The 72,089-nt window shown below is 45.4% G+C and overlaps 1 protein-coding gene across 1 annotated transcript; it reads left to right on the forward strand.

Annotated features, from left to right (window-relative positions):
- The first annotated feature begins 7,050 nt into the window (after positions 1 to 7,050).
- LOC137433132 (NBAS subunit of NRZ tethering complex) lies at positions 7,051 to 55,223 on the forward strand. Its single transcript, XM_078782789.1, has 11 exons — positions 7,051 to 7,218; positions 10,635 to 10,698; positions 14,497 to 14,533; positions 14,657 to 14,740; positions 35,014 to 35,061; positions 38,012 to 38,055; positions 38,250 to 38,383; positions 39,367 to 39,500; positions 41,621 to 41,719; positions 50,628 to 50,766; positions 55,075 to 55,223. The coding sequence occupies exons 1-11, from the start codon at positions 7,144 to 7,146 to the stop codon at positions 55,123 to 55,125; spliced, it is 909 nt and encodes a 302-aa protein (XP_078638915.1). The 5' UTR covers positions 7,051 to 7,143; the 3' UTR covers positions 55,126 to 55,223.
- The last annotated feature ends 16,866 nt before the right edge of the window (positions 55,224 to 72,089 follow it).

Genomic DNA, 72,089 nt, shown 5'->3' on the forward strand with positions numbered 1-72,089 from the left:
ATTTAAGCATGCTGATTTTGAATCTGAAATCAGAATTAACCAAACACGTATGGATTTTTACTTACAGGAAAAATTGGAAATCCAATGTCACGTATTTTGAGTGTTCTTTACCTCCGCCACCAAAGGTGGATGGAGGTTATGTTTTCATCCCTGTCTTTGTTTGTTTGCGAACAAAACATCTCAAAAAGTTGTGGACGGATTCGGACGAAATTTGGCAGAGAGGTAGCGTATTTCACAAGGACGAAATGATTAGAGTTTGGTGAAGATCCAGATTCGGATCCGGCAACTATAATTTTTAAAGTGACTTCACCATTGCTATATGGGGACAAACACGATACATAGCAGGACATCTCAAAAAAGTTGTTGACGGATTTGGACGAAACTTGGTGGACCGGTTGGGTGTCTGACGAGGACGATTCGATTTTGGTAAAGATCTGAATATGGATTCGGATATGAGAATTATTTAATTTTTTAAGTGATTCTTCACCATTGGGAGATAGGGCCAAAAACGATACATTGTGGGATATCTCAAAAAGTTATGGATGAATTTGGACGCAACTTGGTGGACCAGTTGAGTGTCTGACAAGGACAAACAGATTCGATTTTGGTGAGGATCTGAGTGAGGTTTGGGACATGGAATGTAGGGACCATGACAGGGAGATCAGGAGAAGTGGTGGAAGTATTGATCAGAAGAAGAGTGGACATATGTTGTGTGCAAGAGACGAGATAGAAGGGAAGTGGTGTGAGAATGGTGAAGGGTAGGCAGGGACAGAAATACAAGTTTGTGTGGCAAAGGTGCACGGAGGGCGTGAATGGTGTTGGTGTCCTGTTTTCTGAGGATTTGTAGACAGTGTGGTGAGTGTGACTAGAGTGAGTGATAGGTTGATGATGGTGAAAATGATGATTGGAAAGCTCTTGGTGAACGTCATCTCGGGATATTCTCCGCAGGTTGGACGGAGCGATGAAGACAAGGACAAGTTCTGGTGTGCGATAGAGAAGCTGATGGAAAACGTGAAATATGAGGAAGTTGTTGTGGTAGGAGGAGACCTAAATGGACATGTGGGAAGGAGTATGGACGGTTTTGAGGGAGTTCATGGGGGTTACGGATATGGTGTGAGAAATGGAGAAGGTGAAAGGATTTTGGGGTTTGCTGATGGAGCTGATTTGTTGATTTGTAATACTCAGTTCCAGAAAGGGGATAATAAGCTTGTTACATACACGTCAGGTGGGTCGACGACAACCGTTGACTACCTGATGGTGCGTAGGCGAGATAGGGGGGCACCTCCGGGACACAAAGGTGATCCCGGGGGAGGAGGCTGTTTCACAGCACCACTTGGTTGCCTGCAACATAAGGGTGAAAGGTGCGAGGAGAGCTCGGCGGGTGAAGTACCAACCGAGAATGAAGGTGTGGAGGTTGAAAGAGGTGACAGTAAAGGGGGCATTAAAAGAGAGGCTGAGTAGGGTAGAGGATGATGTGGTTGAGCTTGAACGTGGTTGGATGCCAATGAAAGATAGTCTGTTGGGAGCCGTTGGTGAGGTATGTGGATGGACAAAAGGACCACCGAGGCACTCGGAAACATGGTGGTGGGATGATGAAGTTGGAAAGAAGATTGACGAGAAGAGGAAGAAGTTCAAGGAGTGGCAGAAGGCGAAGGGTACGGGAGCAGAAAAAGCAGAGCATGAAAGTTATAAGGCAGCCATGAAGGCTTCAAAGAAAGAGGTAACAAAGGCGCAGGAGGCATGTAGGAAAATGTTCGGAGAACGCTTGGATTTGGAAGAGGGTCAGAGAGCGGTATTCAGGATTGCAAAGCAGATAGCGAAAGAGAGCTGTGATGTGATGGGGGTGAGTTGCGTGGAGGATGAAGTGGGACAAATCGTTGTGGACCCAGATGGAATTAAAGGAAGATGGAAAATATATATGGAAATGCTGTTGAATACCGAGAATGAATGGGATGGCAACATCGAGAGTAACCCAGTTTTAGGACCGGCAGAGAAGATAACTGAGAAGGAAATTGAGGAAGCGATAAAAGCAATGAAGAGTAGAAAAGCGGGAGGGCCGACGGGAGTTGTGGGAGATATGTTGAAGGCAGCAGGAAGTTGGGGTGTGAAGAGAATGGCAGAGATTTGTAATCTGGTGGTGAAAGAAGGCCGCATTCCAGTGGATGGGAACTGAGTACCCTCATCCCTCTATACAAGGGGAAAGGTGACCCTCTGGAGTGTGGCTCGTACCGAGCGATAAAGTTATTGGAGCATGGAATGAAGGTATTGGAAAGGGTGTTGGAGAGGAGGATAAGGAAGAAGGTGAAGATCGACGAAATGCAGTTTGGATTTATGCCAGGAACAGGAACGACAGACGCGGTCTTTATTGTGAGGCAGTTGCAGGAGAAGTACATGGAGAAGAGGAAGAAGTTGTTTCTTGGGTTTGTTGATCTGGAGCAAGCATTCGATAGGGTTCCACGCGAAGTATTGACATGGGCATTGAGGAAGTTAGAAGTGGAGGAATGGTTGATCAGAGTAGTGATGGCAATGTACAAAAGAGCGCGCACAGCTGTAAGGACGAAGGACGGGAAAAGTGGTGAGTTTGAGGTGAAGGTGGGAGTGCATCAGGGGTCGGTACTTAGTCCACTACTATTTGTAGCTGTGATGGAGGTGCTGGCTCAGAACGTAAAGGAGGGTTTACCGTGGGAGTTTTTGTATGCAGATGATCTGGTGTTGATTGCGGAAAGTATGGATGGACTGAAGGAAAAGATGAACAAGTGGAAGGAATGTATGGAGACAAAAGGTCTGAAGGTGAATTTCGGAAAGACGAAGGTGATGGCAAGTGGTAAAGCATGTGGTGAGGTGGAAAGAACTGGGAAGTGGCCATGTGCTGTGTGCAGGAAGGGTGTCGGAGTGAACTCCATGCAATGTACAATGTGCGCTGAGTGGGTTCATCAAAAATGTAGTGGTCTGAGAGGGTCTGGTTAATACCAGTGTGGCAGCTACATTCAAATGTAAGGTGTGCACAGAGGGAGCTGCAGATGGAGGAAATGTTGAGTTGGATCTTGGAGACGGCATGAAGCTGGAAGGTGTGAAAACATTTTGCTACCTCGGAGACATGCTAAATGGAGAAGGTGGATCAGACTCGGCAACGGTTGCTGGAGTGAGATGTGCATGGAAGAAGTTTCGGGAACTGAGTGGCGTGCTGATGAGGAGGGGAGTGTCGTTGAAGCTGAAGGGAAAGGTGTATGCTGCATGTGTGAGAAGTGTTATGATTTATGGGAGCGAGTCATGAGTCTTGAATGTGGAGCAGCAACGAAGGCTGGAAAGGGTGGAAATGCGAATAGTTCGGTGGATGTGCGGAGTATCGTTGAGAGAGAGGAAGACAAATGATGAATTGCGAAAGATGATGGGAATAGAGCCTGTGATTGATGCTGTGAAGAGGAACAGGTTGAGATGGTTTGGTCATGTGTTGAGGAAGGATGAAAGTGACTGGTTGAGAAGAGTGATGGAAATGAATGTAGAAGGAAGTAGAGGACGGGGAAGACCGAGAAAGACTTGGCTAAAGATGGTGGAAGAAGAAATGCGGGCAAGGGGGTTAACAAGGAGAGATGCAGAAAATAGGGCAAAATGGAGAAGATTGTCATGGGAACCGCAAGGCTAACCCCCGCTCTGGCAGGGAAAATGGCCTTAAAATGCATGTTGTTGTTGTTGTTGTTGTTGGTGAGGATCTGAATATGGATTCGGATATGAAAATTATTAATTTTTTTAATGTGATTCTTCACCATTGGGAGATAGGGCCAAAAACTATATATTGTGGGATATCTCAAAAAGTTAAGGATGGATTTGGATGAAACTTGGTAGCCAGGTTGTGTATGTGACAAGGAAGAATCGATTAGATTTTGGTGAAGATCTGAATATGTATTCGGATATGAGAATTATTTAATTTTTTAAGTGATTCTTCACCATTGAGTGATATGGCCAACCAGGCGGAGGTATGCTCTCCACTGAGTGCCGTTCTAACTTTAACACTGTGTATACTTTAATATTATGATAATATTATATGTTAATATTATATTTCAGATTGATATGAACAGATGAACTTGTATGAACAGTGCAGCCTGCTTTTGCTACGTATGTGACAAGTATACATCTGATACCCAACTGAAAACAACCAATCATCTCAAGGTCGCATGCAAGCACAACTTGGTTTAATGGAAACACAAATTAATTTTTATTGGAATACAAATTTTGGGATTTATTGTCCGATCCAGTCTTCCAGTGAAAGTTGAACCCACTGGAGCTGCATGTTTTCAAACTTTCAAACTGGCTTCCTGGGGAATCACGGGGCAGCCAACTTAGCTATAGGTAGCTAGTTCTCGCGATAGCACGCATTATATCGATCTCAAGAACAAACTTTCTCGGTAGGTTTAATTGCGTGTTGAGTGTGTTGGGATACAGAGTGTACAATACAAAATGTGTTGAGATCAAACACAATCCATAGTTATGTGGAGTGTGTTGGGATCAGGCACTCCATGATTAATAATTCAGATGTGGCTGCCATCTTGGAAAAATATCAAAAATCTGGAAAATATCAAATAGTAAGGTGCCCAAACAACAACAACAGGCATTTTAAGGCCATTTTCCCTGCTAGAGCGGGGGTTAGCCTTGCGGTCCCCATGACAATCTTCTCCATTTTGCCCCATTTTCTGCATCTCCCCTTGTTAACCCCCTTGTCCGCATTTCTTCTTCCACCATCTTTAGCCAAGTCTTTCTCGGTCTTCCCCGTCCTCTACTTCCTTCTACATTCATTTCCATCACTCTTCTCAACCAGTCACTTTCATCCTTCCTCAACACATGACCAAACCATCTCAACCTGTTCCTCTTCACAGCATCAAATAGTAAGGTGCCCAAATAGTAAGGTGCCCCTCCTCCCTTTTTTTGGAAAAGCTCGGAGAAACTAAAAATGTATTTTCCTTGGCCTAACTTTTACTGTCAAAGGTTTGTAGTAAATTGTTCTTCCTCCTCTTTTTCCCAGCAGCTCCACTCCACATTATCTCTCTCCCTGTTTGTATGCGCCCTATTAGTGGGGCGGCTTAGCCCAAATATTCAAAAGAATTGTGCATTTTGTGATACAAGCACCAAATTTGGCACAAATGTACATTAATATGTTGCGAACATTTTCAGATATTGGGCCACTTGAAATTCCGTAATTTTTTTTTTCAAATTTTTTCAAATTTCGTAATTTCAAATTTTTCGGGTGACACCGTCACAATTTCGGTCTTCGAGGCCGGCCGATAGGCAAAGTGTGACCGGAAGGGACGAGGTTCTCCTGACCACGTGGCCCTCGATCTGGGAAGCGAGAGGCGTTCCATTAGTGGACGCGCCCCTCACGCCCGACTTTTGGGCGGCCCCGGCAGGCCGTTTGTTTTGACGTTCCGTGACAGGCCCCGCACCCCCACCTCCGGGCCGACCGGAAGCTTGTGCTGAGTACATCATACCTGAACAACTCAGTGAGGCAGAACACAGCAGTGCACACCAGGGTGACCCCTTCAGTGCATAAACCAATTAACCTGTCCACTGCAGGGCATATAGAAATGAAGTTATTTTCTCTTTCTGCATATAATAATAATATAAGTTCAGTTCTATATAACAATTTCTGTTATCACCACTACCACTACAACTACCACTACTACAAGCTTTGTCTGGAATTTTGTGGACTAACAGACAAACAGACATACAGACAAGCTGGGATCAAAACATTACCTCCTTCCACCATTGAGTGTAGAGGTAAACATCATGGAAATTATATCATGCCCTAGATTTAATTCATGCTTACCCGTGTATTTGCTTCACTGGTTCACAAGGTCTTTTGCATACATGTAATTCAGACTCTCGTCTTCATTGCTGACCACACAATGTTCGCAACATATTAATGTACATTTGTGCCAAATTTGGTGCTTGTATCACAAAATGCACAATTCTTTTGAATATTTGGGCTAAGCCGCCCCACTATATCGGCCGGCCTCGAAGACCGAAATTGTGACGGTGTCACCCGAAAAATTTGAAATTACGAAATTTGAAAAAATTTGAAAAAAAAAATTACGGAATTTCAAGTGGCCCAATATCTGAAAATGTTCGCAACATATTAATGTACATTTGTGCCAAATTTGGTGCTTGTATCACAAAATGCACAACAGGTTTGCTATGCTGCTACACTATATGCACGGTCACATCTTTTAAGTTACAAACTCCAAAATCAGGGTACAAATACAACTTTGTGTGGGGGATAACATAGGCTATGTGGCCGCTGCCTCATGCGGATGTGTGGGGCCGCCAGAAGAGGAGGAGGAGGCGAGGAGGAGGAGAGGAGGAGGAGGAGGGGTTGGGGAGGGAGGAGAGAGGGGCGTCATTTTTCTATGTGTACCGTGTAGCGCCACCTGGTGGTGGGGGCAGAAGGTATATGTATAACGGTTTCCTTTTTTTACCTGGGAAACGTTGAGGTTGAAGCACTCTTTACACGGGTGAATTTGTCCTCCTTCCCTTCTCCCCTCCCCACCCCCGCCAAAAACGGATGTGCCTATCAAAGCACCCCCCAAAAGATGTATATCTCCGTCTTACCCTGAATTATTAAATATATCCGTTTTCCCTGACGTCTTGTGATGGTTTTGTCGAACGTGCGCCAGCGATTATATTTATAGTTTTAATATTAAAATCAAATGAAAGATCGATACTGCATTGGAGTGGGAAATAAATATAGAGGGATATTAAGAGTAAGGGAGATACAAGAGAGGAAAATGAACAAAAGGAAAAGTTCGGTTAAATAATTATAAGATACTGGTACGTGTTGTGAAAAAACAAAGCGGATTGAGCTTCATTCACAAGTCACAACGGAAGGCGATGACACGTCAGCACGATCATGGGCGGTGTATGAACAACGGCACCAGAGTGCGGTGTACAGTACTTGTATTTGGAGTGAAGCTGATTTTTAACAACTTCGAATGCAATTCGGTGGTAATTATGTGTAAATGTGTGAAAGAGTACATTTTATAATCGAAATGTATTGGTCGAGGTGAATAGTTGGAACATATTCTGAAGCAGCAGTCATTGTCAACCATCGAAACAGAGCGGCGAGGTGGTGCCGAGCCGCCGATTGAACGATCGATGGCCGCGGACATGGAGACCGTTCTGTACGAGCTGCTCGTCCGGGCGGAGTGGCCGTGTGAACACGAGGCGCAGGTGAGATGGAGACCAGGTGACACTGCTCGGTATTTAGTTGCGCTTCTCTTCTGTGCGTCTTTGGGCAGTGAGGAGGAGCTGAATGGAAGAGGAAGGATTTTTTTTTTTGAGGAATGAATAATCGTTAGTGGATAATTACTCATGAGAACGAGTCTTATTTACAAGGCATTTTCCACAACAATGGATCCTTCACCGTCAATGTCAAGGATGCAATCAGGATATCAGAGAAAAGGCGATTTTAACTTGGCAGTGAATTTGGGTAACCAGGCTCTTCGTCACTTACCATGTATTGTACATCATCATCACACTAAAGTACACAATTTGGTGTCTGTCTGTCGTTACTTATCCAATCTCAACCAAACTTGACAGGAGGATTAAGGGTCAAACGACGGAGGTTGTCGTGATTTAATTGATCTTCTTGGAAAAGGGGGTTTTCCGTCTTGGATGAAATCTGTGTTAAGGTGTATATCCATATTAAGATAGCTAATCATGGCATTTTTCCAAAGCCCCTTCTAAATACCAACGTGATATGATAACACTAACTAGAATGGCACTCAGGAGACAGCATACCTCCACCCGTTTGGCCATATCACTCAATGGTGAAGAATCACTTAAAAAATTATACTAGTTGGATCCAAATCTTCACCAAAATTGAATCTATTCTTCCTTGTCACACACACGACCGGTCCAACAAGTTTCATCCAAATCCGTCCATAACTTTTTGAGATATCCCGCTATGTTTCGTTTTTGGCCCTATATCCCAATGGTGAAGAGTCACTTAACAAATTATAGTAGCCGGATCCGTATCTGGATCTTCACCAAAATCTAATCATTTCGTCTTTATCACATACGCTACATCTCTGCCAAATTTCGTCCGAATCAGTCCCCAACTTTTTGAGATATTTTGTTCACAAACGGACAAACGGACAGACAGACAGACAGGGGTGAAAACATAGCCTCCATCCACCTTTGGTTGCGGAGGTAATGACAATAGCATAATATTAATGTTATTACAAAACAATATTAATAGTAATATCCCCTCTCCCCAAGGGGTTTTTCCTTGTTGGACAAGCACTGCGCTAACGTGAATAGATAGCTTATCATGGTATATCGTGTTGCACTCCTACAAGAAGTAAAAAAAAAAAAAAAAATCCACAAACATGTATGATTACCTTTTTAAACAGTTGCAACTGCTGTTCAACACTAAACTGAAAGGGAGGAAACCCGACGTTGAAAAAATGAATGAATGATCGTTTTTTAAGGCCATTCTCCCCGCTGGAGCGGGGGTCAGCCTTGCGGGCCCCATGACAATCATGGTTCCCTGTTTGAGGCAATGTTTTTATGGCCGGATGCCCTTCCTGACGCCAACCCTTGGTCGCCTCTCACGATGCGCAGGGATACGGTGTAACCTATTCTAAATCGGGGTACACACCGTGATCATTCATCCCAGCAAGCTGGTACTCAAATTTGCTGACCTCGGAAGGATGACAGGCTGAGTCAACCCCCCTGGCGTTAATTCAGCGATCAATCGGGATTCGAACCCAGGATCCTAGGATCCCAAGCCGGCACCCTAACCGCGAAGCCAACACCAGGGCTAGGAAACCCGACGTTGTTGAGGCATTATATATTTACGTGCCCACCGCATAGTAACGGACCAGAGCCTAGATCTATTGGAATCCCCATATCCCAAAGAGGATAATAACATGATCCTTATGGACGCTCCTGTAAGGAGTGGTGTACTAATCATTACAATAACAAAATTCTGTTTTAGAAACATTATTGAACTCGGTTATAAAGGCGGAAAATAAATGTGAACACTTACCCCTCGCATCTTCAAAATATGTTTTCCATTCTTCTGATCTTTTTTCCAATTCTGTCAGTTTGTCCATATAAAGGGTCAAAGAGTGTGACAAATTGCTAATGATGTCTTTTTGTTTCGCAGCCAAGTGTTCATCTGATGGAGGTTGCTATTGCTGACACAGCTCGGTTTTCATATGTTATGTCATTACCGTGCAATCGCAAAGCGGCATGAAGCAATACACCACTTTCAAAATGACATTCATTGTACGGAAGTTTTCTTTAGGCGGTGTATAGTAGACCGAAGCCTCGATCGCTCTGGAAAATAACATTCATTACCGTGAAATGGGGTGAATAGGGACAGCAAGGTGAATAGGGACACAAACTGAAAAAAAGTTCGGAAACTTTTTTCGCTGAAAATTGATAACCATACTGATTTGTTGATATTTGGGTTGAAAGTGTTCTCTTGTTTTTTTTTAAAAAGCAACTTATAGGCCCTATTAACCCCATATATGGGTTAAATAGGAATAAATAGGATTTTTATGGCTGTCCCTATTCACCCCGTTTTACGGGTGAATAGGGACAGTCACTAATACAAAAAAATAATAATCAAGAAATAGGGACAGTTTGGAGAACCTTTTTATCCCATATTTTTTTTCATTGGCACCCATATCCCATTTCATTGGCAGTGGTTTATATTATGGGTGCATATTATGTGCATCCATCTGAGCTATCAATTTAGCAATAAGTTGGAAACTCAGGATTGTTTCTTGATTATTATTTTTTTGTATTAGTGACTGTCCCTATTCACCCGTAAAACGGGGTGAATAGGGACAGCCATAAAAATCCTATTTATTCCTATTTAACCCATATATGGGGTTAATAGGGACTATAAGTTGCTTTTTAAAAAAAACAAGAGAACACTTTCAACCCAAATATCAACAAATCAGTATGGTTATCAATTTTCAGCGAAAAAAGTTTCCGAACTTTTTTTCAGTTTGTGTCCCTATTCACCCCATTTCACGGTACCTCATTTCCTCTGTGTGTGTGTGTGTTGTAATCAAGTACCCCTTATAAAGGGAAGAAAGGAAGAAGAAGATTTTGCTAGGGCTCATGTTATCTTTTGAACCTCAGTGGTACTTTTCTGTCCTGAGAATGTTTTGGCCAATGAAACCATGTACGTATATGCAATATTAAATTGAAGATTTATAATAGTCAGTTAAGTGGTATAATAGTTGTTAAAAAGGTATGAAGGGAGGTTTCTGGACCACCTGCGAAATTGTTCCTTCAGGGGATGCAAGTGTCAGAGATTATCGGCTTTTTTTCTTTTTAGCCTGATTGGTCACACCCCCCTTTTCCTACTACCTTTGTGCTTAAGCAATCACCTGCAATTTGTACCATTGTATCACTGGTGAACATCATATTAATGTTTATAACTGCTGTTGAACATTTGCCCGAGATTTGTACAGACTAATTGCCCCAGTGCCTGCTTTATAAAAAGGCCTGCTTTCGACACCAGAAAGAAGTGAGTTTGCCATTGATGTAGGAAGACATAATAACTTCACATGTACAAGGTATGAGTGGTTCTGACTTTGTAATTTGTGTTTTCGTTTGTTTAGCCACGGACGTCCAATGAATTTGTGATGACCACTTTTGTGAAAAAACTGTGTTCCTCTTTGTCAGGTATGACTTCAATTTGCAGATCATTCATGACAGATCAGATCACATACGTGTACTAAATTTAACTTGAAATAAATAAGAAGCCAATTCAGGTAAGGTGCAGCACTGCAGCAGCAGTCACGTGACTTGCAAAAACAAAAAATTACGTGTAATGTATCTAAGCTGATACTGATAATTGCGCATTGGAATTGTAAGTGCAGCTGCACTATCTTGGTGTTAGTGATATCGTAATTTAAGCACCAAAGAAAATAAAAATAGCCGCCACAAGTGAGGTTTTCTGGGAGCTTGATTTGCATGATGGGTTGAATTCTTGTGAATGTGATTTTGGAGCGCAACATGTGTGACGGAGTGCTTTTAATTTGAATTTGATATGCAGCACTCCATTTGGGCGATCGGGGAATATTTATTTTTATGCCAATTTGGGGCCCAAACAAGAAATAGCAGCGCAATCAATAACATTTACTATGATTGTTTATTTTCTGATTATATAAAATCACTCTTAAGTCCCACCCTCCCCATCGCTCCACCCGGCTCAAAACTGTTCGGGTGCCATGCTCCACTGTTTCACGGTGGGGGTGCTGTTCCGCAGTGACCAGTCGAAATTGCTCAAATAATAGTTTGATCCGGGTTTTTTGTTGTATTATGGATATTGTTTTGCCATCATTAGAGAGGGTTATACTCTTTGTTTTGCCATTCCTTTCTCAGCAGTAGTTAGGGCAGGAATTTTGAATTTGTTCATGGTTCCGGCAATAGCTCACGTACTCTTCACAAAGGACACCTCGAGTTCTTCAACTAATGCCGGAAGATGGGATGCCTAGTTTAACGTCCATCCAAGGGACGGCACCAACATCGATTAGTCGCCGTGCTCCTGAAACACCCGGATGACAGTTTATAGTTGGGTTGGGATTCAAACCCAGGTTAGATGGCTTAGAGGTGAGTGTGTGTACCCGGTACCTCGAGCTCATCCTGCCAACCCGAAGGTCTCCACCATTCCTCCCCTATTACGGTAATCTCTTAAAATGCTTCCTTTTGTAATACTAGGGCATTGCCCGTACGTGGGTGCCCGTTCCTTGCCAAAAAAAAAAAAAACGCTACCCGTACGCTCTACCCCGCCCGTACGCCCGTACGCCCGTAAACAAAAAAAACAACGCTCTTCGCTTCCGCCCTTCGCTCTGACTGAATTGGGAGAAATAATGCGCATATGAAATCGAGAAATTATTATTTTCTCCGGAAGAAATCGAATTACGAACCGTACCGTAATGGCGGTCAGCTCGTAACGCGCTCACCTCCGCTCGTTCTCACATCGGCCACGCCTACGCAACAAAGCGTTCTGTGATTGGCTGCCGGAAGTGAAGTCTTCACTGTCCGGAAGTTCGCAAATCGTCGCAGTTACGATGAATCGTTTTAATTTAATCGCAGTTTGAATTCGTTTTAAAACATAGTTTAACGGCAACATAGTTTTCCAACGTGAAATAAATGAATACGCTGTCAAATGTGCCGTCCGAGGTAGAGTCTGATCGCCACGTTCGGCACACGTGATAGCTCGCTGCTCTCTGATTGGTTGAAGCGTTTTTTGGACATAGCTCGGTAAATACTTGTCCGATTAATTTAAAACCTTGAAAAGGCACATCCTCGGGTCCCCAGCAATATACCTGGCAAGTTTAAAGTATATCGGACCCGTGGTTGTCGAGAAACAGCGGTCACAGACAAACAAACACACAGACACACAGACACACAGAGATTGCTGGAATTATAGATAGATGGTAGTTTTTATTCAACCTGTGCTCGTGAAGCGAAAAGCAGGGTTAGGCATTTGGTCGTGTATGTGTGGCGTGCGTGTCTGCATTTTAAAAATTTATTTTCTCGGCAACCGTTGCCACGAAATTTTACCATATAAACTCCTCCACCTGCAGAATATTTTCATTCATAATTATAACGTCATAGGTCACTGGTACGGATGCCATCCTGGAAAAACGTTAAACCTCTATCTCTGAAATGCTCAATGGAAAAAATTGAAACAATCCCCATGGTCAAGTACCCCACATGGGGAATAAGATATGCTAATGATGATGTAATTGGTGACTTAATTATCATGTCATAATTCGACAAGTACAACGCTTGATCCGATCAGTATGAATTTTTTTTTCTCTGCAATTCTTGGTCGGATTGACGCAATTTTCACCATAGTCGCGCCTCTGCCTGTAGAATTTGTGATAATTATGATGTCATACGTCACGTGGTACGGGCGTCATCTTGGTAAAACTTTGCACCTCTATATCTCTGAAACTGCTCCATGGAAAATATTGAAATGTGGCTCATTGTAAAGAACTCTGCATGAGGGAATAAGTGTTGTTAACGATGATGTGATTGGTGCCTTAATTATGATGTCATAATTTGACAGGGACAACACTTGGTGTTTAATCAGTTTAAAATTTATTGAGCGTGATCTACGCAACAATTATATTAGAGAATATAAATTTATGATGTCATCGCTCATGTGGTGTGGCAGCCATATTGGATCAAATTTAAAAAAAACCTTCAAAAACAGAAGAGTTGGCTCGCACCTAGTTGACTGCACAGGGTAAGTATTCTATGAATACCAGCTCATTTTATAAATCGTTCTGCATCTGTGAAACCGGCTGCACTTGGTTCACCACTAGTAACAGTTTTCCTCTTGGGAGCCATGGGTAAAGTCATTAAAGGCATTAATAACCAGAAACAAAGGAATTGATTATGATTACATGGAAGATTACACTGAATGCATTGTTGACGCGAGATACAGTGGCTTGCAAAAATATTCAACCCCTTCATAGTTTTCACGTTTTGATGCCACTTGAGCTTATTTCACGATGCTTTCAAATCAAATTTAATATATAGAGTCTTTACAAACATCCTTCAACTATAACAGTGTTTAGTTTGATCTCTTTAGTTATGAATAAAAAAGTTCATTTGGAAAAATTGTTTCTCCATAATTCGTAATTCATCTTAATGTGCATTTGGTAGGGGGTGAATACTTTTTCAGGCCACTGTAGGTACAGTACAGTACAGTACACGCTGTGTGTCTCAATTACTACCTGCACCACAGCAGCCCCACTGATTTACAATAAAATGAGTAAAGTCGAATTATATTTGTAAAGTCAAAACTTTTAACGATAAGCACTTTTTCCATCGTTTTACGCTTCAGTGTCATGGCTGTGCACAATATACAACAAACGCCTCGTGGTGCAGGATAACTGTGACAATTCGGCTCAAAAACCATGATTGGTCGAAATTAAAACCCCTCGATAACTAAATCAGTACAACAGTCAGGGGCATCTCTTCATTGTGGTTGTACTGCCCAATGCAAGTCGGGGGCCAAATCTTCCCCATTCTTCCCTGCTCCCCTGATTTGTCAGCACGGCCGCGGTCAGAATGCCGATTGGTCCCCATGACCGTCCCTTTTCCGCTTCTCTCCCTCTCTCTTTTTCTCTCTAACTCTTTTGTGGCCCTGACTTCGTGAAGGTGGGGGTACACCGTCCTGGATGTGGAGGATCTCTGGGTCACTCCTAGGAGATCACTTAGCTGTCTCTGTGCTGTGGGCTTGTTCAAGAGAACTGTCTGGCGCTTTTCAACAACAACTAAATCAGTACATATGAGGTTGACCGCGATTGGTCAATACCCACAATATTCAAACCCACCATATTTAAGGATTTATTGTACTTGTAATCTGTGAACCTACCTGGACTTGAGTGCATATCAGTAAACATTTTACTTTGGAATTTATTTATTGAACATTTTTCTTTTCCTCCCCCTCCCCTGTAGGCCCTTTGTGGTTTATTCTTCACAATGCCGGTTACAGGTAGGATTCTTTGCACAATACATTTGCCGAGCACCATAGCTTGTACCCATTGTCAAAATGTTTTGTGTACTTCATATATATTGATTGTGTATTTCTTTTTGCTTCTCCACGGTAATGCCACAGGCATATTCCAAGTTGCAGCTCTCTGCCTGCAGGCCTCATGCAACTGGCGAGCTTGCAGATGAACTGGAAGTTGATGATGTCGAGGTAAGACGTTGAATATTTATTATTTGGGCATATTGAGTGGACATAGAAAACAAGCAACTGAACGAGGACTTGGGGGTGTGTGCAGGAGGAAACCAGCAACAATGTGGTTGGGTGGTTAAGTTGGTCAGAAAATATAGTGGATATAGATTGGGAATCTTGCGAGATGATGATGCTCCATCAAATTTATGCCCTGGATTATACCAAGTTCTATTTCCAAAGAAATTATTTTGGTGCTCATTAAGTTTTGTTTCTCAAGAACAAACCTGTGAACTGCACAATACGGAAAGAGGTCACTTTGATAAGTCAAACAATATCCTGTCATTCAGAGAGAGGGATATAAAATGTTTTCAATAAAGAAAAACTAAAAATGGAGAACAACCTTTAACAAGTACTAGATTAAGATTGATTAAAAGGGCAAGTTTTAAATGTTTGACATTTTAAATTTGTATTTGTACAAGGGTTAATTGGCAAGTTTGTGACGTAAAAGGGAAATGTAGAAATAAAAACGCATTCACGGTTTCATTAAAAGGGTTAAAATATTTATTGAAACAACTTTTAAAAAATGAATCTCATTATTGTGTCTGACATTTCTGTGAGGCTACGGACTTATTGACACGTCACATTGACGACAAAGTCCTCTCGTTTCTTGAAGACTTTGTGCAAGTGTGCATACTTGCAAGGTACACACCTCTAGGTAGCCCATAATGACGATAAAATATTGCATTTGTCACAAGCTGTAATAATGAAACATAATTTGTCAGTTTTCCAAATGCAGGTCTTGCTCTTATCTGCTCATGACAACATGTTGAAAACACAGGAAAGATTGCTGCCACGATAAAGATGTTCAGTTCTGTACAAGTTTATTAAAGACAAACATTAATAAATGCAATGTAAGCAGCTGGATCGTGAGGCTGGTGGCCAGGTCGGTGGTGTCTCAGGCTCCTCAGCTTGACCGGAGTCCAATGGCATTCTTCGTCGGAATAGTATCCACTCTGGCCCATCAGGGGCGAGTAGGCACATTGCCGAGTCATCCTTCGCTCTTTGTCCAGCACAGACCGACGTGTCGTCACATTAATTAATAAATGCATACCACCAGGGCTGGTCCAAAAGTTTCGTAACTTCTATGTACTTATTAGGGAAGACAATTTTGAATTAAAAAAGCATGCAATAAAGGTACATGTGTGTGTAAATATATATATATATATATATATATATATATATGGGAACTGAGTACCCTTGCCCCTCTATACAAGGGGAAAGGTGACCCTCTGGACTGTGGCTCGTATCGAGCGATAAAGTTATTGGAGCATGGAATGAAGGTATTGGAAAGGGTGTTGGAGAGGAGTACAAGGAAGAGAGTGAAGATCGACGAAATGCAGTTTGGATTTATGCCAGGAAGAGGAACGACAGACACGCTTTTTATTGTGAGGCAGTTGCAGGAGAAGTACATGGAGAAGAGGAAGAAGTTGTTTCTTGGGTTTGTTGATCTGGAGAAAGCATTCGATAGGGTTCCACGCGAAGTAGTGACATGGGCATTGAGGAAGTTAGGAGTGGACAAATGGTTGATCAGATTAGTGATGGCAATGTACAAAAGAGCGCACACAGCTGTAAGGACGAAGGACGGGAATAGCGGTGAGTTTGAGGTGAAGGTGGGAGTGCATCAGGGGTCGGTACTAAGTACACTACTATTTGTAGCTGTGATGGAGGTGCTGGCTCGGAACGTAAAGGAGGGTTTACCGTGGGAGTTGTTGTATGCAGATGATCTGGTGTTGATTGCAGAAAGTATGGATGGACTGAAGGAGAAGATGAACAAGTGGAAGGAATGTATGGAGACGAAAGGTCTGAAGGTGAATATCGGAAAAACAAAGGTAATGGCAAGTGGTAAAGCATGTGGTGAGGTGGAAAGAACTGGGAAGTGGCCATGTGCTATATGCAGGAAGGGTGTCGGAGTGAACTCAATTCAATGTACAATGTGCGCTGAGTGGGTTCATCAAAAATGTAGTGGTTTGAGAGGGTCATTAACCAGTGTGGCAGCGACATTCAAGTGTAAGGTGTGCACAGAGGGAGCTGCAGATGGAGGAAATGTTGAGTTGGATCTTGGAGACGGCGTGAAGCTGGAAGGTGTGAAAACATTTTGTTACCTAGGAGACATGCTGAATGGAGAAGGTGGATCAGACTCGGCAACAGTTGCTGGAGTGAGATGTGCATGGAAGAAGTTTCGGGAACTGAGTGGCGTGCTGACAAGGAGGGGAGTGTCGTTGAAGCTGAAGGGAAAGGTGTATGCTGCATGTGTGAGAAGTGTTATGATTTATGGGAGCGAGACATGGATAATGAACGTAGAGCAGCAACGAAGGCTGGAAAGGGATGGTTCGGTGGATGTGTGGAGTATCGTTGAGAGAGAGGAAGCCAAATGATGAATTGTGAAAGATGATGGGAATAGAGCCTGTGATGGATGCTGTGAAGAGAAACCGTTTGAGATGGTTTGGTCATGTGTTGAGGAAGGATGAAAGTGACTGGTTGAGAAGAGTGATTGAAATGAATGTGGAAGGAAGTAGAGGACGGGGAAGACCGAGAAAGACTTGGCTAAAGATGGTCGAAGAAGAAATGCGGGCAAGGGGGTTAACAAGGGGAGATGCAGAAAATAGGGCAAAATGGAGAAGATTGTCATGGGGACCGCAAGGCTAACCCCCGCTCTTGCAGGGAAAATGGCCTTTAAAATGCCTGTTGTTGTATATCTATATATTGTTGCGGTTTTGAGAATAAAGGATGATCCCCCCTCATAGGTAGACGCGCCACAACATATAGCCTCGTTTTAGTGCAGTTATTTCTTAGTGAATGGAAGGTAGTCTCCTTTCCTGTGTTAGTTTTGCGTTGAGCAGGCCCGTGAGTAGGGTGGTCGTTTGGGCTGGAAATGTCACGTGGTAGGCCTTCGACAAGTCCGGTGAGGCCGAAGGGACGAGCTGCAGGGGGAGTGGCCGGTAAGCAATGAGCCGCCAATCAGGGCTCGAGGGGAGTGGCTTACCACGGCGGCAGGAGGCGGGGCTTGGAACATTCGGGTAAGATCCGGGCGGTGCCATATAAGGTCCTGCCCCGAGCCCATTAAGCAGAACGCACAAGAAGAGAGCTGTGAGAGTTCGTGGAGCAGAGTTCGAGAGAGAACACGGCAGAACGGGTGAGACCAAGAACGAGAGACGAGGAGTGAAAGTCGCCCAGCCCTGAACAAGTCGAAGTGCTTGAATTGACTGTTAGTCTGGTCTGTTAGGGGAAAAATTGTGCAGATTTGTCTACAAGCATGACATTTGGCACACTTGTAGTTTTTGACATGCTGAATTCAAATCTGCCGGGAGCCAAAGCCAATTGTCAATGGGAGCACCATATTTGACACTTCAAAATGGCCGCCACTCAAAAACTGACTTTTCCGTTACTAGCCAACCAAAAGTCACATAATTACAATTAAAAGCACTTTTCTAGGGTTTTGGACCTCACTGATTCTAAATCTGATGTCTGTTTGACAGTAGCCTTGACAGGAAATTTTACATTTTTTATTTATTTATGTTTGACAATTTTTTTAAATTTTAATTTTTTTATTTAAATTTTATTTTTTTAATTTTATTTCAGGTGCCTGTCGTTCTGCTGTGGGAATAGAAGAATAGAATAGAAGAATAGAGAATAGAAGTCCTAGCTGTACTGGTGGTGGATGGCAAGGATGGATGCCATCAACTGGGAGCTTTGCTGTGTCTGCCAAGAAGAAAAGGATGAACGGTTGCAGACGCCAACGGAAGAGGGCCTTGCTTCAATTGAGAAAGATCTGAATGGTTTTAAAGCCATTGGTGTCATGCCTTCTTGTTTGAAAGTGTCATGGGCTCAGCTTGATGAGGGCCAGGGCATTGCTAAGACGCTTCAGACACACAATGCCAAATATCACAAAGTTTGCAGAACCTACTGCAGTAACTCTCGCCTGAGAAGGTTCACTGAAAAAGAGGATTCTAGTGACCAAAACTCACCTAAGAAACTACGGTCCAGTTTTGCAGTGTCTTCTGCTCGTGTTGCATAATATGTGAGGGACAGGACCAAAAGAATCTACGTAAAGTTGAAACATTTAATGTAGACACCAACTTAAAGACCTGGGCTCAGAGCACCAACAATTTCAATCTTCTGGGCAAACTGATTGCCCATGCAGCTGATGCCCACGCTGGTGACACTTACTATCATGTACAGTGTTACTTGCACCTGAGAGACTCAGCTCGTGCTGAGGATCGCAGATCATCTGCAGGTCCTCCTGCCCCTCACTTCAATTCAGTTGCCATTGCGCAAATTGTTGCTTTGGTCGAGGACTCTGACTCAGTCTTCAAACTGTCTGCTTTGCGACAGTTATATAGAACACTTGTGGAGCAACAGGGAATTCCCTGTTCTGATACCAGGGAACCACATGCCACACGGTTCAAGGAGTATCTTCTGAAGCTGCTTCCTGAGTCGACAGAGTTCTCCCAGGGCAAGGAAGTCTATATCTCTAGCAACCAGAACGTTGGAGATCTAATAGCTGAAGCCCATAAGTCCTAGATAGGTCAGGATGATGCTTTGTTGTTGATGCGAGCAGCAGTAATATTTAGGAAATGCTGTCTCCAGAGGCAAGAACCATTTACTGGTTCTTTTGCCTCTGATTCCCTGACATCTCCCATCCCTGGACAGCTGAGAAGCTTCCTCAACATCCTGCTCCAGGGCCCCTCAATCTTGCATGAACAGAGCAATGAGGAGTTGCAGGCGCAGGTACAAGGCAGGGCAAGAGTTGCAAGCGCCATTGCCCAGCAGATTATTTATAATACCTGCAGTGGTTCACATCATGCCACAAAGTCCAGCAACAGCCATCACAACAAAGAACATGAGACCCCTTTCCCTTTGTACCAGGGCCTCAAGCTGCATGGTGAGGGTAGGCGGAAGAAAGAGATCAATAATGCCAATGGCTTTGGGGTTTCTGTGTCTTACAGTCGTGTCTTGGAGATCAGGCGATCCATGGCACGAGCACACGTCAAACAGTTTGTCCAGGATGGAGTTGTGCTGCCCACAAACATCCGTAGTGAGATCTTCGTGACCTTTGATGTAGACAACTTGGATAGCAGCAACCAAGGTAACTTCTCCCATGATGAGTTCCATGGGACAGCAATCAGCGTGACAAACCACCTGTCTTGGGACAACCAAGGAGTACAGCGACCCTCTATCGAGCGGACGTACGTCCACAACTTCCTGAACCACACTACTGAACCACAACTTCCTGAATCCTACACAGTGGTTCAGCCAGCTGAATTCTCAAGCAATGATTTGCATGTACCATGTACTCCAGATCTCAATTCTCGGCCATCTCATAATCTGCTACATGGAGCCAAATTCAAGGATGAGTCCTGGATGGCACATGTGTCCACAGTGCTGAAACAGGACACATTGCCAGAAGGTGAAGTCATCACCTGGTCAGGCTACAACTCCCGACTCATGAGTGATGACTCTGTGAAGCCTAAAGCATTGATAGGGGTTCTACCTCTGTTCCCTGACAAAGCAGCCACACCTTCTATGATGAAACATGAAATGCATCTCACAATGCAAGGCACAGAGGCCCTCAATCCTGGTCAAACTCCTGTGCTTGGTGGTGACCAGCCTCTGTATGCCATCGCTAAGCAGCTGCAGTGGTCAGTCCCTGACACAATGGGGGAAGATAAGCTGGTCCTGATGATGGGCGCTCTACACATAGAGGACAAATTGCACCAGATGATTGGTAAGTTGCTGCGGGACTCTGGGTGGAGCAACATTCTTACTCAGGCCCAGGTCCTCACATCTGGCCGTGCCCAGTCTGTGCTTCATGAGCATCATCTAAAGCGCACTCGCTATGCTCACCAGGTCTCTGTCATGGGTCTGTATCTCCTCAGACAGAAGTCATACTCCAATTACTGCTCTGGTGTTGAGGGACCACCTGAGTCTCGAGAGATCTGGGCTCAAAGGTCCAGAACTCACAATCCCATGTTCATGAAATAAAATTAAAAAAATAAAATTTAAATAAAAAAATTGTCAAACATAAAAAAACAAAAAATGTAAAATTTCCTGTCAAGGCTACTGTCAAACAGACATCAGATTTAGAATCAGTGAGGTCCAAAACCCTAGAAAAGTGCTTTTAATTGTAATTATGTGACTTTTGGTTGGCTAGTAACGGAAAAGTCAGTTTTTAAGTGGCGGCCATTTTGAAGTGTCAAATATGGCGCTCCCATTGAGAATTGGCTTTGGCTCCCGGCAGATTTGAATTCAGCAGGTCACAAACTACAAGTGTGCCAAGTTTCATGCTTGTAGACAAATTTGCACAATCCCCCCATAAAATCCCCCTAACAGACCAGACTATGTTGTAATAGCCTCGTTGTACACGAACTCTCCCTGTGCCCTGTACCCTGGCTCTACCGCTGTATTAATCGCGCGTTCGAGAAGACGACCCGTGCCGGGCCACAGACGCGCAATCTCCTCCTGCCTGCCTTCTCCTGCATACGTGCTGTGACCGCCAGAGGGCTACACCACGAGCGAGCTGTCCCAGAGCGACCGACGGCAAAGCGCGTTTGGTGCGCGAACATTCTTCCTCCAGCTCCCCGTGTGCGTGAGTGGGCCCTGTGTCTGGGGATAAGTTAAGATCGATTAAGCTTCTGCTCTGTGTCCCCTTTCCTTCATCCTGATCATTGTAAATAATAATAAATTGTGTTATTCCTTTGATTTGACCGTTCTCGTCCCTTCCATCCATTGGCTTCGCATGGTACGAATAGAACCGCTCAAATCGGGTTCCATAAAAAGGTAACGGCACAAGTCACGTGATACGCATACCGCTCGGGCGTACTCGATTAAGCGTGGCTTGTGCGAGGCTCGGTCCCCGCTTTCGTGGCAGCGTGGGTTAAAGGTACGTGCGACGTTGACCCGATACCCTTTTTCACGCTTGCTCCGGAAGTGGCGATTCGGCTTCGTGGACACGAAGACCCAGGGGGAAAAAAGGGGTTTAAACCCCCCTTTGTAACGGGAACGGGCTTCGGGAGATCCGCAACAATGTATATGTATATGTATATATATATATATATATATATATATATATATATATATATATATATATATATATATATACAGTCATCCCTCGTTTATCGCGGGGGTTACGTTCCAGAACCCCCCGCGATAGGTGAAAATCCGCGAAGTAGAAACCATATATTAATTTTATTATTTATATATATTTTAAGCCTTTAAAAACCCTCCCCATACTCTTATAAACCTTTCCCACGCTCTTATGAACCCTTTCTACACTCTTAAACACACTTTTGAGACCCATCCTTAGTCCTTACGTATTAGAAAAATATTTGTACGTGTATATATAGCTGTACAGTACATTGACGCAAGTTCTTTTATAATTGCAATTAATTAACAAACAAACATACACATATGATCATGGAACTACACAAGTACAGTACAACAAAGTATTTACATTGATGCAAATTGTGTTTTTGAAAGCAAAAGGCAATAATTGACAAAAGTGCCTTTAATCAAACCTGAGGCCTAAGCATAAGTTATTGTAAATTAGAGGTTACCCAAAGTATGATGACTCTTAAAACCATATTGATCATTAAACTGCAGGACACAGTTTGGCATCAACCTTGCAAATTACTTAAAGTAGCGAAGAACCGTCCAAGAACCCTCCTTACGGATGGGTTAATTACCCCCAGAATCATGGACAAGTTAATTACCCCCAGAATACGGGACTTTCAAAATGCACGATTCTTTGTCTACTCATTTATAATGCGTATTTTATTTCGATTTACTGTAATAGTCTTTTAATATAGGTTTTAATTAATGTGTTATATTTTTATTTTTATTATTATTAATTTTTTAAGCTAGAAAATGCTTATTTTACCGCAAAAATAATTAAAATCTAAAAAAATAAAAATACCTATAGGCCGCAGAATCCCGCGATATAATGAAAAATCCGATATATAATTTTACATATACTAGCGAGAAAAACCCGCGATGTACCGAAGCCGCGAAAAGTGAAGCGCGATATAGTGAGGGATTACTGTATATATATATATATATATATATATATATATATATATATATATATATATATATATATATATATATATATATATATATATATATATATATAATTATCTGTCGTCTACCGCCCTCCCAAACCACACCCATCATTCCTGTCTGACTTCTCCTACTTTCTGACCCAGCTATGTTCCCTCTCCCCCTCAATCCTCCTCCTTGGTGATTTCAATATCCACATGGACTCCACTGACTCCACAATAACCACTGACTTCACTGATTTACTCACCTGCTTTAACCTCACTCAACATGTCGACTTTCCTACCCATATCCGTGGTCACATTTTGGACCTTGTCTGCTCCACTGGATTAAATTTGCACCATCTCTATGGCTCCGACCTCACCCTCTCTGACCACTTAGCCATCACTCTGACCATCAACATCCCCGCCCCAACACCAAGGCATTATCGCACAATCAACTTCCGTAAGCTAAACGCTCTTTCACCTACCTCATTCTCATCCACCCTCTCTGAAAAAATGTCCACTTCTCCCTTCATTGACCTCCACACCCCTTCCGACCTCACTGACTACTACAACCACACTCTCTCCTCCTGCCTTGACCAGCTTGCGCCTGTAAAAACCAAAACAGTTTCTTTCACCCATTCTGCTCCCTGGTTTACCCCTGAACTCCACCTGATGAAAACTCGTGCTCGCCAACTTGAAAGACTCCGCAATAAAACGGGTCTCACAGTTCACTCCCAAGCCTACAAGGACCACATACAACACTACAAAGATGCCCTCTCCCGCGCCCGCTCTGCCTACTACTCTCAAATTATCCACTCTGGCTCCGGAAACCCAAAAGCACTCTTCTCGACAATAAACAAACTCCTCCGCCCCCTGAACACCACCACCCAGTCATTCACAGTAGACAACTGCATCTCCTTCCTCTCTTTCTTCCAACGCAAAATTGACAACATCTACAACAGCTTGACCACCGCCGCACCCGCTCCCCCTCCAACCACCTGCCCCCCCTTGTCCTGCCATCCCCTGTCTCGGTTCTCCCCAATCTCTCCTACTGACCTCTCTGAACTCCTCATAGGAATGAAAACTGCCACCTGCACTCTTGACCCCATCCCCTCCAGCTTTGTCAAAGCCTCCCTCCCTGCTCTCTCTCCACTTATCATTGCAACAATAAACTCCTCCCTGTCTACAGGCATCGTCCCACCTTCCCTCAAAATTGCTGCTGTTACCCCCATTCTAAAAAAACCTGGTCTAAACCCTGACACCCTAAACAACTTCAGACCCATCTCCAACCTACCCTTTCTGTCAAAAGTTTTGGAACGCGCTGTAGCCACTCAACTCAAACATCATCTCTCTGCCAATAACTTGTATGAAACATTCCAATCCGGATTCCGCTCCAACCACAGTACTGAAACTGCTCTCCTCAAAATCACCAACGACCTTCTCCTCTCCTCTGATGCTGGCAACCTCAACATTCTCGTCCTCCTCGACCTCAGCGCTGCCTTTGACACCATCGATCACACTATCCTCCTCACCCGACTTGAATCCACCTTTAACGTCACCGGCACTGCCCTCTCTTGGATTAAATCATACCTCTCTGACAGATGCCAGTTCATCTCCATCAATAACTGCAAATCCCCCACTGCTCCCCTCCCCCAAGGTGTCCCCCAAGGTTCAGTTCTTGGCCCCCTCCTCTTCATCCTTTACCTGTCCCCGCTCGGTCACTTAATCCGCCGTCATGGTCTCCAATTCCACTGCTTCGCCGATGACATCCAGCTTTTCATCTCCACCAAGTCCGTCTCCACCGACACCCACTCTATCCTGACAAACTGCATCACTGAAATAAAATCCTGGCTTCAAATCAACTTCCTCAAGCTTAACTGTGATAAATCTGAAATAATCATCATTGGCCCAAAAACGCTCACAAAATCCACCCATAACTTTGCCCTCAACATCGACGGTATCCCAGTATCCACCTCCCCTCACATCCGGAATCTTGGCGTCATCTTTGACCAAACCCTTTCCTTCGACAAATACACTAAACAGATCACAAAGTCAGCCTTCTTTCACCTGAAAAACATTGCCCGTCTCCGCTCATCCCTCTCCTCCACGGCTGCAGAAACCCTCATCCACGCCTTCATCACCTCCCGTCTGGACTACTGCAATAGCCTCCTCTATGGTTCACCCTCAAAAATCACCAATAAACTCCAATACATTCAGAACTCCGCTGCCCGTCTACTCACTCATTCCCGGACCCGTGACCACATCACCCCCGTCCTTTACAAGCTTCACTGGCTCCCCATCCCCCAGAGAATCCAGTACAAAATCCTCCTCCTGACATACAAAGCCCTCCATAACCTGGCCCCATCCTACCTGGCTGACCTCCTCTCCAGACACACTCCCACCCGCAACCTCCGCTCTGCTGGTACCAACCTCCTGACCCCCTCCATCCGGACCAAATTCAGATCCTGGGGGGACAGGGCCTTCTCCATCGCTGCTCCCACCCTCTGGAACTCACTACCTCACACCATCAGAGACTCCTCCTCACTCACCACATTCAAAACATCACTAAAGACCCACCTGTTCAACGCTGCATTCAACATTCAACCCACAGCATTTAACCCCTGACTATCTCTTCTCCTTCTCCCTCCTTTTGCTTTAAATATTTCCCTATTGATTCTTGTCTTGTCTTTTTGATTCTTGTCTTATATATATGCCGTATATCGCTGCTGTTTGTTTTCTTGATTCTTGTCTTTTTGCAATTGTTGTTTTCATGTATTGTTATGCATTATGTTTTCCACTCTGTCAAAGCGCCTTTGGGCTTCTGGAAAAGCGCTATACAAAATAAATGAATTATTATTATTATTATTATTATTATATATAATTATATATATATATATATATATATATATATAATTATATATATATATATAATTATATATATATATATATATAATTATATATATATATATATATATAATTATATATATATATATAATTATATATATATATAATTATATATATAATTATATATATATATATATATATATATATATAATTATATATATATATATATAATTATATATATAATTATATATATATATATATAATTATATATATATATATATATATATATATATACTGTATATACATACATACATACTGTGCATTCAGAAAGTATTCAGACCCCTTCACTTTTTTCACATTTTGTTATAATAATAATAATAATTCATTTATTTTGTATAGCGCTTTTCAAGAAGCCCAAAGGCGCTTTGACAGAGTGGAAAACATAATGCATAACAATACATGAAAACAACAATTGCAAAAAGACAAGAATCAATAGGGAAATATTTAAAGCAAAAGGAGGGAGAAGGAGAAGAGATAAAAAAAAACCACCTTTAGAGGCCATTTTTTCCCCGCAAGCGGGGGTTGGCCTTTTTCGGGAGCTGTGGTTGATGTTGTTTTTCGGTCCCCTTTTTGAAGCAATGTTTTACGGCCGGATGCCCTTTCTGACGCCAACCCTTTTTGCCGCCTTTAACGACAAGCAGGGAATTACGAGTGAACTGGTACTCAATTTGCCGACCTCGGAAGGATGACAGGCTGAGTCAACCCCCCTGGCGTTAATTCAGCGATCGACTAGCATTCGACACCAAAGCAAGCGATCGACAACAACTAGATCGACAGTGGACAATTCGAACCCAGGATCCTAGGATCCTAAGCCGGCACCCTAGCCGCTAGCCCAACACCAAGAGATAGTCAGGGGTTAAATGCTGTGGGTTGAATGTTGAATGCAGTGTTGAACAGGTGGGTCTTTAGTGATGTTTTGAATGTGGTGAGTGAGGAGGAGTCTCTGATGGTGTGAGATAGTGAGTTCCAGAGGGTGGGAGCAGCGATGGAGAAGGCCCTGTCCCCCCAGGATCTGAATTTGGTCCGGATGGAGGGGGTCAGGAGGTTGGTACCAGCAGAGCGGAGATTGCGGGTGGGAGTGTGTCTGGAGAGGTCAGCCAGGTAGGATGGGGCCAGGTTATGGAGGGCTTTGTAGGTCAAGAGGAGGATTTTGTACTGGATTCTCTGGGAGATGGGGAGCCAGTGAAGCTTGTAAAGGACGGGGGTGATGTGGTCACGGGTCCGGGAATGGGTGAGTAGACGGGCAGCGGAGTTCTGAATGTATTGGAGTTTATTGGTGATTGTTGAGGCCTGAGGGTGAACCATAGAGGAGGCTATTGCAGTAGTCCAGACGGGAGGTGATGAAGGCGTGGATGAGGGTTTCTGCAGCCGTGGAGGAGAGGGATGAGCGGAGACTGGCAATGTTTTTCAGGTGAAAGAAGGCTGACTTTGTGATCTGTTTAGTGTATTTGTCGAAGGAGAGGGTTTGGTCAAAGATGACGCCAAGATTCCGGATGTGAGGGGAGGTGGATACTGGGATACCGTCGATGTTGAGGGCAAAGTTATGGGTGGATTTTGTGAGCGTTTTTGGGCCAGTGATGATTATTTCAGATTTATCACAGTTAAGCTTGAGGAAGTTGATTTGAAGCCAGGATTTTATTTCAGTGATGCAGTTTGTCAGGATCGAGTGGGTGTCGGTGGAGACGGACTTGGTGGAGATGAAAAGCTGGATGTCATCGGCGAAGCAGTGGAATTGGAGACCATGACGGCGGATTAAGTGACCGAGGGGGGACAGGTAAAGGATGAAGAGGAGGGGGCCAAGAACTGAACCTTGGGGGACACCTTGGGGTAGGGGAGCAGTGGGGGATTTGCAGTTATTGATGGAGATGAACTGGCGTCTGTCAGAGAGGTATGATTTAATCCAAGAGAGGGCAGTGCCGGTAACGTTGAAGGTGGATTCAAGTCGGGTGAGGAGGATGGTGTGATCGATGGTGTCAAAGGCAGCGCTGAGGTCGAGGAGGACGAGAATGTTGAGGTTGCCAGCGTCAGAGGAGAGGAGAAGGTCGTTGGTGATTTTGAGGAGAGCAGTTTCAGTACTGTGGTTGGAGCGGAATCCGGATTGGAATGTTTCATACAGGTTATTGGCAGAGAGTGGATGTTTGAGTTGAGTGGCTACAGCGCGTTCCAAAACTTTTGACAGAAAGGGTAGGTTGGAGATGGGTCTGAAGTTGTTTAGGGTGTCAGGGTTTAGACCAGGTTTTTTTAGAATGGGGGTAACAGCAGCAATTTTGAGGGATGGTCGTACGATGCCTGTAGACAGGGAGGAGTTTATTGTTGCAATGATAAGTGGAGAGAGAGCAGGGAGGGAGGCCTTGACAAAGCTGGAGGGGATGGGGTCAAGAGTGCAGGTGGCAGTTTTCATTCCTATGAGTTCAGAGAGGTCAGTAGGGGAGATTGGGGAGAACCGAGACAGGGGATGGCAGGACAAGGGGGGGGCAGGTGGTTGGAGGGGGAGCGGGTGTGGCGGTGGTCAAGCTGTTGTAGATGTCAATTTTGCATTGGAAGAAAGAGAGGAAGGAGATGCAGTTGTCTACTGTGAATGACTGGGTGGTGGTGTTCAGGGGGCGGAGGAGTTTGTTTATTGTCGAGAAGAGTGCTTTTGGGTTTCCGGAGCCAGAGTGGATAATTTGAGAGTAGTAGGCGGAGCGGGCGCGGGAGAGGGCATCTTTGTAGTGTTGTAGGTGGTCCTTGTAGGCTTGGGAGTGAACTGTGAGACCTGTTTTATTGCGGAGTCTTTCAAGTTGGCGAGCACGAGTTTTCATCAGGCGGAGTTCAGGGGTAAACCAGGGAGCAGAATGGGTGAAAGAAACTGTTTTGGTTTTTACAGGCACAAGCTGGTCAAGGCAGGAGGAGAGAGTGTGGTTGTAGTAGTCTGAGGTCGGAAGGGGTGTGGAGGTCAACGAAGGGAGAAGTGGACATTTTTTCAGAGAGGGTGGATGAGAATGAGGTAGGTGAAAGCGTTTAGCCTACGGAAGTTGATAGTGCGATAATGCCTTGGTGTTGGGGTGGGGATGTTGATGGTCATAGTGATAGCTAAGTGGTCAGAGAGGGTGAGGTCGGAGCCAGAGAGATGGTGCAAATTTAATCCAGTGGAGCAGACAAGGTCCAAAATGTGACCACGGATATGGGTAGGAAAGTCGACATGTTGAGTGAGGTTGAAGCAGGTGAGTAAATCAGTGAAGTCAGTGGTTATTGTGGAGTCAGTGGAGTCCATGTGGATTTTGAAATCACCAAGGAGGAGGATTGAGGGGGAGAGGGAACATAGCTGGGTCAGAAAGTAGGAGAAGTCAGACAGGAATGATGGGTGTGGCTTGGGAGGGCGGTAGACGACAGCCATGACTGACTGCGTGCGACCAGAGAGTTTAAAAGCCAGGTGTTCAAATGATGAGGATGAGGCGATGGGGATGAGGCTGGTCCTGATGTCTTGATGGTGGATAACGGCAATTCCACCACCTCGGCCCTCCGAGCGTGGTTTATTGACGTAGGAATATCCATTGGGTGTGGTGAGGTTGAGTGTGTAGTAGTCCAGAGGTTGTTGCCAGGTTTCGGTGAGACAGAGAAAGTCCAGTTTGTTATCCAGGATGTATTCGTTCAGGATGAGGCATTTGTTGTTGAGGGACCGGGTGTTGAACACGGTGAGCTTGATGTTGTTTAGAGCAGCAGGGATGAATTCAGGTGATTTAGCCAGGGTTCATAGGCAGGAGGTGCGATTGTGTGCGTTGCTGTGACCAGGTGCGCTGGGACGAAGAGTGAGAATGCGCTGAGCCGACCAGAGGACGGGGATGGAGTGACCTGATTGCAAATATACAAACTTACGACCGGAGCCACGGTGAATGTACCTGGGTCGTCAGAGGAGTCCATTTGATTTGATGGCAGAGATGCATGATGGGGTGGAGCGGGTATTGAGCAGAAGGAGCCTTGCGGCGGAGTACCGCAGAGCCATGCCAGGCAGGAGCGGAGAGACGAGACGAGGCCAAGGTTGAGGAGGTGAAACAATGGTCCCAACCCACGGGAGGGGGCCCGAGGAAACGAAGGAGCCAGGTAGGTGAAGCCAGGAGCAGAGCCGGGACCAAGCAGAGGGCAGGCAGGAGCAAAGAGACGATCACGAGGCCAAGGTTGATCACGGCAAAGCGGCAAATGCAGCGGCAATCGACCGCCGCTGCTACAAATCTAGATCACGGCGGGAAACCGCCACCAAACCGCTGCGATGGTCACAACCCACGAGAGCGTGCCCGAGGAAACAGCGAGCAGGCGAAGGAGCCGGGCAGGCGAAGCAGGGAGCAGAGCCGGGGCTATGCAGAGGGCAGACTCAATGGCCAAAAAATCTGCACGACCACCAAAAAAGCAAGCAACTGACAGTGGCCCGGTCGAAGAAGCGGCGAGCATGTGACGCCTGCGTCCTCTTCATACCGGACTGGAAGCGGAGTTGTGTTGCAGCCTAATGCTGAAATCGTTTAAATTCATTTTTTCCCTCATCAATCTACACTCAATACCCCATAATGACAAAGAGAAAACAGGATTCTAGAAAGTTTTGCAAATTTATTAAAAATAAAAAACTGAAATATCACCTTTACATAAGTTTGCAGACCCTTTGCTATGACACTTGAAATTTAGCTCGGGTGCCTCCCATTTCTCTCGATCATCTTTGAGATGTTTCTACACCTTGATTGGAGTCCACCTGTGGTAAATTCAATTGATTGGACATGATTTGGAAAGGCACACACCTGTCTATATAAGGTCTCACAGCTTACAATGCATATCAGAGCAAAAACCAAGCCACGAGGTCGAAGGAACTGCCTGCAGAGCTCAGAGACAGGATTGTCTCGATGCACAGATCTGGGGAAGCCTACAAAAAGGTTCCTGCTGCATTGAAGGTTCCCAAGAGCACAGTGCAACACTCCACCGATCTGGGCTTAATGGCAGAGTGGCCAGACGGAAGCCTCTCCTCAGTGAAAGACATGAAAGCCCACAGAATCTTGTTTCTCACAGTCTGAGAGTCCTTTAGGTGCTTTTTTGCAAACTCCAAGCGGGCTTTCATGTGTCTTTCCCTGAGGAGAGGCTTTCATCTGACCACTCTGCCATAAAGCCCAGATCGGTGGAGTGTTGCAGTGATGGTTGTCCTTCTGGAAGTTTCTCCCATCTCCACACAGGATCTCTGGAGCTCAGCCAGAGTGACCATCGGGTTCTTGGCCAACTCTCTTACCAAGGCCCTTCTCCCCCCGATTGCTCAGTTTGGCCGGGCGGCCAGCTCTAGGAAGCGTCCTGGTTGTTCCAAACTTCTTCCATTTAAGAATTATGGAGGCCACTGTGCTCTTGGGAACCTTCAATGCAGCAGAATTTTTTTTGTAGGTTTCCCCAGATCTGTGCCTCGACACAATCCTGTCTCTGAGCTCTGCAGGCAGTTCCTTCAACCTCATGGCCTGGTTTTTGCTCTGATATGCATTGTCAGCTGTGAGACCTTATATGGACAGGTGTGTGCCTTTCCAAATCATGTCCAATCAATTGAATTTACCACAGGTGGACTCCAATCAAGGTGTAGAAACATCTCAAAGATGATCAAGAGAAATGGGAGACACCTGAGCTAAATTTCAAGTGTCATAGCAAAGGGTCTGAACTCTGAACTTACTTATGTCGATGTGATATTTCAGTTTTTTCTTTTTAATAAATTTGCAAAACTTTCTAAAATCCTGTTTTCTCTTTGTCATTATGAGGTATTGAGTGTAGATTGATGAGGGAAAAAATGAATTTAAACGATTTCAGCATAAGGCTGCAACATAACAAAATGTGAAAAAAGTGAAGGGGTCTGAATACTTTCTGAATGCACTGTATATATGCTATAGCCTAGTACAGTATAAGCTCATAAATACTTCCCTTATCATTTTCATGGAAGAGGACGATGCGACGCCGAGTTCACTAGTTCAGACACACAGTTTCGCCGTTGCTTTCTTTGTAAGCCAGGTGTGGTAATGGGGCATTTTGCCTATTGTGCACTCAACTCTTCCAATAGATGAGTCTTGGTCATTCAAATATATGACCGCATTGCAGTTAAATACCTCAGCAGAAAGTGTTTGTCTTTTGCACAGGAAAAAATGCATCATGAAGCTGAATATGCAAGAAAATAGTATGTAGGTAGGTTTGACTATCGATGAAGTCAGGTGAAGCCAGCATTCATATCTTCAGTACCTCTACCTTAATATGAAAATATTAAAATGCTTAGGAACCGTGGAAGATGATGTGCTGAAGAGAGAGGTTGTTGTGGATCATGTAGAGGTTTAGCTTATAAGGAGAGCATAGCGCAGAGGCAGCACATCATTGACTATTAGCTTTAAGTAACTAAGTTTTAGTCACTAAGTACTAACTAGTTCATAACTAAGTATTAGTTTTACTAAAGCATACCAAAGACGTCACAGAAACATCGACAACTTTAGCCACCCCGTCGATGGGGAGGTCTCAACAGGCACTGCTTCAAATGAATGACACTACTCAAAAACTGGATGGGAGTGGGAGATGGAGAAACATTCTTTTATTAATGTAGAGAAGATGGTGTTTATAGAGATGGAGTGGCATTGCTACTGAAAATGGGAGTCGAGAAGTCATTGATGGAATGGCAGCCAATTAATGAAATAATTATTGAGGCACGATTCTACTCAAAACATGCAAAACTGACCATAATCCATTGTCATGCACTGATAAATGAGGCCAATGACAGGGTTAAGGACAGTTTCTATCGGAGATTAGAGAAAGCGGTGGATGAAAACCGCACCTCAATGGGCTTTGTATAATGGGAGACCTAAATGCAAAAGGGGAGAGGATAAAGTAGGACACAAATTAATGATGGGGGAAGCATGGATTTGGAGTGAGGAATGAAAATGGGGAAAGGTTAGTCGAGTTCTGTGAAACAAATGGGCTCTGCATTGGAGGAACCATATTTCCACACAACAACATAGACAAAACAACTTGGATATCACCATACAAGAGGAGCAACAATCGGATTGATAATTTCATGATAAGAGGGATGTGGAGAAGATCGTTGACAGATAGAAGAGTTAAAAAGAAGAGCAGACATCTTTAGTGACCATCAATTAATGATTGCACATCTGGAAATGAAATTTAAGAAAGTGGGGGCGGCTGCTTAACGGTGGGAGAGATTTGATGTGAATAAGCTCAGACCAGCCGTTTTAAACTCATTCTGTCCAGCAATTTAGGAGTGCATATAAGTGAAACCATGTGCAAACAAACCCACAAGTCAAATTATATACATACTGTATTGTAGTATGATACTATTAATCAATTACCTGTGCCACCGAAGGTGGACAGAGGTTATGTTTTCACCTCTGTCTGTCTGTCTGTCTGTTTGTTTGTGTGCAGGATATCTTATAAAGTCGTGGACGGATTCAGTTGAAACTTGGTGGATAGATTGAGTGTGTGACAAGGACAAATTGGTTCAATTTTGGTTAAGATCCGAATGCAAATGCGGATCCGGATACGAGGATTTTTTTTTTTTTGAATTTTAAAGTGATTCTTCACCATTGAGAAATGGGGCCAAAAACAATATTTAGAATGATATTTCAAAAAGTTGTGGTTGGATTATGACAAAACTAGGTGGATGAGTTTGTTTGGTGACGAGAACAAGCGATTAGGTTTTGGTGAAGGTCTAGATCCAGATTCTGCCTATCAGTGGAATACAAAACAAAACTGTTCAGCATGGTGGAGGTATGCCCTCTACCGAGTGCCTTTGTAGTTATTACTGCAGTCGACCTCAAAACCATCCAAGTAGCAGCTTTGCAGTCAGTATATGGGAATGTCAGTCTAAGATTGAATCGGACTCTTCGTGAAGTGAAGGTTGGTGAAGTGCCATGGTAATGAGATGTGTTGGGATTTATGATAAAATATTTATATCTCCCTGATCATCTCTTGGAAGAAAAAATACATCTTTTTGCAAAATTGATGAGAATATGATGACCTGTAGTGGGGCGGCTTAGCCCAAATATTCAAAAGAATTGTGCATTTTGTGAAACAAGCACCAAATTTGGCACAAATGTACATTAATATGTTGCGAACATTTTCAGATATTGGGCCACTTGAAATTCCGTAATTTTTTTTTTCAAATTTTTTCAAATTTCGTAATTTCAAATTTTTCGGGTGACACCGTCACAATTTCGGTCTTCGAGGCCGGCCGATAGGCAAAGTGTGACCAGAAGGGACGAGGTTCTCCTGACCACGTGGCCCTCGATCTGGGAAGCGAGAGGCGTTCCATTAGTGGACGCGCCCCTCACGCCCGACTTTTGGGCGGCCCCGGCAGGCCGTTTGTTTTGACGTTCCGTGACAGGCCCCGCACCCCCACCTCCGGGCCGACCGGAAGCTTGTGCTGAGTACATCATACCTGAACAACTCAGTGAGGCAGAACACAGCAGTGCACACCAGGGTGACCCCTTCAGTGCATAAACCAATTAACCTGTCCACTGCAGGGCATATAGAAATGAAGTTATTTTCTGCATATAATAATAATATAAGTTCAGTTCTATATAACAATTTCTGTTATCACCACTACCACTACAACTACCACTACTACAAGCTTTGTCTGGAATTTTGTGGACTAACAGACAAACAGACATACAGACAAGCTGGGATCAAAACATTACCTCCTTCCACCATTGAGTGTAGAGGTAAACATCATGGAAATTATATCATGCCCTAGATTTAATTCATGCTTACCCGTGTATTTGCTTCACTGGTTCACAAGGTCTTTTGCATACATGTAATTCAGACTCTCGTCTTCATTGCTGACCACACAATGTTCGCAACATATTAATGTACATTTGTGCCAAATTTGGTGCTTGTATCACAAAATGCACAATTCTTTTGAATATTTGGGCTAAGCCGCCCCACTATATCGGCCGGCCTCGAAGACCGAAATTGTGACGGTGTCACCCGAAAAATTTGAAATTACGAAATTTGAAAAAATTTGAAAAAAAAAATTACGGAATTTCAAGTGGCCCAATATCTGAAAATGTTCGCAACATATTAATGTACATTTGTGCCAAATTTGGTGCTTGTATCACAAAATGCACAACAGGTTTGCTATGCTGCTACACTACTGCAGCCTGAAGTTACACATGTTTTTGTATTTTATTGGGGGCAGGGGGGCAGGGGATGAGGAGAGGGTTGAGTACTTTTTGTATTTTATAATGGAGGGGCGTGTGGGTAGTGAGTTTAATAATTGTTGGTAATGAACATTTTTTTTTTTTGTCTCAGCAACTTGAAGCTGTTGGCAGTCGTTCAGGATCAGCATATTGAGATCCGGTAAGTTTTTGGCTCGGTGGAGAAAACAGAAAGGAAACCGAACTGTGTTTTAAAGAGGAATATTTGAAGGTTTTTTTGGAAGAGACCGTTTGAAAAGTTGTGCATTTATAGTTGAAGGCCTAGTGATGCTTGGCTTTTCTGCTTGTTGCACTCATTCTTTTAATTAATCATTCACATCAACTCTTCCTGGGAATTCTTCCAAAGTAAATTGCTCTCTGTCATGCACAGATTTATCCCATCTCGTCTTCAGTTGTCATACCCTTCCTCTCATCCATGGTACACTGAATCTTGTGGTGAGGCAGTTACCCTGAAGCAACTTGCCTTTGCCTCTTGGAAGGCGAATCCAACTGAAGGCAATCTCAGTTCCTTCCACCAAGCTCGGAACAAGTATATGTCTACCCTCAGGAGTGCCAGGAAGCACTATCTCTCTACTCTCAAGACTGAACTCTCAAACATGTCTCCCTCCTCCAAATCCTGGTGATGTCTGGTCAAATCTGTTTCTGGTGTTTGTTCCCGTTCCATCCCCTCCCTTACCTCAAACGGCTAAACAGCTGACGCCGCACGTGACAGAGCCGAATGCCTCAACTCTGTGTTTGCCTAAAAATCTTGTGTCCCAAATCCATCTCTTCTGTACCCACCTTACCCAGTCGAACCCAACTGCTCCTGGACTCTGTGTCCTTCTCTCGTGACGAGGTGGAGAAGTTTCTGTCAAACCTCGACTCTGATTTTTCAACTGGATCAGACAACATCAGCCCACGGGTCCTAAAATCCTTCTCTGCCGCTCTTTCACACCCTCTCTCGGTTCTCTTCACCCTCTCTTTTGCTCAAGGTCATCTGCCATCTGCTTGGAAATCAGCTAACATTACCGCTTTACACAAGAAAGGTGCAAGAAACAGATCCTTGCAACTGCAGACCAATCAGCCTGCTCCCAATAAACAACAAGGTTATGGAATTGATCATCGCTTCTGACATCAAATCCTTCCTCTTCTCCAATGGCTTGATCTCGGATCATCAATTTGGATTCAGACCAGGTCATTCTACTCTGGACAGTGGACATGCTGCTTCTGCTGTCTCAACAATGGATAGACATCCTCAATGCCAAACAGGAAATCAGAGCTGTCTCCCTTGACATATCACGTGCCTTCGATACAGTCTCGCACCCCGCCCTCCTCACCAAACTCTCCTCATATGGTATCCATGGAAACATTCACGCATGGCTTGCAGACTTTCTTTCTGGTCGCAGTCAACGTGTGGCGCTGAATGGAATTCTTTCTTCTCCCCTTCCTGTTCAGGCTGGATTTCCTCAAGGCAGTGTTCTGGGCCCTGTGCTTTTTCTGGTCTTCATCAATGATCTCTCCGACTCTCTGGAAAATCCTCTCTATCTCTTTGCTGATGACTCCACTCTCTGCCGCTCCATATCCCAACCCTCAGATCGGCAGGCAGCAGCCTCTTCACTCTCTGCAGACCTGGACAATATCACAAACTGGTCAAACAAGTGGAAAATGTCTTTCGATCCTGACAAATCCCACACTCTCACTTTGTCTCTCCGAAAAGACCATCTGGACAACCCTCCCATCTCCTTTCTGAACAATCCTCTTGAAGAAGTTCTGTCACTCAAGCTTTTGGGTCTCACTATCTGCCATGATCTTTCCTGGGAAAACCACATTTCAAAGCTGGCCTCCAAAGCCATTTGCCGACTGGGCATATTCCGTTGTGCAAAGTCCTTTCTGGGCACGTCTGAACTCTTTACCACATACAAAGCTTTCATCCGCAGCTCAATGGAATACTGCTCTCCCCTCTGGGCTGGTGCTCCTGCCTCACACCTAGCTCGGCTTCACGTGGTTGAAACCAAAGTATTCAGAATCTCCTGCGATGAAGCTGATACTGAGGGCCTTTCACTCTCTCACCGCAGGCAGGTAGGTGGTCTTTCTGTGTTCTACCGACTCCTCTTCGGCCTTGCTACCCTTGCTCTGTCTGTGCTCTGTCCCCAAAATATTTCTGCAGGGTGCACAAGATCTGCCAGCAACCTTCTTCTGGTGAAACTGCCAAATTCAAGACTCTCTGCTCACCTTCACTCCTTCATTCCTCTTTTCTCCCGCCTCTGGAACAAACTCCCTCACTCCCTTCGATCCCACTCCTCCCTCCAGGTCTTTAAAACAGCTGTTTACAACCATCTTATCTTCCCCCATCCAAAACCTTTATCTTTTCTTCCCCCGTTGAAACACCCCAAATCCACTCCTTTAAATCCCCAACTTCTTTCCTGAAATTCCTAGAATTTTTATTTGCTTTATACCATGTACCCCCTCCTCCCCCATCCCTCCCCCTTCCACAGATCTACTGACATCCCTGTTCTCTTCTGTTGTTGTTCTTGTGTGCTTCCCTCTCTCCCCCTCCCTTCATTGCATGTTTTATGTGTCTGTGCATGTTTTCATGTTCAATGTGTTAGCTCTTACACGAGCCTCGATTCTGTATACAATAAAAAAAGAAACAAAAGTGCTTTTGGATTCACAAGACACAATTTTCTTTTCTTGTTTTGATCAAAAAAACTTTCTGAAGTTCTTTTGCTCACCTTGTTTGTTTCGTCTAATTTGCAAGGTCAACTCCATTTGGTTTGGCTTCTTATCAAATTGTCAAATAATTAATTGATTGTTACTGCATTTCACTTTTGTTCCGTTTTTATTTATTTTACAATCTTTTTCCTCATCTTCATTTTCCTAATTTGCTCGGTGACATGATGTGAAATTGGAAAATGCAAAAACATACGAAGGCCATAAAACATTGCTTCAAAAAGGGGACCATGGTGCCCAAAAAAGGCCAACCTCTGCTCTGCGGGGAAAAATGGCCTCTGAAGGTGGTTCTTCTTCATGTCAAGAGTTCCTGAGAGTGGGCAATGGGTTTTCTGACTTTCAGTTTCACTTGATTATGTTTGACTTGTTTTTTGTTTCTCCAGCTCTTCCAAGGATGATTTTGGATCGGTGGTGGGTCGATGTGCAGGTCAGTGTGCATTGACAGTTGTGTGGGAAAGAAAATTCAAGGCAAATTTGGTGATCCAAACTTTACAGGCCTTGAAGCATATGGTAGCTTTTCATTTGGTTGCATTTGGCTTTCAATAAGGTTGGTGCTTAAGGTGAATTGTGTGTCGTGTGTGCGCGTCCGTCTTTGTGCATGTGTGCGCTTTTTTCCGCCAGTTCCGAGAGATGCATTCCCACAGTGGCGCCACGTTTGTTGGAATTTCGACGGCACACTATTGGCACATTCAGATAGTTCTGGCCATATCTTCATCTTTGACCCAATTGGAAACCTGCTGTTCAACATTGTTCCGGTATGGTCTTATTTTGATGAAGATAGTTTCCTCTGTGATGAACTGTACTTTATATTTTTTTGCCAAAAGACTTGCCAAAACAACACTTCATATTTTTTCACTCTTTTATTATATTTAAATATACAACATCTAGGCTGGTATCACATTCACCGACTATTGAGAATCCAATAGAAATATGGAAACGAGGCCATCACAAATGAGTGGATGTAATGGCAGAAAGGAAAGGGGTGGATTTGGGGAAAGGAGAGGGTCAGCTAGAGTAGAGGTGGGTATGGGGATAGGATGAGGTGACAATGGCAGCTGTTAGAATTACTGGAGGGAGGGGCATAAGACAGACACAGGGTGTCATCTCCACATACAAAGGAATAGAGATGAAATGCTATCATGGGCAACATGTTGTTTTTGCTCTCAGAGAAAATTTGATAACGATTCAAGGAGGGGCCCCGTAATACCATTGGCAAACAGTTTGGAAAGTAAGGCTGTGTGCCAGGCAGTATCGAAAGATCGGGAGATGACCCTGATCTCGCGTTTGAAACTTAGTTCATATCTATTGTTGAGCTAAAGAAACAACATGTCAATGGCAGAATATATGGGGCATAGGCCGAACTGCTGATCAGAGATTTTTCATTTTTGCAGCATTACTTTACATATAATGGAGAGAAGGCTGAGCAGTCTGTAGTTGGGTACAGTAGCTGAACCTTGTTTTATTACAGTGTCAATAAAAAGAATTACAGTGTCAATGCCATCAGGTCCAGTTGCAGTGAAGGGATCAAGATCGACTTGGAACTGTTTTAGTGGGAGAAGTCCATGTGCTGCAGCTAAATCTGTAATTGAAGGAAAATTGTGGGTGTAGGAATGAAGGGATTTGGGTTCCTTGGCCTTTTCTGATTTCACTCATTGTGCAATACTTTAGGATGATACTTGTACTTTGATTTTTATTTGGATAATCCCTAAAGCCTCATATTCCCTCCTCCGAACTGCAGGCAGCAGGCTGCATAGGAGACCTTAGCCAAGCTGTTGCTTGTATGGTGTTCCTGAAGTGTGATGATAACACTAGATGGTCTGCTCAGCTATTGGTCATCACAATACATGGCCTGCTTACCAGCTATCTGATTGGGTATGTCATTCGAACAGCTCTGTACCATAATCATCCCTCCTCAATCTTGGATCTGAGATGTCTAATTTAAATGATAGCTCCAGCTACACACCCTTCTGCATTGATTGAAATTGCAATGTCATTATATTTACATAATCAATAACCAAGTTGGAATTGCACACATGCATGCACATACATACACCTGCACCCACACACAACTTTTTCTTCCCTCAACATTTTTTTCTCCCGAACTCGTTCTCTCCCCCATCGCACTACTTGCGAATATGATGGTTGTGAACCCGTGAAAATCAGCCTGAGATGGGACGGAAAGTCATGGTGTGAGTCAAAGGGTCGATGCTGAATGGATAAAGAGTGTCTCTGTTATTTAACGATGCATTTGATCAACATCCATGCTTTTGAATATCAATGGCATCCATTCATCTATGTAAGATGGTGGATTTGCAGCACTTCTTGGTGAGGTCACTCATGTGTTACACTTCCGTTGGTGACTGTACAAGCCAATTTGGGAGCAAAAGAATCTACCACTGGTGTTACATCTGAAGTAGTTGGTGAGGTTGGCGTCTCCTGTAGTTGTGGGACGATGTTTGCGGCGACAGCGTCTGTTTTGCAGCTGCGCCAACCACTGGTCAAAGCTTTTGCATAACGGTACCAGCTAAAAACAATTTTTTCTGTTTTGATTTGTTACACCATCCCTGCTCTGCAGAAACATTTTATAACAGGTCATGTAATTGTCTTTATGTTGTGGTATAATTCTAGGGAATTCTCATACGTCAAAATACCCTCAAATTATTTAAAAACATGACGAATAAACGAAATATCAAGGCATATTGTCTCGTGTCGAAGTTCAAATGTTAGCATTAACATCTTTCAGACAAGCAGATCATGCTGGAAGATGAACTTCCATGATTGGCCACGTAGGGTGTTAATACAAATTTAGTACTGCGTTCTTTGGAACATACCACGTTTCACCAATCCAATAAGCCTGGTGTTTGCTTAACCGTTAAGGTGGCTCGCTTGAGATTTTGGGTTCCTGAGTTTAAGGCCTGTCGTGCTGTTGAATTAACACCAGGTTTGTTGACTCAGTCTGTCGTCCTTCCAAGGTTGGAAAAGTGAATACCAGCTTACTGGTAATGGGGGGCATTACATCAGTGGCACAGCCACACTCCCAGAAAATGATACAGCCAAGCAGCCATAAGCTACATACGAACCACCATCACCACCAAACCAATAAAAGCGTTAATGTTTTAGACGCTAATCTCTGGGTTATTAACAATATTTATAACCACGCCGAATTACACCAGCCAACGAAGCGCAGAGCTATTTCCCACAAACGATTATATTATGATGAAATTTATTTAAATTTGAACTATAACACAGAAATGATGCACAATAAAACAAAGTCATTCCATATTATTTCCATTTCCTATTGATGGGGCTCACTGTGTTCTTGGGAACTTTCAACACTCTAGAAATTATTTTGTACCCTTCCCCAGACCTATGCCTCCTCACAATTCCATCTCAGAGTTCTACGGGCAGTTCCTTGTACTTAATGGTAGAGATTCTGCTCTGACATGCACTGTCAACTGTGGGATCTTTTGTTTCTAAATCATGTCAAAATCATTTCCAAAAAAGATGTTTCTTTCTAAATCGTGTCGATTCAATTGAATTGGCCACAGGTGGACACCAATCAAGTTGTAGAGACATCTCAAGGATGATCAAAGGAAATTGGATGTACCTGAGCTCAATTTGGAGTGTCATAGCAAAGGGGTGAATACTTATTGACTCAAGACATTTGAGCTTTTCATTTTTCATAAATTTGTAAAAAAATTAAAAAAACAAAAAAAAAAACTTTGACATTAATGGGGTATTATGTGTAGATCAGTGACAAAGAAATATATATTGGCTGAGATATATATATATATATATATATATATATATATATATATATATATATATATATATATATATATATATATATATAATTATATATATGATTATAATATATATATATATATATATATATATATATATATTTTAATATGGCTGTGTAATGTTGCAATGATATATACTGTATGTTGCACAAAGCAAGTGCTGGGGTTAATGTAAATGCAATATTGCAGACTGAACACGAGCCAAGGTTATAAAGAAACACACAGATTTAGTTTTCGGCATCATTACCCAAGAGGGATCAACACTGCAATCTACAATCCTGCACACCGGTATGCCACACCAATCTCTGATGGTTGCACACATTATTTCAATCAACTGTTGGATTTATTTTGCTTGTTCATTTCTGTCTGTCTGTCTGTCTGTCTATCTAGCTATCTATCTTTGTGTGTCTATCTGTTTATCTATTTATCCTCAAAATATGATGGCTTAATAAATTTGATGCAGATGTAGAGTAAAATAATACAACATGTTGAGAGGCAGAGAGTAGTTGAGAGGAGAACGTTCTTCTGCTCCAGCGATATCCCATGTGTTATTTCCTATTAACTTGTGGTCAATGGCTGATTCTGCATCATTACCTCTTTCACTGATGGTGGACAGAGGTTATGTTTTCACCCCTGTCTGTCTGTTTGGCTGTGAGCAGGATATCTCAAAAGGTTGTGGACGGATGAAATTTAGTGGACAGGGCTTGAATGTGTGATAATAACGAATTGATTCGATTTGGTGAAGATTTGGATCCGGATTGGGATACTATACATTTTCAAATGATTCTTCACCATTGAGAGATGGGGCCAAAAACAATATAATAATAATAATAATAATTCATTTATTTTGTATAGCGCTTTTCAAGAAGCCCAAAGGCGCTTTGACAGAGTGGAAAACATAAAGCATAACAATACATGAAAACAACAATTGCAAAAAGACAAGAATCAATAGGGAAATATTTAAAGCAAAAGGAGGGAGGAGAAGAGATAGTCAGGGGTTAAATGCTGTGGGTTGAATGTTGAATGCAGTGTTGAACAGGTGGGTCTTTAGTGATGTTTTGAATGTGGTGAGTGAGGAGGAGTCTCTGATGGTGTGAGGTAGTGAGTTCCAGAGGGTGGGAGCAGCGATGGAGAAGGCCCTGTCCCCCCAGGATCTGAATTTGGTCCGGATGGAGGGGGTCAGGAGGTTGGTACCAGCAGAGCGGAGGTTGCGGGTGGGAGTGTGTCTGGAGAGGAGGTCAGCCAGGTAGGATGGGGCCAGGTTATGGAGGGCTTTGTATGTCAGGAGGAAGATTTTGTACTGGATTCTCTGGGGGATGGGGAGCCAGTGAAGCTTGTAAAGGACGGGGGTGATGTGGTCACGGGTCCGGGAATGGGTGAGTAGACGGGCAGCGGAGTTCTGAATGTATTGGAGTTTATTAGTGATTTTTGAGGGTGAACCATAGAGGAGGCTATTGCAGTAGTCCAGACGGGAGGTGATGAAGGCGTGGATGAGGGTTTCTGCAGCCGTGGAGGAGAGGGATGAGCGGAGACGGGGAATGTTTTTCAGGTGAAAGAAGGCTGACTTTGTGATCTGTTTAGTGTATTTGTCGAAGGAGAGGGTTTGGTCAAAGATGACGCCAAGATTCCGGATGTGAGGGGAGGTGGATACTGGGATACCGTCGATGTTGAGGGCAAAGTTATGGGTGGATTTTGTGAGCGTTTTTGGGCCAATGATGATTATTTCAGATTTATCACAGTTAAGCTTAAGGAAGTTGCTTTGAAGCCAGGATTTTATTTCAGTGATGCAGTTTGTCAGGATAGCGTGGGTGTCGGTGGAGACGGACTTGGTGGAGATGAAAAGCTGGATGTCATCGGCGAAGCAGTGGAATTGGAGACCAGGACGGCGGATTAAGTGACCGAGGGGGGACAGGTAAAGGATGAAGAGGAGGGGGCCAAGAACTGAACCTTGGGGGACACCTTCGGAGAGGGGAGCAGTGGGGGATTTGCAGTTATTGATGGAGATGAACTGGCGTCTGTCAGAGAGGTATGATTTAATCCAAGAGAGGGCAGTGCCGGTAACGTTAAAGGTGGATTCAAGTCGGGTGAGGAGGATGGTGTGATCGATGGTGTCAAAGGCAGCGCTGAGGTCGAGGAGGACGAGAATGTTGAGGTTGCCAGCGTCAGAGGAGAGGAGAAGGTCGTTGGTGATTTTGAGGAGAGCAGTTTCAGTACTGTGGTTGGAGCGGAATCCGGATTGGAATGTTTCATACAGGTTATTGGCAGAGAGGTGATGTTTGAGTTGAGTGGCTACAGCGCGTTCCAAAACTTTTGACAGAAAGGGTAGGTTGGAGATGGGTCTGAAGTTGTTTAGGGTGTCCGGGTTTAGACCAGGTTTTTTTAGAATGGGGGTGACAGCAGCAATTTTGAGGGAAGGTGGGACGATGCCTGTCGACAGGGAGGAGTTTATTGTTGCAATGATAAGTGGAGAGAGAGCAGGGAGGGAGGCCTTGACAAAGCTGGAGGGGATGGGGTCAAGAGTGCAGGTGGCAGTTTTCATTCCTATGAGGAGTTCAGAGAGGACAGTAGGGGAGACAGGGGAGAATTGAGACAGGGGAAGGCAGGATAAGGGGGGGCAGGTGGTTGGAGGGGGAGCGGGTGCGGCGGTGGTCAAGCTGTTGTAGAAGTTGTCAATTTTGCGTTGGAAGAAAGAAAGGAAGGAGATGCAGTTGTCTACTGTGAATGACTGGGTGGTGGTGTCCAGGGGGCGGAGGAGTTTGTTTATTGTCGAGAAGAGTGCTTTTGGGTTTCCGGAGCCAGAGTGGATAGTTTGAGAGTAGTAGGCGGAGCGGGCGTGGGAGAGGGCATCTTTGTAGTGTTGTAGGTGGTCCTTGTAGGCTTGGGAGTGAACTGTGAGACCTGTTTTATTGCGGAGTCTTTCAAGTTGGCGAGCACGAGTTTTCATCAGGCGGAGTTCAGGGGTAAACCAGGGAGCAGAATGGGTGAAAGAAACTGTTTTGGTTTTTACAGGCGCAAGCTGGTCAAGGCAGGAGGAGAGAGTGTGGTTGTAGTAGTCAGTGAGGTCGGAAGGGGTGTGGAGGTCAATGAAGGGAGAAGTGGACATTTTTTCAGAGAGGGTGGATGAGAATGAGGTAGGTGAAAGAGCGTTTAGCTTACGGAAGTTGATAGTGCGATAATGTCTTGGTGTTGGGGTGGGGATGTTGATGGTCATAGTGATGGCTAAGTGGTCAGAGAGGGTGAGGTCGGAGCCAGAGAGATGGTGCAAAATTAATCCAGTGGAGCAGACAAGGTCCAAAATGTGACCACGGATATGCGTAGGAAAGTTGACATGTTGAGTGAGGTTAAAGCAGGTGAGTAAATCGGTGAAGTCAGTGGTTATTGTGGAGTCGGTGGAGTCCATGTGGATATTGAAATCACCAAGGAGAAGGATTGAGGGGGAGAGGGAACATAGCTGGGTCAGAAAGTAGGAGAAGTCAGACAGGAATAATGGGTGTGGTTTGGGAGGGCGGTAGACGACAGCCATGACTGACTGCGTGCGACCAGAGAGTTTAAAAGCCAGGTGTTCAAAGGATGAGGATGAGGCGATGGGGATGAGGCTGGTCCTGATGTCTTGACGGTGGATAACGGCAATTCCACCACCTCGGCCCTCCGAGCGTGGTTTATTGACGTAGGAATATCCATTGGGTGTGGTGAGGTTGAGCGTGTAGTAGTCCAGTGGTTGTTGCCAGGTTTCGGTGAGACAGAGAAAGTCCAGTTTGTTATCCAGGATGTAGTCGTTGAGGATGAGGCATTTGTTGTTGAGGGACCGGGTGTTGAACAGGGTGAGCTTGATGTTGTTTTGAACAGCGGGGATGAATTCAGGTGATTTAGCCAGGGTTCATAGGCAGGAGGTGCGATTGTGTGCGTTGCTGTGACCAGGTGCGCTGGGGCGAAGAGTGAGAGTGCGCTGAGCCGACCAGAGGACGGGGATGGAGTGACCTGATTGTACATATACAAACTTACGACCGGAGCCACGGTGAATGTACCTGGGTCGTCGGAGGAGTCCATTTGATTTGATGGCAGAGATGCATGATGGGGTGGAGCGGGTATAGAGCAGAAGGAGCCTTGCGGCGGAGTATCGCAGAGCCATGCCAGGCAGGAGCGGAGAGGCGAGCACGAGGCCAAGGTTGAGGAGGTGAAACAATGGTCCCAACCCACGGGAGCAGGCCCAAGGAGACGAAGGAGCCAGGTAGGTGAAGCCAGGAGCAGAGTCGGGACCAAGCACAGGGCAGACAGGAGCAAAGAGACGATCACGAGGCCAAGGTTGATCACGGCAAAGCGGGAAATGCAGCGGCAATCAACCGCCGCTGCTACAAATCAAGATCACGGCGGGAAAACCACCGCCACACCGCTGCGAAGGACACAACCCACGAGAGCGTGCCCGAGGAAACAGCGAGCAGGCGAAGGAGCCGTGTCAGCGAAGCAGGGAGCAGAGCCGGGACTATGCGGAGGGCAGACTCAATGGCCAAAAAATCCGCACGACCACCAAAAAAGCAAGCCACAGACAGTGGCCCAGTCGAAGAAGCGGCGAGCATGTGACGCCTGCGTCCTCTTCAGACCGGACCGGAAGCGGAAGCCAAGGCGTGACGTGATTATATATAGAGCATGATGTCTCAAGTTGTGGACGAGCTATGACTAAACTTGGTGGATGAGTTGGTTTGGTTCGGTGACGAGAACAAGCCAATTCGATTTTGGTTGAGGTCCAGATCTGGCCTATCGGTGGGACACAAAACGTAAACTGTTCAGTCTGGCAGAGGTATGTGCTCTACCAAGTGCAGTTCTAGTTTCCACTGCTTTTACTTCCAATAGGCATGTCTCGCTTCCCGACAATTTTAATAAACTAGTGGGCCTGTTAGTCCATTCGACCAAATTTTAATTTGTCGTCTTGTTCTTGTGGCATACCGGCCTGCTGTACTGCTTGAGCTTTAGCTTGCTTTTCAGCAAGCCCAGATGTGATTGGGTCAGGGTGGCAGTGGGATGGGGGGGTGGGGGGGGTGTGATTATATGTTTGTTATTATTATTGCCAAATTATACTGCTATTTTTATTGCTGTTAATACCTTGGGACTCGACTATTCGTGGGGGATACGTTTCTGAAAAATCCGGGAATTGCGAAACTGCGAATATCGGCGGGGCATTGTTGTCCCCCGTCGCACCGCGGAGCGAAAGGGGGACTATGGTTTTCCCGTACGTGCGTGCTTAAGCGAAGGACCGCATTCGAATTTGGTGTGTGGGTGCAACCCACGTCAAAATCCAAGATGGCCACCGCCATGTATGTCTGACGCCACGTATGTCTGAACCTTGTGAGCGAAATATCTTGAAAAATAAGCGAAGTACCAACTTCTAATCTGGTGCGTGGGTGTATCTAGGCGAAAGCAAGAACCCTATTGAAAATTGGGTCGCCACGTCAAAATCCAAGATGGCCCCCGCCATGTATGTCTGAGCCTTGTGAGCGGAATATCTTGAAAAATAAGCGAAGTACCAGCTTCTAATCTGGTGTGTGGGTGTATCTCGGCATAAGGAAGAACGCTATTGAAAATTGGGTCGCAACGTCAAAATCCAAGATGGCCGCCACCATATATATGTCTGAACCTTGTGAGCAAAATATCTTGGAAAATAAGCGAAGTACCAACTTCTAATTTGGTGTGTGGGTGTATCTATGCATAAGGGAGAACGCTATTGAAAATGAGGTCGCCACGTCAAAATCCAAGATGGCCGCCTTGCGTCTTCCACTTTGTCAACTCGCATCACTTCAACGACGGGGGACCTAGGCGTAACGCTTGTTTCAATGGAAAAAGGAGGCGATAGGTTCCCGAGTCGTGAAAATCCACGAATATAGAGGACTAAACCGCGAATGGTGAGGCAAAATCCACGAATGGCAAGGCAAAATCCGTGAATGGTGAGGCAAATGCAGAGAATGTCAACGATGATCCGTGAAGGTCGATGAAAATCCCACGAATGTATGCGGCATTGTTTCAATGCCCCTGAAAAACCACGAATTCGCGGAACACGGCCACGGATAGAAAAAAAACCCACGACTTTGCGGGACACTTTCCCAAGAAGAGAAGCAGGTCGCATTTTATCACCCACGAATACGCGGAACCAGCGAATAGCGGAATCTCGAATAGCGGGGTCCGGCTGTATTATTAGTATTCGTCAATATATGCTTCGTTACAATGTGATCATTATTTTTGTTATTGCTTTTTAATTAGAATGACTTGTCATGGAAGGACCCATTAAGCTGCTCTATACACTTTAACATGGCTCACATTTAGAACATGGAAATTCTTCCGGATTCTTCAATGTCAAGACTCTCTATTCACCTTCACTCTTTCATTCCTCTTTTCTCCCTCCTCTGGAACAAACTCCCTCACTCTTTTCAATCCCACTCCTCCCTCCAGGTCTTTAAAACAGCTGTCCACCACCATCTCTTATCTTCCCCCATCTAAAACCTTGATCTTTTCTACCCCCGTTAATTCACCCCAGATCCACTTTTTTGAAATACCGACTTCTTTCCTGGAAGTCCTAGCAGTGTCCACGTGTTTTATTTTTTTTGTCACCTCTTCCGCCCCCCCCCCCCTCCCATGCCCCCTCCCCCCAAGCCCTCTCCCTCCCACAGATCTCCTGATATCCCTGCTCTTCATCTTGTTCTCCCGCTCCCTTTATCATATGTTATATGTGTCTGTCAGTTTGTCTTTTTGTGATCAATGTTAGCTCTTACACGAGCCTCGACCTTGTATACAAAAAAGAAAAGAAATGAACATATGTCACCCACAGGGTGAACCGTATCTTGCCATTTGACCTTGACCTTAATAATTTCGTATGGTGAATAGTATGTCTTCATGACCAACGCACATGAAATATTGAAAGATTTTGATGAGAACTGAGGAAATAATTTTTTCATGAAAATTCCGTTTTTTCGTCATGACGTCATCAAATGACGTCATAGCGTCAAACTGTTTACAGATCTGGGAAGCACTCATCAAGGGCATTCATATGAGGTATTACTCGATATGGTACCTACGATTTCAAAATTTGACCTTGGGGTCAATAATTTTCGACCTCCAGCGCTAACCATGAAGGTCAAGGCCGATCGCCACCAAAAACTAATCAGCTGAGCGCCGGACCATATACTAGATTCCCATGAAGTTTGGAGACGATCCGATCAAAGTTACTCAAAAAATAAGGGTTTCGTCGACCTCCATGATTGACCACAAAGTGACCTTGACCTTTGACCTTGACCTTCAAAATTTTGTGTGCTGAAGGGTATCTCTAAAAGACTCTGATATGCGAAGTTACAGGAGTTTCCAATAATAACTGTGCTCTACAGAGTGACCTAAACAATACGAACTAAAGCAATACAATATACATGAAAAGTGCAGTTTTTTCGTCATAACGCCGTCAAATGACGTCACATTGTCAAACTAGTTATATGTTTGGAAAGCACTCAACAAGGGCTTCAATTTGAGGTACTACTCGATATGGTAACTGAAACTTGAAAATTTTACCTTTTGGTCAAAATTGAATGACCTTCAAAATGACCTTGAAGGTCAAGGCCGATCGACACCAAAAACTAATCAGCTGAGCGCCATACCACACCCTATATACCCACCAAGTTTGGAGATCATAAGATCAAAGTTACTCAAAAAATAAGGGTTTCGTTGACCTCCATGATTGACCGCAAAGTGACCTTGACCTTTGACCTTTGACCTTCAAAATTTTGTGTGCTGAAGGGTATCTCTATAGGACTCTGATCTGCGAAGTTACAGGAGTTTCCAATAATAACTGTGGTCTACAGAGTGATCTAAACGTGAAAAAAAAATGATTAACCACAAACAAAAAAACAAACAAACAAACATACAAGCTGACTGATACATCTTGCAAAAACTTCGTTTTGGCAAGATAAAAATGAAGTAGTTATTTAGTCTAATCAACTCAGGAGGTCATGGCGATAATTTTGGTGTATCGCAGTCTGCATCAGAAAGCTCCAGTAAAACTCCACAAAAAGCCTGCCACACAACACAACACATGCAACTCGTCCATTTATCGTAAAAGGATAGCGGGTTGTACTTCACAAACACATTGCATGTGTATTTGCGAGTGTCAATGAGGATGTAGAATGAAGTATGTGAAAACGTGTGAAAAAGAATATTTTAATAACACGTAATTGTTTTTGGCATGGCTGTGGTTGTTGTTTGTGCACTCCATCCGTGTATCTTTATATATTTATCCTCATCAGAGGATAGGGTATTGTATAATGTCTGTTTATGTTTGCACAGAATGTGCTAACATAGGCCAAAAGCTCTACCTAGTGGTAGGCAGTAGCAGGCAGTAATACATGTCTTTTTTATTATTATTATTATTATTATTATTATTATTATTATTATTATTACAGACTTATTTAACTTCATCTGAACTTTGTTTGTTTGTCCTGTTTCAAATCTTTGAGCCGTTCGTTTTCTTTGATCCATACGTTGAAGAGAGCTGAAATTTGGCCCACGGTCCTCTTTTCTGGTACATTTTCATCTATCAAAATTTTATACAAAAAACATATATATATATATTTGAAACTTTAAAAAAATAATAGTATGTAGCCCTAAAACATTCGTTTACTTGTTTCAACCGAGTACCTCTTTGAAGTATGTACAATTATAATACGAGTACGTGTATAAATGATGTATGGTGCAATTAGAATGTGAGTATGTTTATAAAATACATACTACAAAACCACACAAAACAAGTCTTGGCGAGGGTTTGCAATCTTTACATTTTCTATTGCTTTGAGAAGTGTTACTATACTGTATTTCCTTTTGTGGGTTCCTGCTGTGGTAGAATAAATGTTACTGTTGGAACCACTACATTAAAGCTCGAGGTCCATTCCTCCTCTTTTTCCTCAATCCTGGAAACATGCTGGTTTAAGAGGCAAGTAAATTTGATTGAAGGAACGAATCCACGAATTGTTCCAAGTAAATAATCATTAGTTTTACAACCAACAAAATGGATTATTACAATTCCAGCAGTACTATTTGTGTTATTGTACAGCAGCAGAAAGTCTTTAGCATAACGCATTACAGCCGGAAAAACTCTAGCTCCTTTTCTATACAGATGATGTTATAAGTTGATTGACACAAATATAAATTGAAATATTTGTCTTGACAGAGTCTTGCTCGTGGCGGGCTCTAATAGTGGAGACTCTCCAACTTCAACCACTGAGGCTTGTGGATTGACTTTGTGGAGAGTTCTGTCTGGTCCTCCACATTACAAGCTTGTTGAGTCTGATTATGTTGACGTTGGCAAAGTGAGTGAATGATCTGTCAAGTGCAAATTTTTAACACCAAGATGTTATCTATTTATTTTTATACTAAACTTTTTCTGTGGCTTGCTCTAAACAATGGTTTATATCACAGCCATGCTTGAAAATTTTAACTTTCATTTTGTCATCTCTGTATGGGAGGTAAATATAGTATCTAACTAGAATTCCTTGTTGTTTTTTTTATATCTACCTCTCTATAATAGCATACTTAGTTGCAGTATAGAATTAATGTTGTTCTTGAGCAATCCCTTGACAAAATTGCAATACCAGAAATAAATGTTTGTGTAAATGAGCTTTTTAATATTGTTACGGCCGCGGGGTTGGGTCTACTATGAGGGGGTTAGCCTCCGCTCCCTCCCGAACTTACCGGACCTGAGGCTTCCGCGCACGAATAATTTCGTACTTCGGCAAGTTGCGAACTAGCAACTACGAATGCCAATTGGTCCGTTGCGTGATAGCAGGATCCGACCATCTGACACCTTTTAACTGTACCATGTGACGGTTCCAATCAGGAAACGTACCCTCCGGCGGTGTACCACTCATGTTCCTAGAATGGAAATTTGGATGGCCGAGCAACCGCTTGGTACTGCCGGGCTGATGCTAATGAGCCGATGAACCGGGGACTGATAACCTCCCGTTCACTAGGTGTGAGCAATGGCGCCGGACCAATGAAAGAAAGCACATTCACGGACAGTTGGAAAAGAAATGCTTAACAGTTTAATTTATTTACAAGTATATACAGTGAAACTTATCGATAGGAAAGAAAAAGCGACAAGAAGCAGAAACTTAGCTTAACCTTCGCCTTATGACGATCACAACAAACAAACACGACATGGGCGCCCATCTCGCCTTCATGGAAGGGGGGGAGGGGGAGGGCAAAACGAACTTTGGGATCCTGTTACCAAAATGGTTATAATGTTACCAGATGCTTCCCCTTGCGACTATCTTTGTCTTGACCTCACCAACGAGCACCAGGCCGGCAAATGGCAGTCCCCAACACGAGCAGGCAAAGGCGATCCCCAGCACAAACACGAGCAGGCAAACCAGCATGTGCAGAGAGGGAGTGCCGTGAATACATGCAGAGAGAGTCCAGTCCAACAGGAAAACAGGCCAAGAGGTCGAAGCATGCAGGCACGTGCAGAGAGGCAGTGTCGTGAACACATGCAGAGAGGGTCCAGTCCAGCAGGCAAGCAGGCCTCGAGGTAGAATCATGCAGGCATGTGCAGAGAGGGAGTGTTGTGTACATGTGCAGAGGCCTGGGAGTCTAGCAGCCAGCATAGAGAGTCATGCACACGGGCATCGAGATGGAGGAGAGAGACAGAGACAGAGAATCAAGTGTCCAAGCCTTCTTGTAAGGCCCCCCCGCCAAGGGTGTGGGTTGTTCGAGGTTTTTCGGGCTCCCGAGTGGGGGAGTTTGCCACCCTGCCCCCACAAGCCCTCTCCAAGGGACTTTTACCTGGTGCATAACCCAATGGTCTTTGATGCATTTGAAAAGTTCCCTGTCCACAAAATGTTGCTGCTCTCATCCACCCTTGCGGCCTTTGGCCTGACTTCTTTCCTTCAAGACTTTGAATCAATATCTGTGGATGCAATCTTTGTGCATCTACCTGGCTTCCCCGTATGAGTGGAGTGGACTGATCTTCCCATCTCCAACGCATGACATACTAAACCATATAAGGGGAAGATAATGTTCTACTATGAAATAACTATTTTAAGGGAACTGTGTGGTGGTTGCAATTTCTTCGTAGCGGGTTCCTAAAATCGCAACAATATATATGTATATTGTAATGGTCGTGCGTCTTTGACAACTGTCAGGCTACTGTTGGGTATTAGACAAAAAGATCTTCACCTTCACCGGGTTAATTTGGCGCCAATTGGTCTTTCACAACACGCCCCCGATGAATCTGCAGACACGATTGACCAAGCGAGCCCATCAGAAATCTGCTTCTGAAGTGCTTTAGCACAGACTTTAGGACACGGATACGAAAAAAACCATGAGGCCAGTTCACAGAACCGCAACAGTACATTCCAAGAGTATGTAATTTTTTTTTTTTTTGATATATACACTACCGGTCAAAAGTTTTAGAACACCTCAATTTTTCCAGTTTTTATTGAAATTTACGCAGTTTACTGTCTCAATGTACTCTGAAATTAAGCATCAAACAAATAAACAATTGGAGATAAAAAAAGAAATCATAGAATCATTTTGTTTAACAAAATTTTATTTAAATTTTTGATTCAGCAAAGTAGCCAGCATTTGCAAATATAACCGCCGAAATTCTTTCTACAATGGAAATCAAATATTGTTCGGGAAGTTCTTCCCAACACTGTTGCAGAAGTTCCCACAAATGTGTTGCACTTGTTGCTTTGCTTTCGCCCTTCTGTCCAGTTCATCCCAAACCAGCTCGATGGGGTTTAAGTCTGGAGTCTGTGCTGGCCATTCCATGATTTGAAGCCTACCGTCTTGTTCTTTTCCTCGAAGGTAGTTTTGACATAGCTTGGAGGTGTGCTTAGGGTCATTATCTTGCTGTAGGATGAACCCCTGACCAACTAGGCGTATAAAAAAAAAAAAAAAAAACACCTTCAGAGGCCATTTTTCCCCGCAAGCGGGGGTTGGCCTTTTTCGGGAACCGTGGTTGTTGTTGTTTTTCGGTCCCCTTTTTGAAGCAATGTTTTACGGCCGGATGCCCTTCCTGACGCCAACCCTTTTTGCCGCCTTTAACGACAAACAGGGAATTACCAGTGAACTGGTACTCAATTAGCCGACCTCGGAAGGATGACAGGCTGAGTCAACCCCCCTGGCGTTAATTCAGCAATCGACCGGGATTCGAACCCAGGATCCTAGGATCCTAAGCCGGCACCCTAGCCGCTAGCCCAACACCAGGGTCTATACCAGAGTAGGCGTATACCAGAGGGTATTGCATGGCGCTGCAAAATGCTGTTGTAGCCCTTTTGGTTCAGGGTGCCAGTCACTCTGTGCAAGTCGCCGTCTCTGGATCCAGCAAAAAAGCCCCAGACCATCACGCTTCCTCCTCCATTTTTGACAGTTGGTGTCACACACTGAGGAACCATCCTTTCGCCTACTCGATGGCGTACAAAAACCATGCGTGATGAACCAAAGATTTCAAATTTGGATTCTTAGGTCCATAAGACCTTCTTCCAGTCTTCAGTAGTCCACTGGCGGTGCTTCATGGCCCAGCAAGCCTCTTTTTCTTATTTTGCCATCTTAGCAATGGCTTTCTTACTGCCACTCGACCTGTCAAACTTGCAGCTCAAAGTATTCTCTTCACAGTTGAAACTGTGACTTGCTTATTTCGACCAGCGTTAAGCTGTGCTTGAAGCAGTTGTCATGTGAGCCGCCTATCACGCAAGTTGTTGACTCTCAGAAACTTGTCTTCTGATTCTGTTTTGGCTTTGGGTCTGCCAGACCTCTTCCTGTCAGAGTTTCCTCCAGTTTCCAAGTGCCTTTTGATGGTGTAGGAAACTGTACTCGCTGACACCTTGGCTTTCTTTGCAATTTCTCTAAAGGAAAGACCTACACTTTTAAGGGTTATAATGGTCTGTCTTCCTTTGTTAATTGGCTTTTTCTCATGATTAAGATAGCAATATACTACTTCCTGCAGTGCAATATTGTCCAAATAATGCTTCAGAGGGTGTAATAAAAGTCTGTTCCAATACTGCTTTTATACAGACAGGGGGTTTGTAATCAAGTAATCAGCAGAGGTTGGGACACCTGTAGGAATTGTTTGCTTCAACTTTCAAGGCTTAATTTACTTACATTGCTGCAGAACAGCTGTAAGTTGTTAACCCATTACTTGTTCCCTGAAGAAGGCCTTTTTTACAATACAGTATAACTGTGCAATTTACATTATTTTGCCGTTTTTTCTGACCTAAACTTTTTTTTTAACCTTGAGCAGTTAGTTTACTGCTTACCTTTGTACCATTTCAGATTATTCACTGGACTTGAATTGCTTAAATTTCAATAAAAACTAGAAAAATTGAGGTGTTCTAAAACTTTTGACCGGTAGTATAGATTACTAGCAGAAGTACCCGGCGTTGCCGGCCGGGTGGGGTGGGGTGGGGAGGGGAGGGAGGAGGACTGAGGGAGGAGGGAGGAGGGCTGAGGGAGGAGGGCTGAGGGAGGAGGGCTGAGGGAGGAGGGCTGAGGGAGGAGGGCTGAGGGGTGAGGAAGGGAGTGTGGGGAGTGGAAGGGGGTTCATCACCTTTTCATTGAATATATGATGGTGAATGTGCCGTTCATCACGTTTCTGAGTTATGTGTGATGCCGCTCAGGAAGAAGAAGAAGCCTTACTACCAACTTCATACACTTCCGGAATGGTATGATTTATTTGTGTTCAAATGTCTGGTGATTGTTTTGTATTTATTTATGCGAATGTATACTTGTATACAACTGTCATTAATTTTAAAAGGCTTAGGCACTATTGAGCGTTTTATTTTTATTTATTTATTTATTTATTTAGCCTACAACACTCCCAGGCAATCACTGATGAACCTCTGAAAGTATGACGAAGATCCGTTCAGCCATCTCTGAGAAAAATTGTGACACACACACACACACACACACACACACACACACACACACACATACACACACACACACACACACACACACACACACACACACACACACACACACACACACACACACACACACACACCAACAGCTCTCTTATATACTGTAGTAGATATATTAGGTGTACCGGAAAGTAATGTCATTTTTTTTAAGCTATGTAATTCTCTTTGAAAAACAACATCATTATTTATTTTCAAAAACAACAAAAACAAAAACAACAAAAAACAACATCAACAAAAACAACATTTCAACATTATAATATATATATATATACAGCAAACCAACAACTAAGTATATACACCACATGTGTACCAAAAATGATCATAACTCGAGATTTTATTTATAACAATAATTTCAAACCTCCGCATGTACTGTGTGGGCCCAAGACCTATCATTCAGCATTGTACGTGCTGTGGTTATGACGTTTACGCCAATCCGAATCGGATGCAATCTGTTAACTTGTGTGTGTATATATATATATACGTATACTTACTTTTTCCACATGTGAAATTTGCATTTATGTTTATTTAAATTATACAATGGACTACAAAATGTAAATGTTTCATGATATTTGTTATATTATATCACCTATATCTGTCAATGTTGTTGAAATGAAGATCAAATAGCTGTATGTTGAAATATCTTGAAAAAGTCAAAACTTGACATGGGGTGTACTTACTTTTTCACGTGACTGTATATATTGTTACGGTTTCCGCGCGACCCTCCTGCCCTTACCAAGGGGAGATTAAGCCCCTTGTTCTTTTTGGGTCGTCGCAACCGAGAGACTTGAGTCACCCCTCCCGGGCAGACACAAGTTAGGGTTTCGGGACAATTATCGCACGTACCTAAGTACCTACACCGCCGCGAAAGCGGGGATCAAGCCTCGCACGTACCACGCGTAATTTGAGTACGTCCGAGCGGATGGCATACCACGTGGTCCGTGCAGATCTCTGGTATTGGAACCCAATTCGAGCGGTTTTATTCGTACCACGCTTAGTCAATAGATGGAAGGGACGAGACGGTCGAATAAAAGGAAGAACACAGGTTTAATAATTATTTACACTATTATGTACAAGGATCGGTAGAAAGCAGAGACACAGGGCAGAACTTAAACAGTCTTAGCTTATCCCCAGACATGGGCCTGATCACACTCACAGGGGGAAATGAAGGAAGGATGGTGTTCACGCGCTGAGTGCGCCGGCTTGGTCGTCCAGGAACAGCTTCGCCTGGCGTGGCCCTCCCCGGTCACAGCACGTCCCTCGATGAAGGCAAGCAGGCGGCGGGAGGGATCCTTGCAGCGCGTCTCTCGAACAAAGGGCAGAGCAGGCAGGCGGGAAAATGTACGCGTCTCTCGCCAGGCTCGGCGGTTTCTCACAGCGGGATTAATTAACAGCGCGCTTTCGCTCGCGTAACTCGATAGAGAGGATCCGCCTCAAGCTCAACTGAGCGTTCAACTTGTTCAAGCGCCTCACTCCTCAAAACTCGTTCAACACTCACAAGCGCCTCTCCCATAACTACTCGGGTGGGGGCTTTGCGCAAAGGGTTTTATTGCCACACCCTTAGCCCCATCGAATGTTCTAACCACGCCTTTTGACGCAGTGCTAAGCCACTCCCTTCGAGCCCTGATTGGCGGCTCGCGCTTACCGTCGGCTTCTCCTCCGCCTTCCTTCGGTCTTGCCTCGACTTGTCAGGCCTGCCTCGTGTTAATTTGCGCCAAAAACCACAGTATCGAGGCGGCATAAGCAATGGAAGGACCTAACTCTCATTATTCTACTCAACGCAAAACTAACACAGGAAAAGGACTATGCTTACATTTACTAAGACATAACTGAACTATCGCGAGGCTATGTGTTGTAGTGTGACTAAACTATGAGGGGGAAATTAACCTTTATTGTACAAATTCAAAACCGCAACAATATATGTATATATATATATATATATATACTGTATATATATATATATATATATATATATTTATATATATATATATATTTATATATATATATTGTTACAGACACGACTTTGATGTTAAGGTGGGCCGAGCGGAATGGCCGTCGTGTCCGCACAAATTACCCGATTGTACTCGAACGTTGACGAAGCCGCGCCACGCTGGCTCAATAAGGAAAAAGAAGACACGGCTGAATTATAATGACAGACACCAGGGATACGGTTCTCAAGACCTCCGGAGGAGATTATATTCGTGCGGAAGGTCAGATTACAGGGACGAGAGGTACAACATAGAAAGACAAGCACTTAGACACAATCTTATATTATTCCCCAACAGACGACAGGCAAACGGGACAAGGCTGACTCACACGGGGGTTGATGGAAAGGACAGCGGGTATCGATGGCTCAAGGTGCACTCTTGGCTCAAGGACAGGGTCGACCCGGTCCGGTCCAGAGATGCGGAAGGTTGCACAGCGCTCGAGGTGGTAACGTTCTTTCACAGGCGGGTTCTCTTCCTCTCCGCGATCGCAGGCAACGTTCTTTCTCCAGCTGGGGGCGCATCTGACGTCACATCCGGCGCGTGGCCGCGTATATCCGGCGGGGAGTGACACGCCCTCGGCTCGTTAGCTCCGCCTCGTGGAATCGGCACGTTGCTTCTCATTGGGTGCGTGCGGGGGGTTTACCAGGCTCCGCCCTTGACGAGGAGCTGACAAGGAGCCCCTTCGTGGTAACCCCGTGGAGCGCATGGTCTGGAGCGCATCGTCTGGAGCGCATCGTCGATGGCGGCGAACCGAGCCGGTGGGAGGACGCACACTCCCCCCCGCGCAGCGCCGTGCCCCTCTGTTGTTGTAGACGGGGAAGAAGATGGGAGGAGGTATGGGAAAGGTCCTAAACTCACTACTGATGCCATATAATCACATTCTGGTGCAACGAAGAGTCATAATTAATGGAAACGAGGCCTTAACTGACATAGACTAAGAATAACTAGGAAGATGTCCGAAAGTTGTCTACGTGTGGTGCGGTGGACCTGGGCACGACATTTAATGGGGGAATAAGGGGAAGGTCGGCTCTACTGATTGTTATTTACATGCAATGGGACTAGGGAATGGGGGATTGGGGAAAGTTGGGGAGTATTGGAGAAAATAGGGGAATATTTACAAGCGGATATGGAGGCCAAATTCCATATTCGCAACATTGCACCCTTCTCTACCCTCGGGGCGTTCCGACCCGATAAATTTTTACCTACTTTAGTGTGGCACGCAATGTAGTTCCCTCTACTATTAACTCTACCCTGAGTGCGACAGTTTTACAGATATTCACAAATGAGTAAATATGTCCCCCTGCGACGTTGCACCCTTCTCCTCACAGAAACACACCCACAGGATAACCGAATCCGGAAAGAATTCTCAAACTACACATACAGCCGGTAGGGAGCATTATTTACACAAGACTACGATGATATTTACACTACGATCCAGGACCTGTTTTTGGAGGAACACATGCAGATGTTATGCATAGAGAGAGCACGCTTGCCAGCATCGATACACCAACCCACGAGTGCTCTGTGGCCGACGGCCTTTAATAACGTGCAGAGCACCCTTCCCGAGCATCAAAAGCACCACCCCACCACCAATCGGTGCAGTCACCATTGTTCATTGGAATAAAAATAAATTCGACAACCCCTAACCCTGCAGGTGTCTCTTGCTCTTCTTGTGGTGCACTTGGTGTTAACTAAAAGTGGTTCACCTGTATGGCATAGGTGCCACGTTGACCCCTAGGTCCATCCCCGGGTGGTGCTTGGCCGCAAACGAACTGCGGTCCATTGTGGGTGGCCACAAACATTGCGGTCCATATGGTGTATCGATCCCGGCAGCAAACAGCGAAAGTGCAGGCCCACAACTGCGCAGCCAGCAGCTCTCTCTCCTCTCTCTCTACCCCAAAGCCAGATCCTCGGAGGTGGGAGACAAAAGAAGCAGACAAGTGAGTAAGGTGGTAAGGGCGCAAAAGTGCACGCAATGTAAGGTGATGCACACTGGGGGCACATGGGAACCAGGTGAGACAGGTACGTTCCTATCGTACGCCCCCCCCCCCCACCAGGTAACCTACATGGCCCCTCCCTTACCCCTTACTGTATCCACAAAACACAACACTACCCATAAACATCTACTTTACAAATCAACAAACATCCCTACTGTCTTCCCCGTTCCTCCCATATACCAAATTCGTCTTCTCTCCCTCCTAACCAATCAAATTTGCCATTTTCAACTCTCATCAAAATTTGCCATCTCCAACTCAACATCATAATTTGCCATTACCAATTCATCATCAGTCCCTCCTAGGGAGGGAGAGATGGAATCACCCCAATGTCTCATCCACGTCGTGATGCGTCTCACAAATCCACACAGCGATTCATCTCCTGCAACAAAACAAAGAAAACACAGGTGTGGAGTCATCATCATCACCACAGGCAAGTGGCTGCGTATGGTGCGACAGGTTCTTCAATCCTAACTATTTCCTAAATGACTTTAACAACTTTACACTACCCGGGGTCTTTCTCCGGCCAAACCATTGGCCCTCTTACACTATGGGTTCTAAAAACCAATTCCCATTGGCCAAACTGTGGTGCTTTTCAATTTGGGGTCTCACTCCCCCGATTCATCTCCCGGGGCCCTCGCACAATTTCTGGGCTGTGGCGTGTACCTCTCCCAGTGGGTCTACCCACCTGCACACCTCCACCACTGCGGTTGCCTCCGAGCTTACCTGCTCCTTACCCTAACCAGCTACCTGGGGAAGGCCCTCTGGCACTCTCCCCACTCGGTGCCCTCTCTGGCACTGGGCTACCCGGGTCCATCCTCCGGATCCTCGGGCCCCATCCACAACTCTACCGGCTCCCAGAGCCCACCTGCGGCCTCACCTGGCCGACATCCTCACAGTGGTGGAGTGCCCAACCAACTACACACACTAACAGGCTACACGCCCAGCCATTTCCACAACACTAATGCACCCATTCACAACACCATTCTGCAACCGCACCACAAATGCCAATATCCAACCACAACTTACCTATACCCTCTACCTAACACTTACACTACCCGCCCCGGGTATTCGTGAAAGGGGTCCACTCTTCCCCCATCCACACCTTCGCACCATGCACACCACTCCGTACCACTTACTCCAACTCCCTCCACACACCTGCACTTGCACACCTGTGCTCTCACACCTGGTGCCACCTGCACCCTTCTCTCCCCAAGCGCATTCGCGCTGATCCACAACACTCACTACTCATACACGGCTCCACACACCTGTCCAGTTGCACACCTGTGCAATCACACCTGTTCAATTCTCACAAACACGGCATCATCTCAGCTAACTACTCCCTTCTGAAACTTGCGCTTCCCAGTCGTCCCTTTAACTATTGCGCTCCCTCGTCATTATCAACCACACTAAACTACCTGCGTCCCCACTACAGGTATCAGTCACTAACTAACCTTAACGTTACCTACTGTCATCTTCGCTAGATCCCTACACACAATATCCTAACCCACCCGGGCTAGTTTTCACTGCCATACACCCCATAAGCTATAGCTCCTTTGCCCCACATGGGAAGGATGGTGGATTTGCCATCCCACCACATCGGGGGTCTTTCACTATCAATTTTGCTCGTCCAAATCCAACAATCAAAAATTTTCCATTTAGTGCCAATTCTATTCACTTTTCTAAATTTTGTATCAAATCACTACTATCACTATCACCATCACCCGTCTACTTATTACATCCTCTCGGTGCGCCAATTCACATCTACAGCCCGGCTTCGTACAGCCGAGCAATGAATGCGGGTTCTTTTGTGTCCGCGGCTGGATACGTCCCGCATTCGGGGCAGGGACGGAGGCTTACCCGGGCCGAGATCCCATGCACCATCTCGGCACGGAGCCATCCCATGGCTCGATCTCGACCTGCCGGAATGCCTCAACAGAAAGTGGTCGCCATGACGACCCTTCCTATCCAGCCGCCCGCTCCGCCTATTGGAGCACAGACGTGGCCGTTCAAAGCGAGGCCCAGCGTGGATCGCGCACGGCGGTTCTTTCGAACCCGCCGTGGCTCGGATCCCCGCTGGTTCTCGCGGCACGCGAAGCCCGGCACGCACCGAGGGCCCGCTTCGGCTATAAGTCGTTCTAAACTCTACCCCGTCTAACGTCGATGCTTCACCTGGACGCTTACACCCCGCAGCCCGTTCCTTGCTCACACATCCAGCCGTTTCCATGCTCCTTGTACCGTTCCTTACACACCCAGGTACACCCATTCCACTCACAGCCTTGGTCACACACCTGACCACCGAACACTTTGGCACACATTCGTTGCTCGCACACCTTACTAACACACCTCTTCGCGCCCCCTCCTCGGTCACCTCCTCTGTGACAATCACAGGTGTGCCCTCATTCGCACACCCATCCACGTGCCTCACCACCAACTCCAGCATGCATTCCCACTCACGCTCTACCATTCCAGGTGTGCATCCTTCCATCCCAGGTGTACATCCTCGCTCACCTGTCACAACCAACTCACGCTCCTTGTCACTCTCACTACTCTCACTACTCTCACCTCCACTCGTGACAACGCACTCACCCTTACTCTTGACAGCACACTCTTTCTCCATGCACCTGTCCGTCACACACCTTTCTCGCGCACACTCTCCCGTTACACCCTCTGTAACACTCACCACAGGTGGACACTCTTCCTTACTTCTGACAGCGCACTCTTTCCTCATGCACCTGTCGGTCACACACCTTTCTCGCGCACACTCTCCCGTTACACCCTCTGTAACACTCACCACAGGTGGACACTCTTTCTTACTTCTGACAGCGCACTCTTTCCTCATGCACCTGTCCGTCACACACCTTTCTCGCGCACACTCCTGCGCACACTCTCCCGTCACACCCTCTGTAACACTCACCACAGGTGGACACTCTTCCTTACTTCTGACAGCGCACTCTTTCCTCATGCACCTGTCCGTCACACACCTTTCTCGCGCACACTCCTGCGCACACTCTCCCGTCACACCCTCTGTAACACTCACCACACCGCGCTCCCATGTGCTCCCTCGCACACACGCTACGACCGACTCACTCTCGCCAGCACACTCACTCCTTGGTACACACTTTTTCCTCACACACCCCAGAGTCGGACTTTCTTGCACACCTCCATTTTCACACACCAGACCTGTCGCACACTTCACCCACGGCCTCTCACGAACACCCGGGTCCATCTCGACCCCCAAGCTCCTTAAATCCCCTGGCGCATCATACGCACGACCATATTGGTCACCACTTACACCGGGTCCTCTTCCTCTTCGCTTCTCCTCCATCACCTGCGAATCCCTCATCCGGTTAATGAGCACATCATCACGATCCAAACACAGACTTTGGACCAATTCTTTGATCTCCTCTTTTATCTCTTTCTTATCCCCTCTCCGTCGCTTCTTAATTTCGCTCATCCCTTCTTCCACTTCTTCTAATTTGTGCTTCACCTCTTTTATTCCCCGGTACGTCTCCTCAAGCTCGTCCTCCAAGGCGACCTTGACCGTTTCCATGTGCGTCCTCACCTGCCGGTCCGTCGTCTCCATTACCTCTATCACCTCGTCCAACCTCGTTGTCAGTCCCTCACGTACCATCTGACATTCCCTCTTCGTCGCTACCAAGTCATTTTTTAGGTCATTTTGTGTCGCTTTTAACCCTCCTAATACCGCAGTGTTCCTTTGAACCTGCTCCGTTAGTTCTTTTTGTCCCTCCGTCAGCTGTTCCACCTCCTGCGTCAGGACCTCTATGCCCCCTTGTAACTTTACAGTCCCCTTTCTCACCTCTTTCTCCATGCGCTCCTTACAGTGCCTCACCTCCTCGCGCACTCCTCCGACCTCCTCACTCACTCCTCTTCTGATCTCCTCTCCCATCACTTGCATCTCCTGCCCAGATGCCACCCTCATCTGCTCCATTTCCTCCCTGTGAGCATCCAGTTTGGTTTCTACCCCCATTCTGACCCCCTCTATCTGCTGCTCCATTTGTTTAACTTCCCTTTCCGCTTGGTCCCTCATGTCCCTCAATTTGCCTTCCATACTGTTTTCTAACCCCTCTAACCCATTTTTCACTCCCTCTATCTGATTCTCCTGGGCAGCCATTCTATTTTCTACCCCCATTAACCCATTTTTCACTTCTTTTATCCCGTTGTCTAACCCCTCAAAATTATTGTCTAACTTCCCAAATTTCTTGTCTAACTCCTCAAAATTATTGTCTAACTTCCCAAATTTCTTGTCTAATCCCTTAAAATTATTGTCTAACCCCTCACCGGTACCCCTCATTTGGCCCTCTAATCGCCCACTATCAACCCTCATTTGGCCCTCCATCCTATCCATTTTTGCATTCAGTTGGGTCAAGAATAATCTGAGGTCAAACCCGGTTTGCCCAGCGTCCCCAGCCGCCACCGCAGGCTCGCCCTCCGCGGCGCCGCTATTTTGGGACCCTTCAACCACGTGAGCGAGCGCGCCATTTTGCGCGCCCGCTACTTCGTGCGTGACGGCGCTATTTTGCGAACCTGCCGCCCTCACTGCTTCGCTCTCCTCATGTCCCTCAATTTGGTCCTGGACCGACCCTGCTTCACTCTCCCCTACCGGACCCCAGCCGTCTTGATCCGCCATAGCGCGACTTTCAAAATTCGAGTTTCGTAACACCAATCCAAATTTTGCTGTTATAATTTCGTCGAGCGCAGTAACCGCGGGACCGCGCTCCGGATCGATTTGGTCGAGCGCCGTACGCGCTCCGGCTCGATTTTCCCTCCCAAAATTTGGGCCTAACTAATTTAGTCCCGGGTCCGAATCTCACTCCTCGACACCAATTGTTACTCTAATAGTACAATTGGTGTTCCAAAATTTGGGCTAAATAAATTTAGTCCCAGGTTCGAATCCAACTCCTGACAACCAATTGTTACAGACACGACTTTGATGTTAAGGTGGGCCGAGCGGAATGGCCGTCGTGTCCGCACAAATTACCCGATTGTACTCGAACGTTGACGAAGCCGCGCCACGCTGGCTCAATAAGGAAAAAGAAGACACGGCTGAATTATAATGACAGACACCAGGGATACGGTTCTCAAGACCTCCGGAGGAGATTATATTCGTGCGGAAGGTCAGATTACAGGGACGAGAGGTTCAACATAGAAAGACAAGCACTTAGACACAATCTTATATTATTCCCCAACAGACGACAGGCAAACGGGACAAGGCTGACTCACACGGGGGTTGATGGAAAGGACAGCGGGTATCGATGGCTCAAGGTGCACTCTTGGCTCAAGGACAGGGTCGACCCGGTCCGGTCCAGAGATGCGGAAGGTTGCACAGCGCTCGAGGTGGTAACGTTCTTTCACAGGTGGGTTCTCTTCCTCTCCGCGATCGCAGGCAACGTTCTTTCTCCAGCTGGGGGCGCATCTGACGTCACATCCGGCGCGTGGCCGCGTATATCCGGCGGGGAGTGACACGCCCTCGGCTCGTTAGCTCCGCCTCGTGGAATCGGCACGTTGCTTCTCATTGGGTGCGTGCGGGGGGTTTACCAGGCTCCGCCCTTGACGAGGAGCTGACAAGGCTGACAAGCTGACAAGTTACCCCTTCGTGGTAACCCCGTGGAGCGCATGGTCTGGAGCGCATCGTCTGGAGCGCATCGTCGATGGCGGCGAACCGAGCCGGTGGGAGGACGCACACTCCCCCCCGCGCAGCGCCGTGCCCCTCTGTTGTTGTAGACGGGGAAGAAGATGGGAGGAGGTATGGGAAAGGTCCTAAACTCACTACTGATGCCATATAATCACATTCTGGTGCAACGAAGAGTCATAATTAATGGAAACGAGGCCTTAACTGACATAGACTAAGAATAACTAGGAAGATGTCCGAAAGTTGTCTACGTGTGGTGCGGTGGACCTGGGCACGACATTTAATGGGGGAATAAGGGGAAGGTCGGCTCTACTGATTGTTATTTACATGCAATGGGACTAGGGAATGGGGGATTGGGGAAAGTTGGGGAGTATCTATCTATAATTCCAGTAATCTCTGTCTGTACGTTTGTACGTTTGTCTGTGACCGCTGTTTCTCGACAACCACGGGTCCGATATACTTTTAACTTGCCAGGTATATTGCTGGGGACCCGAGGATGTGCCTTTTCAAGGTTTCATATTAATCGGACAATTACTTACCGAGCTATGTCCAAAAAACGATTCAACCAATCAGAGAGCAGCGAACGATCGCGTGTGCCGAACGTGGCGGGCACACTCTGCCTCGGATGGCACATTTGAGAGCGTATTCATTTATTTCACGTTTGCAAACTATGTTGGCGTTAAACTATGTTTTACAACTAATAAAAACGAATTTGCGATTCATTCGCTTTCCTGCGCGTTTGTGCACGCGATGGCGATTTCTTTACCAAACTCCGGAAGCCGTTCGCTTTGGACCAAACCATTGCATGTAAATAGAGGGGGGGGATTGTCACCGTACTCGCAAGCCGTTCGCTTTGGACCAAACCATTTCATGTAAATAGAGGGGGGGGATATAATTTTAGATATATATATAGTACGGGCAATGCCCTAGTTGGAGAAAATAGGGGAATATTTACAAGCGGATATGGAGGCCAAATTCCATATTCGCAACAATATATATTTATATATATATATATATATTTATATATATATATATATTTATATATATATATATATTTATTTATATATATATATTTATATATATATATATATTTATTTATATATATATATATATATATATATATATATATATATATATATATATATATATTTATTTATATATATATATATTTTTTATATACGTGTGTGTGTGCACATATATATATTAGTGGGTTATGCTCGCACATTGTAAGCAATAATGGCCCATGGTTCGTACATAGGTACATAATAAACATAGGCTTTATGATTTATAGGCAAGTGTCATCGACATAAATTTTCATTGAGGTTTTTATTTCACAGTTTACAGTTTCACAGTTATAGAAATTACAACTTTCAAATGCAAGATATCGTTGGACGTTTTTTTGTTTTTATGGCACATTTATGGTTTTGAATTTAAATTTTCATTTACGGATGCTTTCCGATGGTTCTGTGATTTTTCCCGGTGTGCTGGCTTTGATGTCCGTTAGCATGCCTAATTTCAGCTTTCTGCGACACTTGAAAGGTACCGACCATTAATATCAGTCGGTTAGTGAGTCAGTGGTTCGAATGTTTTTTATTATATATATATATATATATATATATATATATATATATATATATATATATATATATATATATATATATATATATATATATATATATATATATATATATATATATATATATATATATATATATATATATATATATTGTTGCGGATATGGGATTTGGCCTCCATCCATATCCGCTTGTAAATATTCCCCTATTTCCCCAATACTCCCCAACTACCCCCAATCCCCCATTCCCTAGTCCCATTGTCTGTAAACAACACTCTGTAGAACCGACCTTCCCCTTTTTCCCCCATTAAATGTCGTGCCCAGGTCCACCGCATCTCACGTAGACAACTTTCGGACATCTTGCTAGTTATTCTTAGTCTATGTCAGTTAAGGACTCGTTTCCATTAATTCTGACTCTTCGTTGCACCAGAATGTGATTGTATGGCACCAGTAGTGAGTTTAGGACCTCCCCATACCTCCTCCCATCTACCCCATGAAACAACAACAACAACAACAACAACAACTACAACAACAGCGCGCGGGGAGTGCGCGTCCTCACTCCGGCTTGGTTAGCCGCCATTGCCCAAGTGCTCCGGCGGGGTTACCACGAAGGGGCTGACTGTCGGCCCCTCGTCAAGGGCGGAGCCCGGTAACCCCCAGCACCCAATAAGAAGCGGCGGGCCGATTCCATCTGGGGCGGAGCTAACGAGCCGAGGGCGTGTCACTCCCCGCCGGATATACGCAGCCACTTACCGGACGTGACGTCAGATGCGCCCCGAGCTTGAAGAAGAACCAGTCGCCACCTCCGAGCGCTGAGAGACCTCCCTGCATCTTTCGGACCGTGTGGATCCTGTCCCTGAGCCAAGAGTGCACCTTGAGCCTCGACTACCTGCCTTTCCTTGCCATCAATCCCCGTGTGAGTCAGTCTTGTCCCGTTTATCTGTCGTCTGTCGGGGTTACTATAAGACCGTGATTAAGTGCCTACCTTACTATGCTGTCTCTCTTGTCCTTGTAATCTAACGTTCCGCAATATTATAACCTCCTCCGGAGGTCTTGAGAACTGTACCCCTGGTGTCGTGTCATTTTAACCCAGCCGCTGTGTCCTTTCCGTAATTGATTTAGCATAGCGCGACTCGGCCAACGTTCGAGCATAATCGGGTAAACTGTGCAGACGCGGTCATACCAAACCGCTCGGTAAACCAACATCCACAACCGCGTCTGTAACATTTGGTGTCGAGGAGTTGGATTCGGACCTGGGACTAAATTTATTAGGCCCAAATTTTGGAACACCAATTGTACCATTAGGGTAACAATTGGTGTTGGGAAGTGGAATTCGATCCGGAGCGCGTTTCACGCGCTCGAAATTATAACGGCGAAATTTGATTTTGTTTTATGAAAATAAAAACCCGAATTTTGAAAGTCGCGCTATGGCAGACCAAGACGGCTGGGTTCCGGTCGAGGAGAGTGAGGCAGGGTCGATCCAGGACCAAATTGAGGGACGTGAGGAGAGCGAAGCAGCGAGGGTAGCAGACGCACAAAATGGCGCCTCGCACATGGCCACGGCGACCGCGCCCGCGACCGTGGCAGCGCCCCTGGTGGATTCGAACCTTTTTATGTTGCAAATGAGGGCCCTTATGGAACGAATGGGAGACCAAATTGTGGGAATGAGGGCTGATAGTGAGCGGTTGGGAAACCAAATGGGGGTAATGGGGAACCGGATGGATGCTCAGAGTGAGCAATTGGGAGTAATGAGGGACGAAGCGAGGGGTACCGGTGGGAAGTTAGACAATAATTTTGAGGAGTTAGACAAGAAATTTGGGAAGTTAGACAATAATTTTAAGGGATTAGACAAGAAATTTGGGAAGTTAGACAATAATTTTGAGGAGTTAGACAAGAAATTTGGGAAGTTAGACAATAATTTTGAGGAGTTAGACAAGAAATTTGGGAAGTTAGACAATAATTTTGAGGGGTTAGACAACGGGATAAAAGAGGTGAGAAATGGGTTAATGGGGGTAGAAAACAGAATGGCCGCTCAAGAGAATCAAATGGAAGGGATGCAAAAGGGGTTAGAGGGGTTAGAAAACAGGATGGAAGGCAAATTGAGGGACATGAGGGACCAAGCGGAAAGGGAAGTTAACCAAATGGGGCAGCAGATAGAGGGGGTCAGAATGGGGGTAGAAACCAAACTGGATGCTCACAGGGAGGAAATGGAGCAGATGAGGGTGGCATCTGGGCAGGAGATGCAAGTGATGGGAGAGGAGATCAGAGGAGGTGTGAGTGAGGAGGTCGGAGGAGTGCGCGAGGAGGTGAGGCACTGTGAGGAGCACATGGAGAAGGAGGTGAGAAAGGGGACTGTAAAGTTACAAGGGGGCATAGAGGACCTGACGCAGGAGGTGGAACAGCTGACGGAGGGACAAAAAGGACTAACGGAGCAGGTTCAAAGGAACACTGTGGTATTAGGAGGTTTAAAAGCGACACAGAAAGAACTAAAAGATGACTTGGTAGCGACGAAGAGGGAATGTCAGATGGTACGTGAGGGACTGACAACGAGGTTGGACGAGGTGATAGAGGTAATGGAGACGAAGGACCGGCAGGTGAGGACGCACATGGAAACGGTCAAGGTAGCCTTGGAGGACGAGCTTGAGGAGACGTACCGGGGAATAAAAGAGGTGAAGCAGAAATTAGAAGAAGTGGAAGAAGGGGTGAGCGAAATTAAGAAGCGACGGAGAGAGGATAAGAAAGAGATAAAAGAGGAGGTAAAAGAATTGGTCCAAAGTCTGTGTTTGGATCGTGATGATGCGCTCATTAACCGGATGAGGGATTCGCAGGTGATGGAGGAGAAGCGAAGAGGAAGAGGACCCGGTGTAAGTGGTGTCCAATATGGTCGTGCGTATGATGCGCCAGGTGATTTAAGAAGCTTGGGGGTCGAGATGGACCCGGGTGTTCATGAGAGGCCGCTGGTGAAGTGTGCGACAGGTCTGGTGTGCGAAAAAGGAGGTGTGCGAGAAAGTCCGACTCTGGGGTGTGTGAGGAAAAAGTGCGTGCCAAGGAGTGAGGGTGCTGGCGAGAGTGAGTCGGTCGTAGCGCGTGTGCGAGGGAGCACATGGAAGCGCGGTGTGGTGAGTGTTACGGAGGAAGTAACGAAAGAGTGTGCGCAAGAGGATGCGCGAGAAAGGTGTGTAACGGACAGGTGCATGGGGAAAGAGTGCGCTGTCAAGAGTGAAGGAGAATGCACGCCTGTGGTGAGAGTTACAGAGGATGTAACGAAAGAGTGTGCGCAAGAGGATGCGCGAGAAAGGTGTGAAGTAAAGGAGAGTGACACGGAGCGTGAGTTGGTTGTGACAGGTGAGCGAGGATGTACACCTGGAATGGAAGGATGCACACCTGGAATGGGAGAGCGTGTGTGGGAATGCACACTTGAGTTGGTCGTGAGGCACGTGGTTGGGTGTGCGAGTGAGAGCACACCTGTGATTGTCACAGAGGAGGTGACCGAGGAAGGGGCGCGAAGAGGTGTGTTGGTGAGGTGTGCGAACAACGAATGTGTGCCAAAGTGTTCGGTGGTCAGGTGTGTGACCAAGTCTGTGAGTGGAATGAGTGTACCGAGGTGTGTAAGGGAAGGTACGAGGAGCATGGGAACAGCTGGAGGTATGAGCAAGAAAGGGGTAGCGTATGCGTGTAAGCATGCAGGTGAGGCATCGACGGTAACCGGGTTAGCGGTTAGAGCGACTTATAGCCGAATCGGGCCCTCGGTGCGTGCCGGGCTTCGCGTGCCGCGAGAACCAGCGGGGATCCGAGCCACGGCGGGTTCGAAAGGACCGCCGTACGCGATCCACGCTGGGCCTCGCTTGGAACGGCCGCGTCCGTGCTCCACTAGGCGGAACGGGCAGCCCGATAGGAAGGGTCGTCATGGCGACCACTTTTTGTTGAGACGTGCCGGCAGGTCGAGATCGGGACATTGGATGGCTCCACGCCGAGGTGGTGCGTGGGATCTCGGCCCGGGTAAGCCCCCGTCCCTGCCCCGAATGCGGGACGTATCCAGCCACTGGCACAAAACAACCAGCATTCATTGCTCGGCTGTACGAAGCCGAGCTTTAGAAGGGAATTGGCACACCGAGAGGATCTAATAAGTAGACGGGTGATGAGGATAGTGTTTTGGCCCCGAAATTAGAAAAAAAAAAGCAAAATTTGATGATTAGTACGGTGATTAGCAGTAAATGGCAAATTTTTGATTTGTTGGATTTGGACGAGCGAAATTGATAGTAGGACCTCCCCGATGTGGTGGGATGGCAAATCCACCATCCCTCACAGTGGGGGGCAGATGCACTAGTTTATGGGGTGTATGGCAGTGAAAACTAGCCCGGGTGGGTTAGGATATTGATAGGGCCCTAGAAGATGACATTAGGTGACGTTAAGGTTAGTTAGTGACACTGATACCTGTAGTGGGGACGCAGGTAGATTAGTGTGGATGATAATGACGTGGGAGCGCAATAGTTTAAAGGGACGACTGGGAAGCGCAAGTTTCAGAGGGGAGTAGTTAGATGAGATGATGCTGTGTGAGAACTGAACAGGTGTGTGGAGCAGTGTGGAGCAGTGTATGAGTAGTGAGTGTTGTGGATCAGCGCGAATGCGCTTGGGGAGAGAAGGGTGCAGGTGGCACCAGGTGTGAGAGCACAGGTGTGTGGAATATATGGAGCAGAGAATGAGTGGTGTGGAGAGAGTTGGAGTAAGTGGTACGGAGTGGTGTGCATGGTGCGAAGGTGTGGATGGGGAAGAGTGGACCCCTTTCACGAGTACCCGGGGCGGGTAGTGTAAGTGTTAGGTAGAGGGTATAGGTAAATTGTGGTTGGATATTGGCATTTGTGGTGCGGTTGCAGAATGGTATTGTGGATGGGTGCATTAGTGTTGTGGAAATGGCTGGGCGTGTAGCCTGTTAGTGTGTGTAGTTGGTTGGGCACTCCACCACTGTGAGGATGTCGGCCAGGTGAGGCCGCAGGTGGGCTCTGGGAGCCGTTAGTGTCAGTGGGTGCCTGAGGATCCCGGGTGTGGATCGGGCAGCCCAGTGCCAGAGAGGGCACCGAGTGGGGAGAGCGCCAGAGGGCCTTCCCCAGGTAGATAGGTTAGGGTGAGGAGCAGGTAAGCTCGGGTGGCAACTACAGTGGTGGAGGTGTGCAGGTGGGTAGACTTGCTGGGAGAGCTACACGTCGCGGCCCAGAAATTGTGCGAGGGCACCGGGAGATGAATCGGGGGAGTGAGACCCCAAATTGAAAAGCACCACAGTTTGGTCAATGGGAATTGGTTTTTAGAACCCATAGTGTAAGTTGGCCAATGGATTGGCAGGGAAAGACCCCGGGTAATGTAAAGTTGTTAAAGTCATTTAGGAAATAGTTAGGATTGATGAACCTGTCGCACCATACGCAGCCACTTACCTGTGGTGATGATGATGACTCCACACCTGTGTTTTCTTTGTTTTGTGTTGCAGGAAGTAAGGATTGCTGTTGGATTTGTGA

The sequence above is a fragment of the Myxine glutinosa genome, chromosome 8 (assembly GCF_964187855.1).
Source record: "Myxine glutinosa chromosome 8, kmMyxGlut1.1, whole genome shotgun sequence".
In the NCBI taxonomy this organism is placed as follows: Eukaryota; Metazoa; Chordata; class Myxini; order Myxiniformes; family Myxinidae; genus Myxine; species Myxine glutinosa.

Excerpts from the sequence above, each read along its gene's own strand:
- LOC137433132 (XM_078782789.1), top strand. The coding sequence starts at position 7,144 with ATGGCCGCGGACATGGAGACCGTTCTGTACGAGCTGCTCGTCCGGGCG. Across the intron at positions 14,534-14,656 it reads CTTCACAATGCCGGTTACAG|GCATATTCCAAGTTGCAGCT; the intron begins GTAGGATTCTTT and ends GTAATGCCACAG. Across the intron at positions 50,767-55,074 it reads ATTATGTTGACGTTGGCAAA|GAAGAAGAAGAAGCCTTACT; the intron begins GTGAGTGAATGA and ends GATGCCGCTCAG.